The sequence below is a fragment of the Podarcis filfolensis genome, assembly GCF_964270895.1.
Source record: "Podarcis filfolensis genome assembly, chromosome: 3".
In the NCBI taxonomy this organism is placed as follows: Eukaryota; Metazoa; Chordata; class Lepidosauria; order Squamata; family Lacertidae; genus Podarcis; species Podarcis filfolensis.
In genome coordinates this window covers 99,388,471-99,449,418 of record NC_139606.1, presented here as the reverse complement: position 1 = coordinate 99,449,418, position 60,948 = coordinate 99,388,471, and the positions used below count along the sequence as shown (strand labels likewise).

Genomic DNA, 60,948 nt, shown 5'->3' with positions numbered 1-60,948 from the left:
TCCCTCCCTTGGAAGGTGGTGGACTCTCCTTCAATGGAGGATTTTAAACAGAGGTTGGATGGCCATCTGCCAGGGATTCTTTAGCCATGTGCACAGCCAGGATTTATGTTAGGGGGTTATGCATAATATCATGAAAACTCCTACCATGCCTTCCAGTGGCAGAGCTACCACCACTGCCTGGTTTGATGCACCTAGGGCAGAAAGTGCATGTGTGTGCTTTCACTTTTTACAGACCCTCCAAATGTCCCCATTTTCCAGGGACAGTCCTGGATTTTCAGAAGTCATCCCGGTTTCTGATTTGATCCCGGAATGTCCCACTTTTCCTCAATAGAACCTCCCTATTTTCATTGAAGAAATGTTAGAGGGTATGTTTGACCCAAGAGGAGGGAATTTACTCTCTCATCAGGACCATGGGTCTTTTATTTCAGTGGCACTGGGGAGTGTTTGAAAAGAGTAATCCCAAGCAACTTTTAAAGCTGTACAGTGGTACCTCGGGTTACAAACGCTTCAGGTTACAAACTCCGCTAACCCGGAAGTAGTGCCTCGGGTTACAAACTTTGCCCAAGGATGAGAATGGAAATTGCCTGGCGTCGGCGTGGCAGCAGCGGGAGGTCCCATTAGCAAAAGCGCACCTCAGGTTAAGAATGGTTTCGGGTTAAGAACAGACCTCCGGAACGAATTAAGTTCGTAACCAGAGGTACCACTGTATTCAGAAGCTAGCAGCCAAAGAGTTGGCTCCCTCTGCCCACAAACTCCCCTAGATCAGCTCCTTCCCCACCCCTACCAAGAGACAGGGAGAGAGAAAGGGTGTGTTGATATTTTCACCCCCACCCATTGCAAGAATCTCCTGATCTGATGTTTTGAGAAATGAGGGGGCGGAAACTGCTCTTCTACTCTTCCGCTCCTGACTGACCGCCTGACTCTGTGTGTGAAGAGAGTCTTATCTATGTTGTGACTAGATGGCAGAGTGGGAGCTGTAACACTCATGCAAGCCAGCAGTTCTTTAGTTTGTAGTAGCTATTAGAAATAAAAGGAGTTATGCTTCACATCTAGCTTCCGTGTTATTTATACTCCGCATGAGTCTGGTGCTCACAATGCACAGTTGTGGGTCCAGTTTTTCTGTTTTCCAGGATTGGAAGGTGTCTGAAAATGCTCCAGTCGTCTAGCCCAGTCGGGGCAGAACCAGTTATTCAGCCCAGTCGCTGCACATCGGCTGAAAGGCATACTGACAGGGTGTACATCCACATTTCACTTTTCCAGACAATTTGGGTGGAAGTCAGATCCAGCTGCTTTGAGAAGCACATTAAGAGGAAGTGGGAGAGACTGTCACTCTTCCAACTTCCTCCTCCAACTCTATGTACTTTTCAAGAGAAAGGGGTGACCATCCTTGCCTCCTCATACAGAAAGGGCAGGGTCAGGGAAAGTTCTGAAGGGCACCACTGTACCCGCAGGTTCGTATTGTATGAAACTTTCATCCACAGGTACAGGCCGACTATGTAAATAGACTGGTCTCTTGAGTTATTTGCCTTTGATATTGATGCAGATGAGACATTTGAAGGAGGTGGATATCACACATATTGCCTGCAGCAGTTTTCACCTGCTGCATAACTTGAAGTGCCGAATAGTATGAAGGTTGGTGTCCAGGAGGAAGAAGAAGCTCGGATGCTTTCTACAAGGAGGGTTTTGCCGAAAGCAGGTTTTTAATTAATTAATTAATAAGCATTATCCTGTTATTGTTGTTAATCGGAAGTTTGTTTCTTCTGGAACGAGAGTAGAGCTGACGGAAAAAAATGTTACATCAAAGGAAGATCAAAGGAAGCCAGAAATGCAATATAGTGAATTGATTTTGGCAGGAACACATTGCACTAAAGATGTAACGATGTTGCTTGGCTCTGTTGAAACCTACCCAGCCGCCCAGATGTTTTACAAGCTCAATGTGCATTAAAGAAGAAAGGGTGGAGGGAAGCTGACAGGCTATATTCATTCAAACAGCTATGTCACATTAATTGATTTTTATCTTATTTTTAAAATTAGCATATTTTAAGCTTCTCTCAAGGGAGCCAGAGTGGTGTAATGGTTAGAGTGATGGACTATGACCTGGGAGAGCAGGGTTCAGATCCCCACTCCATCACAGAACTCACTCAGGGACCTTGGCATTCTTGAGTGCTTCCCACATGTATCTGTTTGGCCACTGTGAGAACAAGATGCTGGACTAGCTGGACCTTTGGCGTGACCCAGTAGGCTCTTACCTTCTTAAATTAAACTTCTTAATGCACTTAAAACTCTACAGAATCAATAATGAGACAGAGGGTCAAGTAAGAACAAAAAAAACTTCAGCATAGCGCCATTTCTTCATGTGAATGTTAAGGCAGTGGATCATATCTGCCCTTCCAGAAATCTGGATTCGGATGCTCATGCTCACATTTCCACCACTGCACAAAAAGAAGAAAGAAAAGGGGTATTGGGTTTAATACCCTCAAGTCCTTAAGGTGTGGATTCCTGATCAGGCTTGTAAATATGTTGTTACATTGTGGGATCTGTATCCTTAATGAGATATTGACTTGAGACAATTCTGAGCATGTATTTTTTTGTTTCTTTGTACCATGTTTGTGCCTCCTAAAGGTATCACATGGTTCTGACAACTATATATGAGTGAGCAGTGTGTTCTTTTCAAGGAATTTATGGCACTAAGATTTCAAACTATGCTGTATTTGGAGGTGTGTTACTGTTAAAATCCCAGCAGAACAGCAGCTCTTCTACCCTCATAGTAGAAGACTTGAGTCTTTATTGATTGCATTGTCCTTTATATTCTGAAACAAGAAACACATTGATTTTACTCAAGGTAAAGAATATGTCTGATGCCAACGATCAGGCCAGAATCATGTTTCAAATGTCTCATTTGCAACAGCCTAACCAGGTTTGCAATGAGTGCCCAAACACTAAAGGAAAAATTTGCAGAGGTAAACCTGGTGAAGATTAATGGTGTTATTTTTAGTTTACAGCTCTTTTTCTTTATAGCTATGTTTTTAAAATTGGGGGGAAAGCAAGTTGATCTTAATTACTGTATATATATTTTAGAGATTCTTCCTATCATGCTACTTATCTCTTGACAATGTGTTTGTTTTGTTTATGATGGTAGCAATGGCCACAATCCAGGACAGAGATAGCCTGAATGCTCTGGTAACTTCAAGACTGGGCTACTGTAGTATGCTCTATGTGGGGCTGCCCTTGAAGACGGTTTGGAGGCTGCAATTGGTGCAGAATGCGGCAGCCACAGTGCTGGCAGGCACTAGTGTCCAGACATATATTACACCAAAGACCTGCAGTGGTGTTCAGTGTGCCTCCTAGCCCATTTCAAGGCGTTTACATTAATATGCAAAGCCCTAAATGACTTGTGCTCCAAATATCTGAAGGAGCATCTCCTTCCATACAGTCCTGCTTGGGTGTCCATCGAGTCCTCTGGGGAAGGGAACTGCTGGCAGTTCCGCTGCCCTGTGAATTTTGTGGGGTGGCAGTATATGAGAGGACCTTTTCTGCGTTGGTCCCCAGATTGTGGAATGCATCCCCTCTGAGATGCACCTGGTTTCATCATTGCATACATTTCTACATCAGGTCAACACACCTTTCTGAACATGTCTTTGGGGAGGGGTGGAAGGATCAGAATACCCTTCCAGTTCAATGTTTATGTATTGCATGGTTGAATAGTATGGAGCTGTCTATAACCTGCCCTGGGATCCCATGGACTGCATATGCCAATAAACATGCAAATAGTGGGAGGCAGAGGTGGCGTTTTCTATACCCCTCTGCATTTTCTTTTTCTATACCCCTCTGCATTTTCTTTTTACTGTGGCCTGAGCGGAAGTTGAGCCTGATGGCCTGGAAACGGGGAGGTAGGATGAAGCTGAAGAAGCCTCAAGTCACACGTAGACAGAGAATAATAATAATAATAATAATAATAATAATAATAATAATAATTATTATTATTATTATTATTATTATTATTATTATTATTTATTTATACTCCGCCCCCATCTGGCTGGGCTTCCCCAGCCACTCTGGGCAGCTTCCAAAAAAATATTAAAATACTGTAATACATCAAACATTAAAAACTTCCCTAAACAGGGCTGCCTTCAGATGTCTTCTAAAAGTCTGGTAGTTGTTGTTCTGTTTGACATCTGGTGGGAGGGCGTTCCACAGGGAGGGCGCTACTACCGAGAAGGCCCTCTGCCTTGTTCCCTGTAACTTGGCTTCTTGCAGTGAGGGAACAGCCAGAAGGCACTCGGTGCTGGACCTCAGTGTCCGGGTAGAATGATGGGGGTGGAAACGCTCCTTCAAATATACTGGACCGAGGCCGTTTAGGGGGTTAAAGGTCAGCACCAACACTTTGAATTGTGCTCGAAAACGTGCTGGGAGCCAATGTAGGTCTTTCAAGACCAGTGTTATGTGGTCTCGGTGGCCACTCCCAATCACCAGTCTAGCTCCTGCGTTCTGGATTAGTTGTAGTTTCTGGGTCACCTTCAAAGGTAGCCCCACGCAGAGTGCATTGCAGTAGTCTAAGCGGGAGATAACCAGAGACCAGAGCATGCACCACACTGGCAGCTGCGTGCACAACTCAGCTGGGTCAGGACTAGTGGGAGGCTGGTGAAAATAAACAAAGGAAAGGAAGGCAAGAATGCGCGAGTGGGGAAGCAAGTGGAAGAAAATGGAAGGGAGGGGAAGAAGCAAGGAGAGACAGCATGAAACTGAACCTTAATTAACATTTAAAAAAAAAAAAAGCAAAGCACAGATTATCCAGAATTTATCATCCATTCCTGAAATATGGTTGCAAATCTGAACATGTTAGAGATTATATGATAAAAAAATGGGTGCAGGATGTCAGTAATAATATTTCTACGGAAATCTCAGAGACTCTGTGGAAGGCAGCTCATAAATTCTTGTTTTGGGTGACATGTTGGGAACTGCAGGGCAAGGGCCTGAGGAGATCCAGGTTCAAATTCTCACTCAGTTTGATAGATAACTTTAGCTGAACCTTCCAGCTGAAACTACCTCAAAGGCTTGTTGTGATGATAAAGTTATTATTATTTGTATTTGATTCCCTCTCCTCTTCCCCTATCACCATAAGATATAAAATTCAGTTTACAATATTACAATCAAAATAATGGGGGGGACAGACTACAAACACATATTTCAGGGGTCCTGAGTTTCTTGGAATAAGTACAGGGTAAAAGTAAAATAAGTCTCCTCAGGGTAGAAAGCAATCTAGATTTTTTTATTGTATTGCTTTATTCTCCCTTCCCCTCTGTTGGTGTGGATTGTGAGCCAGCAGAAAGATTCAACAACCCATTTTATTGCGAGAGCTTCCTTTTCTATGACAGCATAACGTTATCTGCAGGGTCTCAGTTTGCTGTAATAAAAGCAGTAGGTTCCCACCTACCCTCAGCTGCTGACTTCACCTAGTACCAGCCTTGAGGTGTTTGCTGGAATTAGAAAGTCTTGGACATGCCATTTAGAATTTGGCTAAGGCTGATCTCAGAACCAGATACTGTATAATGAATACCTTTCCTTCAGGTGGATTTATTCCACTCAGTGATGCTGTGATTTCCACATCCATTAAGGGAGTGGCGTGAGAAACAGCCAAATGTGGAACAAAATGTTATTGATGCCATGCTGGCCCTAAAACTTCATTTTTCTTATACTTATACATTTTTCTTATACATATATCATTATTTCTTATACTCCAAAAGAGCACAAAGATACCTGTTAAAATATCATTACTGGGCCACCTCAATCTCTGCAGAGCTCTGTGAGAGATTCCAGGGGTCTTGGCACTTACAAGGGTTTGTGTTCCCTTTGGAAAATTAAGACACAGTGGAGGCTATAGTGTCTTTATGAAAAAATGGTTTATTGACACCTTTACAACCCGAATCCTTCAATTTAGGGGGTGCAGAACACTATGCCCCAAGAGTGCCTCTTGGGTTTTTTGGGGGGTGGGTGGGGTGGATTTGGGTTATTTATTTGTTTGTTTACAAAAGAGGCATAAATAACTACATAAACCAGCCATTCATATCAATGCCAGTTTGTCTAATCATAGTGAATCCAAATTCTGATTCCAACAGTTGAAACAGAGTTGCCAAGTTCATGAAAAATTGGAGATTAACCTTTTAAAGCAGATTTTGGGAACCTTTGGCCTACCAGAAGTTGCCGAACTACAACTCCCATCAGCCCCAGTAAATGGCTAGGGATGATGGGAGTTGAGCAACATCAATGGGCCCAAAGGTTTCTAAGAACTGCGCTATAGCCATTTGTCCTTTGAACTGGGCCAGTTAATTTATGCACAAAAATTTACGCCATTATAAATTTGTTAAAGACTTATGAATTAATTAATCCACTAGATTTATGAATTAATTAGTGGATTAATTAATAAACCACTAGACTTATTTATTAATTAATCAGTTCAATCAGTTCATATACCACTTAACAGCATTGTTTGTAAGCAGTGTACAATGAGGATACAAAAGAGATTCAGTAATATCAGTTAAGAATAATAACAAGAAGAAGAAGAGAAAGGCAGAGGCCAGCCGTTCTCCTCACCAGCCCTCATGGAATCCCAACTACTTCCTCCTCCTCCTTCCCCCAAACCTTTGCCAAATGCAACTCCCCATTCTGGTTACACAGTCACCCACTGTAATCCTGGCAATTTCCCCCTCTGTGTGTTCTGCCTGGCTGATGGCTCCCACTGTTGGGTTAATGACTGGCCATTTCAGCCTTTGTCTGTTAACTGGCTTATCCCCAACTACCTATGTCAAACCTGAATGACTTGTTATCCTAAACCATAGGTAGGCAAACTAAGGCCCGGGGGCCGGATCTGGCCCAATCGCCTTTTAAATCCGGCCCAAGGATGGTCTGGGAATCAGCATGTTTTTACATGAGTAGAATGTGTGCTTTTATTTAAAATGCATCTCTGGGTTATTTGTGGGGCATAGGAATTCATTCATCCCCCCCCCGCCAAAATATAGTCTGGCCCCCCCACAAGGTCTGAGGGACAGTAGACCGGCCCCCTGCTCAAAAAGTTTCCTGACCCCTGTCCTAAACTTAATCCAGAAGTATTTGGCACAGTTTTAGTCAAACCTTTATTAGTTCTAACTTTTACTGATTTGGGGGATTATGAGTGCCCAAACATATAACATGATTGCATGTATCCCTGTCTGAACAAACTGAACCAAACTTTTATTTTCTAAAGAGGCAAAGATTTTTCTGAAATTCTCAAACATTCTAGCACTTGTTAGGTAGCAAGCCTCTCACTCTTAGGCAGGAATCTTCGTTTTATTGGTTTTGATGCCTGCTAAAAACTTATTTTTCCAGGCAAGCCTTCCAAGATAAGTAATTTGATTGTGTGCATTTTTAAAACTCTAGATTTTAACAATATTTTTTTATAATTTTTAATGCCTTATTTTTAAAGTCTGCTGATTTTATCAGTATTTTCATGTGAATACTTTATATTGTTTCACATAAGCAGCTTGGAGTTCTCTCTGCTTTTTAAATTAAATAAATCTTGTTAAATGAGAACTATATTAAAATATTGGAAGTAGATGGACAACAACATGTAATGTATCCTTGCTTCTTATCAGAAGCATCCAGTTCAGGGTTCCAGCCAGTCAGCCAACCATTCCATTTTCCAGGAGACTCCATTCCATCCTCCAACCTCTGGTTTTCTTCCTTAACTTATATCCTGTGGCTCAAGCATGCTCATTCATCATTAGGCTGTTCTTTGTTCCCTTTTTATGTATTTTTTTTGTCCTTCTGCAAACTTTGGGGTTCCCCCAGCATACTGACACCTCTTTTGTTTCTCAGTGGAACTGTTTTTTGCCTACAAAGCTGTTGGCACTCACCACAATACATTGGGTATTGTGGCATTTACATTGGCTGCAGTTTCTTACAGTTTAAAGAGAATGCAACCCACTAGGCAATGAAAAACCTTTACAGACATACCTCGGGTTACAGCCGCTTCAGGTTGAGTTTTTTTGAGTTGTGGACCGCTGAAACCCGGAAGTACCGCAATGGGTTACTTCCGTGTTTCGGCGGTCGCGCATGCACAAAAGCACCAAATCGCAGATGCGCAGACACAGGTTGCGAATGCTGCGGGTGGCAAACGTGCATCCCACATGGATCATGCTCACAACCCAAGCATCCACTATATGTGTAGGCTAAACAGCATAATAATGAGCAATCTAAAAGGGCTGCAGTTCCATCTTAAGATCCCCCTTTTAGGGGACCCGAGCACATCCCTTGATTTACCTGGCAAGCAATGTGTTTCTCATTCACACATTCTAATACTTTCCTTCCTAGAAGTGTGGGAGGAGAGTCATTAACTGCTGTTTGGTTTATTCACTGAAAATCAAAGCGTATCCTAAATGCCATCCATCATTAGCACTATATCCATTAGGCCTGGAGCAGGGAAACCTTTTCCACCCCAAGGGCCACATTCTCTTCTGGCCAGGGGCCACATGCTAGAGTTGCGTGGGGGCCAGAGGCAAAAGTGGGCAGAATAATAAAATCATAGAATTGGAAGAGACCCTGAAGATCATCTAGTGCAATCCCCTGCAATGCAGGAATATGCAGCTGCCCCATCTGGGGATCGAACCTGCAACCTTAGCATTATCAGCACCATGCTCCAACCAACTGAGCTATTGTAATTAATGTAAATTTTACCTTCATGCAGTAGGCTGGCTTCTACACACATCTGCACACCCCTCTGTGTCCTCCATGCAGAAAAGTAATAGGCATTATCAGAGTTCAAATATGCATTCCCGACAAGCAAAAACACAAAGCAGGGCTTGTGGTGGGTGTGGCCTACAGGGAGGGGGTGTGGCCTAGAGAGGGTTCTGAGGGCCATATGGAGAAGGCTGGAGAACTGCATATGGCCCCTGGGTCTGAGACTCCTCAGCTCTGTGTTAAGCATTTCCTTTCATTATTGTTCTGTTCCCAGAAGTGGAAGGATCGTTGTCAGGCAGCATTCTCCCTTCCTGCTCCCCATTACAGTGTTTACCTTCTAAGCTCATGGAGAGTTCTGGAGACCTCAGAAGCTATTTGGTAATATTTTGGCTGGCCTGATGAAGGTATTGTCAGAATCGCATTTTTAAGACCTGCAGCTCCGGACAGCATGTACCTGAAATATACAATATACAGGGTCGGTGAGTGCAATGACTGTGCAAAAAGTCCTGCCAAGGCTCTCCTCCAGGGCCCCCTGCACAGGCAGTCGAGTGAGAAGATTGCCATGCTATCTATGAGATTTATGAATCAGTAGAGATGGACTAAATGGAAAAATCAAGATAAATAGCCAAACATCAAGTTAGAGATAGCTGGATGATCAGCTGTCATGAGTGACAGCAGGTGCAATTTATAGCTTTTTGAAAATGAGCTTTAACCCACATGGTATTTGTTGCTGAATGTGCGAAGTACAGGTGCCTATTTACCTTGAACAGGGCCGGCCCTACCCTTTGGCAGAATTGGATGGCAGAAGCTAAGGCATGTAAGAGGATCAGCAGCCCTGCTCTGGGTGTTCCTCCCGAGTGCCCCCCCCCCGATTCCCCTTTGTTGGATGACGAGGAGTGGATGGGAGAACCCCTGAGGGACATCCCAGGGGAGGAAGGCTCAGAGCCAGGGGATTGGTGGCGGGATAACAAAGAGAGGTCAGAGGGAGAAGAGTAGTGGGAGCTGTTGGATGCTGAAGAGGTAACGGGATTCAGTGAGCAAGGAGAGCCTGTGACAGAGAGTAGTTCAGACTCAGAGGCTGAAGCAGAGGAGGGGGGTGGCAAGAGACTACAGCAGAATCCCAAGAGTCTATCTCTCCTACTGCAACAAGCTCCCCTTCCCCCTTGTCTCCAAGGCCACGCAGGGTGATGTATAGAGCAGAAAACAGATTCCAGGTGCCCTGGGACCTTCTGTATGGAAAGCATGTGTTCTACCTCTAAGCTATGGCCTTGCCTCAATATTCTGGGCTCAGGATGAGGGGTATATTGGCAATCACTCTGGAGCCTAACAAACAATATATCATTTCTTTATCCTGAGATTTAAAAAGCAGTTAGCACAACTAATTAATGGGCACTTACAATAATTGATGAACAATTTTAAAACAACCCACGGCATCCCAGTTCAAATCATTGCTGGTCAGTAGGCCATGCTGGATCTGATTTGAATTTGGTCATTGTGTATCTGACTCCCAGTAAGTTAGCAAAAATGTATAAGACAGGTACAAATACCTGCTGGAAATGCAAAGAAAAAGAAGGCACCTTTTATCACATGTGGTGGTCTTGTAAGGTAATAAAAGCATTCTGGGAAATGATATATAATGAATGGGAAAAATGTTTAAATTAACCTTTATTTTTTTAAAAAAACACAGAGGCTTTTTTTACTAGGAATTGTAGGTGCAGATATTCCAAGGGAGCAGAAAGGACTTTTTATGTATGCAACGACAACCACAAGGATGATATTAGCCCAGAGATGGAAAGAAGACAAAGCCTCTACCAGAGAGGAATGGCAAGTTAAACTGTTGGATTATGCTGAAATGGCAAAACTGACTGGAAAGCTCAGGAACCAAGGAGACCAAAAATTCAACAAAGAATTTGGAAAATTTATAATTTATCTTGGAGACCATTGTAAACAGATGAAAACACTAGCAGGATTGCAGTAACACTTGTAACATAGCAAGAACTATGGAGACAACTGAGTTATATAAAACATGGATTATTGAAAAAGATGCAGCCGGAAAAGTTTGATAATGGGACCCATGCAGGGGGGGGGGGAGGTGGGAAGTCCAGAGATTCAGAGGAATCTCTTAGCTATTGATTTGTATGGTTGTATTGTTATAACTTTGTATACGTAAAATCAAATAAAAAATATTTCAAAAAAACCTGAATTGGGTCATTAGGGGGTGTTTTAATTGTTTGTCAATTTTTGAAATTGTTCATTAACTGGCTGTTTTAACAGTTTTGAGTCTTACAAGATGGGGGGGAATACTGTTACGCTCGTTTGACTCCACAGTGACTGTCCATCTGTCATTCTTCAGCCTGATTACAGAACCCTGAGGCATTAATGCAGCAAAATGTCTTGTGCCGGGCGTAACCTTGAACGAAAGAAAGCATCAACACCCCATAATGCACAGAGCTAAACTACCAACAACATTAAAATGTGCTTTTCAATCTCCTGAATGCAGCGGGCAAGACTTGCTATCTGCTCAGAATCTGGATCAGGAAATAAAATTAAATTGGAAACCTTGAGCACAGGGTTCCCCGTCCCATCGGCACACACACACACACACAAAAGTACACACGCAAACCACACACCACTCTTAAATTAACAGATGAAAATGGCTCTAACTGTGACCTCTAGTGGACATAACGTAATGAGGCATGAAAGAGAGTACTCAAGTTTTGCCAGATGGATTCACATCATCTGGCACACTGCACCGTGTTTGCTGTGGTCTGGATTAGATGGGCTACTCTTGGAGCAGGGAGGGGCATATTGTGCATTGTGAATAAACAGATCATGTGTGAGCGCCAACTGGAGTCCTTAGGCTCAAAGAATGGCTTTTGATCCAGCAGTGGCAACCACAAGTGTAAGGGACGGGAACCTTTTACAGTCTGAGGGCCACCTTCCCTTCTGGACCACATTCTGGAGCCACATGTCAGTGGTGGTCAACTAGCAGTAGGCTACTTTCTGCACGCCCACACACCCACATCATTTCTATCCTCCATCCAGACAAGGATGAAGCAATATCATCATTCAAGGGCACAATCCAGCCCAGGAAAAAACACTCAAGGAGAATGCAAAGCAGGGCTGGTGAAGGACATGACTTGGAGAGGGTCCCAAGGACCAGACAGAAAACTATGGAGGGCCACATTTTCCCCTCAAACCTGAGTTGCCCCTCCTTGCAGCAGAGTTGGGTGATGTTCCCAAGCAGGGTGTGGAAGATATCACTGTGGACTGTTGTGGGGAGGGTAGATTGGCAAAAAAACCCCAAACCCTCCTTTCCTCTTCCATAAGTGGATGCCCTTCTACATCCTTCTACGCCTTCTACAAAGGCATCATTTGGACTCCACCTAGTGCCTTACTTCATCAAAGCAGGAGACAGACCTGTTTTTAAGGGATCAGGTCTGTGGTGTGAAGACACAAGCTGCAGCAACCCGGATGAAGCTAACAGGACTGGCTCTGTCATTAGTCAGGGTGAAGTGGCTACCTCTGACAAGATGCTGAGGGTTGGCCATAGCAGCCATCCCCCTCTGCTGGAAGACAGAAACGTGTGCGCCATGCAGCCTGCTCTGTGCCCCCTAAATTAGCCTGCAATTTGGTGGTGATAGGTGGTGTCTCATCACAGTGTCAACATGAGCTTCTGCATGTGGACTGGAAAGGGGGCATCACCTTGCCATTTTCCTCAGTCAAGAAAACCCTGTGGTCCAGCCCTGGAAGCTGGGTCAGGGCCTTCTTACTTCCAGGATGGAGTGTTTTCCAGGAACACTATGCATACTGCCCTGAGTTCTATTGAGAAAGGTGGGATATGAATGAATAAAGTTGTTTCAGAGAGTTGTCTATGATAGAAACTTTTTGTTTGTCATTGTTCTTCCACTATCTCCTTTGGCAAAGCAAGTCTGGATTCTCCTTTGGGGATGAGCTCCGGTCCCAGGATCAATCCGCAGTATCTCCAGGTAAGGCTGAGACAGACAGACTCCTGCCTGAAATCTTGGAAACTCAAAGTGGTTCTCAACCTGTAGGTCCCTAGATGTTGTTGGACTACAACTCCCATCATCCCTGAGCTCTGGCCTTGCTAGCTAGGGGTGATGGGAGTTGTAGTTCAACAACATCTGGGGACCCACAGGTTGAGAAAGGCTGCTGGAAAGCAACCAGTCATTGTAGCCAGTGGTGAACTACATGGACCAAAGATCTGACCCAGAATAAGTCCATGACAGGTTTCTGAAACAATACAAAAACTTGAGAAAACTGTTTGACTAGAGGCATTAACAGGCTAAGTGTACCCACCTGGAGCAGGAATCATGCCTTCATTGCTTTGATAAATATGAATGCCTTTCTCCAGACCAAGCTAGATTTTTGTTCCTTTTGAACTTGTAATTCCATGTACTCTCTTTAATTGTTCAGTAGAGGGATGGAGTTGTGGTCTTCTAGGTGTTGTTAGACTCCCATCTCCCACTGGCTCTAGCTAGGGATGATGGGAGTTGGAGTGCAGCAACAAGTGCAGGGCTGCAGGTTACTCATCCCTGATTAGAACTTTGAATCTCACTCTGAGTCAGTCTCAGTAGGATGCTTTCTTCTTCAACTGCTTTGATTCTGAATGCCTTGGTGCCTTCTCTCAGGTACTCTTGCCAAGGGAGGCCTGGCCAGCCCCATCTCTGGTAACCTTTTGCCAACAGACAAATACAGCTTTTATTTGGACAGGTCTTTAGCCTGTAAGCTTGACTTCCAAATATCTTCCATTGCTCTTTTAACTGGTTTTGATTGTTTTGATTGGTGTTTTACCTTTGGTTCTCTCTCCCTGCATTACTTTGCATTGCAATGCTGCTTTACTGTATTTCAATACATTTTAAATTGTATTTGTATTATTGCTATTAGTTACTGCAAGTGTCATGGAGTGGAAAGGTGGGATACAAATTTATTATCTATTTACGGCATGTATACAACTCTCACAAAAGGGTCTCACATTGAGAAAAAATCATTGCTAAGACAGTCCCTGCATTCAGGATCAAATTCTAAAGAAAACCAAAGACACACAAGGAAAATAGAATGGAAGGAGGAAGGAAAAGCAAGCTGAAGCACAATTTGGTCAAGTTCACTGTTCTTAGAATGCAGTCATCTAGATTCTTGCTGTCTCACCCTTGATATAGAGCAGCCCCTGCCCCGGAAGCTCCCTGCCCCCATCACGCCCCCCCCCCCGATGAGATCCAGAAACAGAGCAGGAGACAATGTCCAGGCCAGGAGGGACAGGGCAGGTACTAGCACCCTATTCTTTCCTCAGACAGCTGACTTTCTTCAGTTATGTTTCTTAATAAACAAATAATAAATACATAAATGAATAAATAAAAACATTGCACCCCTCATTTGTTCCTCCTACACATGCACGATGTGCTTCTCAAAAGAGAACAGAGGCACAACGATCACATCACGTATATAAAAACAGCTACTTAGAAATCATATAAATCAGTTCATAGATTTCTCCCCCTCGTTTTCTGTTGGTGCAAAGCTTACAAGGAAATCATCCACAAAAGCCTGGCATCGGTTTGTAGGAGGCATCCTTCTTGTTAAAGAGGCAGTTATCACACCAGGGAAGAGTTTATTCCGTCTTTATCCAATCCTTCCTCCAAGCTGCCCAGGGTCCCTTCTTTTGCTCCTGCAACAACTCTGTCAGGCATGTCAGGCTGAAAGTTAAGTGACTGTCAAATCTAAGCGCAGGTCTCCTATCCAATATGCTATCGCTGTCCTATTACCATACTGGTCCTCAAACAGCAGCTCATATTCAGTAGAAGATGATTTTCTTTCTACCCAACAGGGAAACCTGATTTCATCAAAAGAAGTACTGTTATAATTTACAACAAGCAATGCTATAAAAGGGCTGTGAAGACAAGACAGGCAAGAAATAACACTGTAGGTGCCGAGAAAAAGCAAGGACAGAAAAGCAGAGAGATATGATGCTGCAAGGGCTATAAATATAAATCAGAGATAGAAAGAAGCCTTTTGAACTCCATTCTTTCTCCACTGCATGCACTTTTAAAAGATACTGGAGATACTGTCATCTAAGGCTGCAAACCTAACCCCCCTGGGAGTAAGCCCCATTGAATTCAATAGGGCTTACTTCTGAGTAGATATGGGTTGCCCTAAAACGGGAGGGGGGAACTCTTAGAAAATAATAAAACACCAAAGGGATTACATGCAGCAGAGAGAAAGGGCAGAGAGTCTCTGTTTTCACTTAGTTGTATGCACTGTAGATCTAATACAAATATGGAAAAACTGTGTGTGTATCCAAACCCATTTGATTTCCAGGTGCTTTAAACAAGCAGCAGGAAAGGTAGTGATCAAATGTTTCTGCTTCAGGACTTTTCAAGCATGCCCTTGATAGATGAATGTGTGCTTTTCACCCTTCCCCATTGACATCCTCTCACTCTAGGAGAAAATAATGGTTTTGTTTAAGATGCTTCCCCCCTCCCTTTCCAGCCAGGAGCAGTGGGAAGGACCTGACTGCTTCATTTTTTTGCAAGAATCATTTGCTGCCTTCTCTTGACTATTCCACTTCTCCACTCGGTCCCATGATCATGGACAGGAAAAGGAGGAAATTGTATTCAGCCCTGTAATCACCACTTATAGTGGGCATATTATGCTAAAAAAACAGCAACAACCCTGCTGCTATGCCAGCTTAAGTGTTCCCTCGATTCTTACAGGCATTCAGCCCTGCTTTGCCCTTTGTAACACGCTCGGCCTGGAAAAAAGAGAAACTTTTTAGTCAATTATAGTAAAGCCACTTTAGGGAGACAATTGGGGAGGTGGCTGCCGAAAAATAACTTGGAATAAATGTTTATGGAAAGCTCTGTCGCCCCAAAGGACGCCCAAAAACAGCAGCCGACAACAGGTCAATAAAGAGTGACTGCCTTCAGACGTGACTCAAAAGGGGAAAGGAAGGGGGACAGGTAAGGAAAACTGCGAACTCGAGGACCACTTGTTTTGGTTTTTTAAGTTGCAGTTCCTATAAAAGCCATCTGGGAATAGCAGACAGGGGGAATGCGAATGTAAATATTTTATGGAATAAATATCTAGAACACGGTTAAGGCGGGCAGTGAAACCTGCCCACCCCCCCTCGCGCTCCAGGTCCTTGATTCCTCGAGGAAAGTAAAAGAGCAGCCTCTGCTCAGGTGCCTCCGTCTTCCCTCCGCGCGGCGCCGAGCGGGAAAGAGAGGCAGCTCGGCTCGCTCTCCGCCCGGGAGGGGAGGCGGGAGGGAGGAGGCGTGTCCCTTCCCCGCCGCCTCTGCCCTCACTCCGAGGAGACGCGCCGCCGTGTCTCTCAGCCTCGCGAGCCGCGCGCCACAGAAGCAGGGAGCGGCGCGGCGCCTCGAAGGCTGCGCGGCGCAGCCCGGAGCTGTCCAAACTTCGCGGGACTTTGCCTCGCCTGCCTTGCCAAGCCATGCCCTTCGCGAAGCCCGTCTGGGCTCTCTCGCGGCGCGGCGGCGGCGGTGCCTCGCCACAGCCAGCGCCGGGCGACGCGCGACAGGGGCGCACGGAGTGGCCCGCCGACCCTCGGTGAAGCCCCCCTCTCACTTGCCGCCGCGCTCTTTCTTCAGGCGCCCCGCTCGCTTTCCCTTCCGAGGGACTCCGCGCGCTCGCTTTCCCCTCCGAAGGGGGCCGGGCGGCGCGCGCTCCGCTTGGGAACGGGACGCCGCCCCTCCGAGAGGACGACGCCGAGGCGCGAAAAGAAAGACCCGGAGGGCAGCAGGCACTGAAGCGCGCGCTCTAGACGGCGCCGCTTCGAGGCTGAGCGAGGAGGAGGAGGAGGACCCCGCCCTTCCCCGGCGCGCACCTCGGGGCTGCTGAGGTGCCGCGCGAGCCGCCCGTCCTCCCCCGCTCGCCGTCTCCGCCCTCCCCCGCGCCCGCCCCCCGAGCCATGAACTTTGGCCGGGGGGGCCCGTCGGTGGTGGTGTTGAACGTGGGGGGCACCCGCTACTCGTTCTCCCGGGAGGTGCTGAAGGACTTCCCCCTGCGCCGCCTGAGCCGCCTGCACGGCTGCCTGTCGGAGCAGGACGTGCTGGAGGTCTGCGACGACTACGACCGCGAGCGCAACGAGTACTTCTTCGACCGCCACTCGGAAGCCTTCGGCTTCATCATGCTCTACGTGCGCTACGGCCACCTGCGCTTCGTGCCCCACATGTGCGAGCTCTCCTTCTACAACGAGATGATCTACTGGGGCCTCGAGGCGTCGCACCTCGACTACTGCTGCCAGCGCCGCCTCGACGACCGCATGTCCGACACTTACACCTCCTACTCGGCCGACGACCTGCAGGCCGCCGAGCCCGCCGCCGGGGCGGCCTGGGGCAGCAGCAGCACCACCGCCAGCAGCAGCCGAGGCGGCGCCGAAGCCGGGGAGGGCAGCGGCCGCGCAGCGCCCCCGCCCGGCGCCGAGAAGAAGTGGCTGGAGAGGATGAGGAGGACTTTCGAGGAGCCCACCTCTTCCTTGGCCGCGCAGATCCTGGCCACCGTCTCCATCCTCTTCGTCATCGTCTCCATGGTGGTACTGTGCGCCAGCACCATGCCCGAGTGGCGGGCGGCCGAGAACCGAAGCATGGAGGAGCAAAGCAGGTACACAGCAGACTCACTCAGGGAGCCTTCAGGGTAGGAGGAAATCTTATTCTTAACCCCCCCCATTCTTCGACGGTGTCCCGTCCGAGTGTGTCCCGTCTCTGTCCTCCTCTCTGCAATGCTCCCTGTCTTCTTCCTCCTCGCCATCTTCATCACCGCGATGGTTGCCTTGCCACCAGTTTCTCCCAAGTGCTGGTGTCACGCTGGAAACAACCATCGGTCAAAGTCCACCTCACCTTCCCCCTTTGCAAAAAGAAAGAAAGAAAGAAAGAAAAAGGTGGGGATAGGGCAGGGGTAGCTATTTCTCAGAAACTCCTACAGAGCGGAAATGATTGCTCAGCTCATTTACTTTCTTGCAGTACTGTGTTGCCTTTTCGTCTGCCAGGAAGTCCCAAGGCAAGGTGTGTGGGGCAGTGGCGTAGTGTGGGGGGTGCAGGGGGGCCCGGCCGCACCGGGCGCAACATCTGGGGGGGCACACTCGCACTCGCAGCTCTCTGCCCCCTGCTAAAATCCACGGGTTAGGGGGCACAAATTACTTGCCTTGCCCCGGGTGCTGACAACCCACGCTACGCCACTGGTGTGGGGTACATAGCTGTCAACTTACATATGTGAAAATAAGGGATCAGCAGCCTTACCTGTCCCGGGGACAGTCTACGGGATATCTAACAATCCGGGATAGCAGCGGGAAACGGTGCTGGAATAAGGGAATTTCCCGCAAAAAAAGGGAAGGTTGACAGCTATGGTGGGGTTCCCAAGGTGGGACAGCAAAGATGCTTCTTGGGAGGATTACCCCATCCAAGCACTAACCAGACCCAGGGAGCAGTCCCCTGCATGAGAAATTGCCATAATGCCAGCTGGTGCAAGTTCAGAGAATGTAAAGTTATGCCAGAACCAAACCCTGGTCAGCAGCAGGGCTGCTGCTCTGCCTAAGCCTGGCAGAGGGGAAACAAGCCTTTAAAATATGTTTCCTGGTCATGTGACCGAACTGAACAGGCTTAGGATTCAGTCTAATTCACCTCCATTCTGGTCCAGCCTTCACACACACTTTGGGGGCGGGGGGAGCTTACTGTGGATTCAGCCCAGCCAGCTGATCCAGGATGAGCACATTACACTCGTATATTTTTGGCTGAGCCATGGCATATCTTGCCATAGGATTGCCCCCTCAGACCTGCTTAGCTTCAGCAAGAGGGTGCTCTCATGCGCCTTTAGATTTAGGACCTCACCGTAACACTTTGGATAAGGGGGAGTCATCATTCCAAGACGACAGCAGCAAACTTTCTGGGTGCCAATGAGTGATCTGGGATTTATATTTATTATTAATAATCATAACAATAACATTAAAATATTTATAAATTGCACTTTCATAGGAAATATAGCAGGGCAGCATAGTTCCTACCCCAAAGCCTTCATTAAGAGTCTTGCACAGCCCTTCCTCGAGACATCGGAAAAATGGTATATCAGTAGTTTTGGAAAACTAAACTGGCTGGGTTTTATGGACCTGAGAGGCAGCTTCTGAAGTAAGAAGCGGCGCTTCAGTTTCACAGAGGGAGAAATATGCTCTGTCTTTCCACGGAAGGTGTTTTTCCTCTTCCCCATAAAATGGCTAGATAAGCATCTCTTGCAGGGTGTTTCAGTTCACTTGCTTTCAAACTGTGTCTTGAGGAACCTGTGATTCCTTCAGAGCTTATCAGGGATTATTCAGGGTGAAAATCAGGAATGGCAGGCAAGGTTTCCTGAAAGATAAACTTGCCCATCACTGCTAATATTTCTCTGCCATGTGCAGCTATAGGGGTGTGTTCCTGGTTCAGTTTATGTGAGGCAATGCCGATACCCAATGCCTGGCCATTGCAATGGACGAACTGCGTGTGTGCTCTAGCCCAGAACATACTCTGCAATCCTCTGTAGATGCAGCTGAAGTTCCATGGCAGAGGAAGTGCAAGGGTCCTTAGCAGCAAATAAATAGCTTTTTTGGGGGTGGGGGACTTTCACTGAGGGCGAAAGTTTGAAAAACGGTGCTTGATGTGCATAAGGAACTCTCCCTCCAGGCACTTGGTGTCTTAAGACAGGCAGCTGAAAAGGGGGTTAAGGTAAAACATGCAACAGAAATTTATTGCAAATAAGTAAATGAATCAGAAAAAATTTAAACATAGGCACACTACAAAAAGGTCAGACCTGTCTTTCAGACTCATCTTCCTCAGTGGACTTGAAAACTTATTGCAAATAATAAAGGCAAACAATTAAATATTGGCACTAATGAAGGAAACAGAAACAAATAGGGCAGGGAAGCATAAAAGTCCAGCTCATCCACAGGCTTTGACTTTTAATTTACCACTGCCCACATGAGGATAAACCTCTTCATTGAAATATATGCACTGAGCAAATTAAAAAACTAACACATACACACACAAATGCTTGAATTCTGTTAAGGGTTATTTTAACCTTGGTTGTTTGCACATTCTCAGGCCCCTGTCCCCTTGCAAAGCCCACCAGCACTGACTCCCATCTTGCCTCCGCACCTCCCGTTAGCTAACCGAACCTGTGAGCTACCATCTTAATTTCCCGCGATGCCCTGGAGTGACAGCTTGTGGGAAATTAAAATGGCGGCTCCACCCACCAGAGGGCACTTTGGCTAGTGTCTCCTCAAGCCTAGAGCCTAACCCTTTCTCCCATCACAGTGGGGGTCTTCATTTGGAATATATGTAGGAAACTGCTTTGCCCTGAGTCAGACCATTGGTCAATCAAGCTCAGTATTCTCTACACTGATTGGCAACAGCTCTCCAGGGTTTAGAATGAGTTCATCAACTCTTACAAGCTTTCCCTGGTGGCGACCCAGAGATCTGTATGGTACTTTCCTGGTGCCTCACGTAGCCACAGCTTTTCTAGCCCATTCTTCCACCTGTCTTTTCATCCATCCTGTCTACCTGGAGTCCTGCTTGTGGCAGCTCTCAGAAGAAGAGCAGGGAAGGAATGGGCAGGAAATGCCATGGATACCTGATTTCTCATTGCACCACGGGAATTTAAAGTTGCAGCCTGAAAACCATACTTCAAAGGTTAAACTATGTGATTCTGATGTAGCTAGAAGATGTCTCCCTCCTTAATCCATGCCCCTGGGCAAATGCTTTGGACATGAAACAGGATGACCTATATGTAAAGGTTCTCCAAGAATGACAAAAAATAAATAATTCTGCAGGAATGGGGAATGATTCTCCCAACGCCTCTGACCCACACAATGCATTATATTCCTTTCATTTATTTATTTCATAAAATTTATATACTGCTTGAGTGTAAGGAAAAAAAAACCTCAAAGCAGTTTTCAACGAGGAGAAAACCCAGTAAAATTATCAACAAAAGTAGTTAGAAACAGCTATTAAAACATTGAAAGAATAATTAAAATCAAAGATAAACTAAAGAACCAGATCAAAATACATGCCAACATTCTACGTATCTGAGTAGGTTTGCCTAAACAAAGAAAGTTTTTAGCAGGCACTGAAAAGAGTACAGGGAAGGCACCTGTTTGACATCAATACATAGAGGGTTCCAAAGTAGGGGTGCCGCCAAACTAAAATACAAATTCCTTACAAATGCAGAACAAGTATATGTGGCACCTGTAACAGTGCCAGCTCTTATTAGACAACAACCTCTTCCTCTCATTGAGCATACAGAAACTTTTCTTCTGGGCTTGTACCAAGTAATGTTACACCAAGCAAGTAAAGTAGTAACTTTATTAAACCAGTTTCTGTCAGTAGAAGAATATGCATTCTTTAGAGTGTTGCAGAATTCTTCGTATGGCTGATAAAATGGAGAATTCTGTGAAATTTCATTCCTCCTACGTTAATCCAATAACAGTCTTATTGAAATTATTATTATTATTGGTTCCAGATAAGAGAGGAAAGCATGCGAGGTTTGCTTGTTTCAAATTATCATCTACTGCTGCAGGAAGTTGCTGTTGTATAGAAAATAATGACCTAGCCCTGAAGCATCTCTTGACTTTTGAGCTTTTGATCTCACAGCGCTCCAACCATGGCTGCACTCATGTTGAGGTCCTGTTTTAAAAGCTGGGCACTAGCAAGACTGAATAGGGATTGTGGCACCTTTGGTCTCATTGCCATATGGATGATATCTGCTCCCTTTGAAGTTTATGGGGACTTTATTGCTAATTTCACTTGTCTCCTGCTGCTTCCCTCCTTCACAGTCGGGGAGCCATTGAAGTACCTTTATAAAAGAACTGTCTTTCATTTTAAATAATCCTCCCACATCTAAAGATACACTCTAATTAGTAAGCTGGGAAGTTAGGCATTTTAGATAAAACTTCACAGAGGCATGACTTTCTCACAACAAAACTTTGGCAAGCCAGTTTGGGTGGGTGGGGAGAACACTTGTTTTCGATGTGGGTTTGGAAGAAAACTGTCCATGATGTCATATTTCTGAGAAAACTGCCACTATCTGACTTTGCTCCAGTGCTTTATGTACACGTTACTCTTTCTTTAGAACTTGTTGCTTCCCCTCCTAGAAATAGTCCTGGTTTGATAATTAGTTATTTTTAAAGGCGTAATGAATTACTGGAATGAATCTAAAGTCAAATGAAACTGCTGCAAAAAACCCCAAGCACAGTACTTCAAATTGAGCACAACTTCATATCCTTAGACCTGGGCAGCCTCTTTAGTATTTAATATCGATCAGATCCTAGGGGATTTTGGGGGGGGGTTTTTGTGTGTGTGTTTTTAAGAGCTTCTGGTGGTACTCATTTATTGATAAAAGTGCCGTGGGTGCCAGCACAAAATGGCTGCTGACAGCAGCAAAATGAGAAGTGCCAGTACTCTGTGCTAGTGAGTACTGTCACAAAAAGTCCTGGTTACTACACATTTTTAGTTTATTTCTAGATTTGAACCAGATATTTTGTAGGAGGAAAAATAATACGGCCTGGGTGGGGACGGGAAGAATCTTAATAGAAATTGAAATAGATATATAAACCAGTGCTATTGACAGATTTAGGGGAGAATGATTTTCAGGTGTCTTTTATAACAAAGATGCAACAAACAACGTATCAGAATGAATTATGATTATAATATGCAGTAGTAAGATAAACTAGGGGTGAAATAATTGGGCTGAGAGAGATATCCTTTACCCTTGGCCTTTACTCAAAGGCAGGATTTTCCACTTCAGATCCTGAGCTGGCATCTTCTTAATATCAGTTTTCATTATCGGACTCTGTGTCCTCAGCTATATCTCTTAATTTCGGCTGAACTTGTGAGGCAGCCCATTTTTGCTGTACCTTCAAAAATCCCATGGGTTTACTCTGGCCATGAATTAATGAAAGCAGCTTTAAAACCGAACACCGGGAACTTTTGACTTCAGCTGAAAATTATTAACTAGGGCCAAGTCCCATAGGAGTGGGGTACACATGAAATTGTTGATAGCTTCTTCTACGAGCATGAAATATGGGGCAACTAACTGTCTCTTTATTAATGGAGTGTTAACACCACAGAAACATTCTGTAGAGAGGCACATATGGTACATGTCCACTATATTCATGCAATTGAAAACAACCCACATGGTGGGTGCCACAGAGATGACAGGGTAGAAATAGATGGCGACACAGCCAATTTTGGACATATACCTGGTGTGAAGTGACTTTTAGCTGAGTGAGACTACAGGTGTATGGTATCTTTAAGAGTGAGCTTCAAAACAAAAGGTAGCATTCAACTAAATATTACTCAGAGTAGACCCATTGAAATTAATGTGCATAGAACTGTGGAATTGAGTGGGACCCCCAGAGTCCTCTAGTTTAACCTCCTGCAATACAGGAGACTAAGGTGCATTAATTTCAGTGGGTCTATTCTGGGTAACACCTACGTGACTACCATCCAGAAAGAAAAGGGTTTTTAAAAACAACAACAACAACAAACACTAATATTCTTCTGTCCTTTGCCTTCACCTTGAGCAAATCTTTGCTGATTGAAGGTTGTCACGCTTAAAAGGAACTGGGGGGGGGGGAGACTTGGCCACCTTTTAATTATCCTTTTTTCCTGATCAGACCTAATTTTCTCTCACTAATAATTTGTTTTTAATTTGCTTAGTGCCAAGGTCAGTCTTCCAAAATCGCACATATCTCTGCTCATCTGTTCATACAGTTCTGCAAATTTCATTTATAAGGTGTTAACAGCCTTTCCACAAGTCAGTTAACAATGATTACTAATGTGACTCGATTCTAACACAGGGCATTTCTGAATTATCAGTTTATTTCAACCAATTCCTAGGAGTCAAATGAACGCAGAAAGATAATTAACAAGAGGCCGTTTCTGCACTGTCATCCCTGCTCCCCATAAAACTTGGTGCTGTTTCAACTTCAGCCCTGCTGGATTTGTGGGTGACTAGTGGCCCCAGGTGAGGACTTGCATCCCCATTGGGGTCAGACATTTGCACCAAGCTCAGAAGACACAGGGTGGGCATCTTGGGGCACCTCTACAACAGCTGCCTATCCAGATACTCGCAGGCCCTTATTGGCTAGTCTCCATGACATCACTACTGGTTTTGACCTCTGCACCATTTTCTGGCCTTTAAAGAGTCAATGTCAGAGTAATTAAATCAGTGTTTTACTCCATCAGAGGCTAGGTGACCCTCCCCAAGTACTACTTATTCCGTCATTTTTTTAAAAAAATTGAAACAGCAAGCATTGGTCTTCCTTCTTTTGTTGCTTGAGGTTTAGTTTTATCAAGTTCTTTGCACAACCCCATCCTCATACCCCCTAGCACTGGAGTACAAATATCCATTCTGAGTTTTTATGTTCAATCCCCGGCATCTCCATGTAGGGCGAGGGGACAACCTTTTCTGAAATTCTGGAGACACTGCTTGTCAGTGTAGATAATACTGAACTACATGGACCAGTGGGGTCTGACTCTGTATGTGGCAGGTTTCCATGCTCATAGCTTCTCTGTCCGTAATGCATACAAATATATGTTTTTGATGCATACAAATAAATCTTCCAGGCAGGATTTGGGAGATTTTGAAACGTTTCCATTTGCAGGGTGAAGATAGAAAATTGTGGGAGTGGGAGAGTCTGTGTGCATGTGTATGAAGTTTTGTTTTTAAAGCAGAGATTCTGAATGAAATTATTACCAAATTTCGCTTATTACTCTTGGTACTGGCAGGTTAACAGAATGGTTAAGCCATATATTTGGCAAGAAATGGAGCGGAACATAAAACCGCATAGTACCAAATACAAGAGTAGATAACTTTACAAAATAAATAAATTATTGAGTTTCAGAACAAACACAAAAAAATATACAGTATAAAACTATACTGTATGTATTCAGAACTCAAAAGACATGAGCCCCTTTCCATGAACTGTCCCTCTCCTCCTTCTCCAGAGAGCTCAATGTCATCAGCACAGCCAAAGCATATCCATAAGTACTTGGTTACAGCAGGAACAGATAAGAATAGCTGATCATTTCGCACTTTTCAGAGGTCGCTGGTAAAGCAGACCTGGCAGTATCCAGTCCAAAGCCACCTGATGTTCTTTCCAGCTGGAAAGCTGACAGGCTTCTCAAAAGAAGTAGCTGCAGTTTCTCCCTGTAAGAGAGAGCAAGCGAGCATGGAAACAGCTATAATGGGTAACCATATTGAGCTCATTGCTAGAAGCAGTACAACGCCCGCTCCCCCCAAGACAGTAATCATACTCTGCTCTCTTGTGTGCCCATGTAAGAGAATGGAAGGGTTAAGTGGAGAGTTCAAGATGCCCAGAAAACTTTAGGTGGAGAAGGTGTGGTGCCAGGTTAAGAGGGAAGCACAGTGTAAGATAAATGGGGAGGGAGTGGGGGACTGTGGACAATTGCCAATAATAGTCCTACTCAGAGTAGACTCAGTGAAATGAATGGACATAACTAACAATTCCATTAAATTCACTGGGTTTACTGTGATACATAACCTGAGTGTGAAATGATCTATCATCTATCTACCCACTTACCTACCTTTATTGCTCCATTAATCCCTGTGTGATTTCCTGGAGCCTCTGCTGTAAAATAATTTAATAGGGCAAACTGCCCTCTAAAACAAGCAGATGAACACCAAACATTTGCCAAACCTTGCAATAAAAGAAATTGCAACCAAACACAAGGAAGAACTTTTCTGAAGAGTAGTACTCCACTGGTTTCGCTTGAGCCCTCTCCCTTCTTTTAGCTTTTGCAAATTTAACATTCGCTGTTCATATTCCTCTTGCTCCCACATAGCAGATGGCTGACGAGGGTGCCTTAGCCTTTCTGATCTATGCTCTCTCCCATAAATCAACCCAGGGCATGACTTACTGAAATGCATGTTGTGGAAAATCTATCTTAGGGTAGCTTTTTTCAGTGCTTTTCCATAACAGGTCATTTGGAGCAATTCGACACGATGAAGCCATCTTTAAACACACACACCGTTCCTGTGATGCCAATAAAACTGTCTTGTACATTTTTTTTTGGAAACTTTCCCCAAGGATGTACATGCGCAGCAAGAACAGACTGTCTCACCCAACACCTCACTCTGTATGCTGGGATTGTGATTTTTTAAGGGTATGTGTTTTACCGAAGGCACAGTTTACTAACCATAAAACCCCTGGGTTCTTAATCTCAACTAAAGCCCAAAGAGCTGCTTCTGGAAACACAACACATTATCATTTGTGGACAATATTTATCCCCCATTATAAAATTGATCTCCGTAAAGGTATTGAATTCCTTTGAGCTCCAGTAAAATATGTAAGAAGGCGGTAGGACTGCAGAACATTTAAACGTGAATTTAAAAAGAGATAAAACTGTTCTAGGCGTATATCCAGTTTGGCAAGTCCTATTCTATAGCTCCCTTTTATTTCTGGCTTCCATTCTAAACTTCTTTAAATAGAGGATTGTGGGTGGCTAATGAAAACTATAGACATAACTTTAAACATATGGATATACTGTAGCTTATCTTCTGCAACACTGTGTATTTCAGAAGGTGTGTTTTAAGTGGTAAGTTATGTGATTAAGTCCCAGACAATCCGGCAAAAGTGAAGAACTATCAAGGCCTGTTCGAACGAGAGAGCTAACCAGATTGGGGCTTCAGTTTTGGTCGAATTGTGTCCATAATTTAATCCATATTGCTCATTGTTTTATCTGACTCCAATAGAACATCCTTGCACTTATATTAGAGATCAGCAGCTAGGGAGTCATGGGGCTTTGGGTCTTCTGTCCCTCAAACGCAGCGTTGGCCAACATAGTGCCTTCTAGATGTTTTGGACTGTAAGTCCAATCACAGTATTGTGCTGGGAAGAGAGGAACCTCTCCTCCCAGCCCAGTGTGATCACTTTTCATTTACTTTTTTAAAATAATATTTATCTGTTTCCTATTTAAGACACCTTTGGGTGTAAGATGACACACAAATAAAGCTAGAATAATAATAATAAAGTTCTCTGAAGAGCCAAGACAGAGATTTTTGTGGTGTTTGCTGTGTGTGTCTGCATGAGTGCTGTGTATGTGGCAAGTGTGGGTGTGCTGTGTCTGAGAGTAAGTATGGGGCGCCATTGCTCCCATTGGCAACACCCTCTTTCACTTTGGTCATGCGCACTGCTGGCAAGTGGCCTTCAGAGGCCTGGCCAATAGCAAGTGCAGCCCTCAGGTCAAGAAAGATTAGTCACCCCAGTACAAACTTGTCAGCTTTGGAGATAGACCTAGTGAATGAGCAATGTAGCATTGTGAGTACCATTTGGTTGATTCCAGTTTTGATTCTACAGCTGGATTCAGGCACTGTGCAAAACCATGGTTTGTGCTAATCATAGTTAGGAACTCGTACAATGGTTTGAGCCTTGGGAACTTCTTTTTGTATGCTTTTGTTTCCCATCTGCTTCATTTGTAAGATTGCTCCCATTTCCACTTGTGGTTTGTTAATGGCCTGTGAATTCAACCATAACTGCAAACCATAGTTAGCACAAACTGCTGTTTGCAAACCAGCTTCAAGCTTTATATTCTGGTTTGTGAGCCCCAAACAATCCACTGCTTGTGGGTAGGATGGGAGTCAGATATTAAAGCAATTCATGGATTTGCAGTTAGCCACTCGCCTGGTTAACTGTGATCAGAGTACAGATGGCCTTCAGGCTAGGGTCCCATGCAGGAGCGGGGAATAGCCATGTGGTTCTGTTATTCTCCCTCCTCTCTGTAGTGTTACCATGCGACCTAAATACTATGTTTTTGTAGGGTTGAGGGGCCATAGCTCAGCACGAAAGCACATGCAGGTTCCAGGTTGCATCTCCAGCTAAATAATTTGAGATAGTAGGGGTACGGGAAAAATAAACATCTCCTGATGATGCCTTGGGAGGCAGAGTGGACAATACTAAGGCAGATGAACCAGTGGCATAATATTGCATAACAATCCTTACCCAAGCTGAATTTCAGGAGGAACAGTCATGGATTGTGGGAGATAGTGACCCCTCTTTACAAAATGGATGCATCGCTGTGCTAGATAGTATGAGCATCTTAGGCATACTTCTTTGGAAGTTAAGTGCTAATTGGATCTTCCTTCCAAACAAATGGACTGAAGCTCAAATTCACATTAACTTGTAAGCAGCTGGAAAAATGCCATTTACTGACTTCCATGAGATTTTGCCTAGGTAACAGCTGGAGGCTGGAGGGGAATTTACTGGTGTTTTCTAGGGTTTCCTTGATTTGGGAATACAATCATATTCTTGCACAAACTGATGTAGACTAGTTTAATCATGTGCTGTCTTGTCTTCTGTTTTTCCCCCTTCGTGTTTCTTGTCCTGCATATACTGTGTTTTATTCAGACATTTAGTGGACGATGAGGCCAAACCTCTGTTTTCCCCTGTTTTAATGCTCAACAAATTTACTGGAGAATTTTAGACAACCTCCAAAGGGAAAAATGTGCAATTTGCAACTGAAAGATGCTTTGACAGCTTGGAATGTAATTACTTTTGAGTACAACAAACTAGCCTTATTAGTGATTTTTAAAAGAATTCTCAGGCTGTCTGAACCAGTCTATATGTAAAATAGGCTATTCTGTTTGGGTCTTATCAGTCAGAGCAGAAAATTAAACAAAATGATTGGTTTATAGTAAAGAAGAAGAAGAACCCTAGATTTCGAATCAACAGACAAAGAATTGCATTAAAATAACTTTCATTAAAAGGCTGATAAATACTCCAAATTAGAGAGTTTTAGACAAGGACTAAATTAACATTCAACTCAAGTGCAATCAACACAAAAGAAAATTGAATGGCCATATGCGTTGGAATATGTAGATGTTGGGAATATGTAGTTTCTCAGGTTTTCTTAATTTAACTATGACAGCATTCACAAATGGTGAATTCCAGTTTTTTGTTTAAAGACAGCCTCACTGGAATTAAGGATACTAACAGTACAATCCTACACACATCTACTCAGAAATAAGTACCATAGCATCCAATGGAGCATAGTTCTAGGTAAGTGTGCAGGATTGTAACCTTATAGCACAATCATGTCTATTCAGAAGGAATCCTCACCGGACTCAGTGGGTTTACTCCCAGGTAACTGGGTATGGGATTTACAGAATTCAGTGTGGCCTTGCTCCTGTACCCACTTATGTGGGAGTAAGCCCTACTGAACTCAGTAGGATTTGTTTCTGACTATAGGAGAGCACCACACCATACTGATATTTCCAATATCAGAACAAAATCACACACACACACAGTTTTCATCATTACACATAGCAGAGCCTGTATCAAAACAACAGGGATGCCTTTTTAAAAAATGCATTTTTCTCTGGCACCATTCATCTATTTCAGGAGTTCCCAGAACTGAGGTCCATTAGCTTCACCTAGGATGTTCTGCAGCATGTCCATAAAAACACAATTGAAAATCACACAGCATCTAGCGCTGTTACAACAACCGGCACAAAAAGCATTAAGTGATCTGCTGAGGCCCTTTGCAATTTGTGAGTGGTCCACGAGGAAGAAAGTTTAGGAACTACTGATTAATTTTATGATGTAGCTGCATTTTGAAACTACCATCCTGCCGCTTGCTTAGGAGAATTCAGGATTTGCTTTTATTGTAAGGAGCGTATATTTGGGCAGGGCAAGCTGTCATAAAAAATGGATGATATTCAGTTTAAATTAGGTGCTGTTAATGCCAGTTGTCACAACAGTGCACTGAGAACTGGGTGGGGCTTGCTTCTCCTATTTCCCTGCTTCATTAGCCAGGCAACATAGTGCATCGACTGATAGTTTTGGACCAGAACGTGGACGGTGCTTGACCATAGCAGCTTATTTATTTATTATCCATTAATTGTTCTCATGCCCAGCCCTTCTTCCTAATCAGAGCCCGGGGCAGCTGCAAGCAAAACCGCACCAATATACAGAAGCACAAAACAGCAATTAAGGCTACAACAAATTCGCAACAACTTTTAAAGCAGGAGCAGCAAACAGTACATTCTCTCGCCAGCAGTGTGCAATTAACCACCGAATGCCTGGGGAAATAAAAAATGCTTTAAGTGCAGCGGAATTGTGTGCGGCAGAGAAAGGTAGAACGGGCGAGAGCTCCTTTTCACATGGCTTCCTTCTGATTTTTTTTTGCAAGCCGCTTGCAGATTAGCATAATCCTGCATTGGCCTTGGGGAAACTGCAGAGTTGGAAAGGAGGTTTCTTGAGGGGGCGGAGGAAGGATAAGGTGCATGTAGTGCTTGCGGCACTGTAAAATGTTCATGCTGCCATCTTCAACCAACTTGGACCTTCCTGAAGTTTGGACTGCACTTCCCATCACCTTTGGTTGTGCTAACTTGGCCTGATGGATTTGTAGCCTAAAACAGGTGGAGGGCACCAGGTTCCCACAGTCCAAGTTACACTGATGCACCAGCCATGGAGGAGTAGGAATCAGCTGCCATCTCAAGGCATTTATTATCATAGCAGTATCAATCACACTGTTTAGCACAGTTGCATCTCTGCCTGTGGATTCAGAGCTATGGATTCTCTTTGCAGTCCCGCAGAGAGTGCTGATGGAGCCACAGTTGCCAATTGCCTCTCTTCCCCACAACACCACCAGTTCGGTGCTCTCTGCTTCATATATTCATGAGCACTTGCTATATTCTCCCAGTGATTCATACAAGTCAACAATGGGAAACACGAGCTTTTGAAGAGCATTGGAATCCTTAAGGCAAAAGAGAAATGAGAGTGGGTGGAGTGAGGCTGCAAAATAGCACACAAGGCACTCTTGTCTGTGGAGGCTACAAAGCCAACATATTTTACTGAACCCAGAAAAAGTTGTTTAAAAAAATGTTTTTTTTAAAAAAAAATACAAAATATGTGGTTCCTTTTTGCAAGCATTCCAGTTGTGCAAAACACTTGGGAAATTCTTTACATGATATAAACATTTCCCTTTGAGCCCCCTGAGGTGAGAGTAGATGTCACATGGATGACAAAAAGTGAACAAGTGGCATTGGGAAGAGATTTGACCTCTCATCCCACTTGTGCTATGTCTCCAAATGGCTTGCAGGCCAGTCTGGTTGCTGAACACTGCTATGATCAAAGTGAAACTACGGCGCTACATTTGCCTCTAAATTGTGCGGAAATAGGAGCACGCTGTGTTTCCTAATGTTGCTTTTGCTAGCCTGGAACACGGCAGAAACAAAGGCTGCAGGCTTATCCCCAGGCAACTATATGTTATATCCATGATGGGGGAGTAACCACCTTAGCCACAGGCCAGAGCTCCTCAGGATTTCAGCACACCCCACCCATGGTCCTTCTCTTCAGGAGCTGCATCTTTCAATGCCCTGTATCTACATCCTGCCTATGAACATTTTGCAAACTTGCAGTGGAGATCTCTCTTACCGTGCATCAGCACTTCCACTGGTGCAACCAAGCTGCTCTATAGGCAGTGGCTTCTGCTTTTATTTCTGAATCTTGTTACCTGGTGAAAACGGGGCGATGATAGCCTAGTGGATGTGGTGGTGATGCAGAGGAGTTGCTGTTAAGGTAAGTAGTCATCCTTTGAACAAAGCCTGGTCACAGTTTATTTACTGAACAAGATTTAAACACCGCTTGATCATAATAAAATCTCTCTGCAAGGAATTTTATAGCTATAGCTATAGATATACAGATATATAGATATACCTCGATGAAAAAAGTTTTTAAAAACCAGGTAATTAAAAACATTTCAAAGATAATTAAAAAGAACAGCAAAAGATTAAATCACATCAACATCTCTGTGTCTGGATAAGCTTGCCTGAACAGAAACATTTCACGTTGAAAAGAGTACAGTGAAAGTGCCCGCCTGATGTCAATAGTCAGGGAGCGCTGAAATGCAGGTGCTGCCACACTCAAAGGTTGATTTCTTAAAACTCTGGGACAGATATTATGCAGCATGTGCCCTTGCTGAACATCAAAGCACTTGATTGGGCACATAGGTTGAGTAAGGAGATATCTCATGGATAAACTGGTCTCAAGACGTTGAAGGCTCTAATAGCAACACCTTGAACTTAGTCCAGTAACAAATTGGCAACCGGTACAGATCTCTGAGCTGAGGAGTTACATGCTGGCAGGGTCTCACTCTTGCTAGCAACTGTGCTGCAGCATTCTGCACTAACTGTAGTTTCTGGATCAAGTGCAAGGGAAGCCTCACATAGAGTGCATTGCAGTAATCCAGTCAGTCACCAGTGCCTGAACTGCTGTTGTCAAGCTATCTAATTCACGCTGTGTTCTGCCAGGCTGTGTAGCTGCTCCTTCATGAGGAGTGCAGCTCCATCCAGGACAGACAGTTGACTATTTTTTGGACCACACTCACACACACTGCCTCTGTCTTGCCAGGATTCAAGCTCAGCTTATTGCCCTCCTGCATCCCACCACCACGTCCCGGTCCCAATCCAATTCCCACACAGCCATTCCCAATTCAGATGTTGTGGAGAAACAGAGCTGAGTATCATCAGCATACTGATGACAACTTGCTCTCAAACTCCTAGCAGCTTCACATAGATGGGGATAAAGTAGTGCCCTGGGGCACAGCACAATTGCCATGGGGGTGAAAAGCACTCTTCCAGTGCTGCTGTCAGGACTTGGTCCTGTAGGTAGGATCAGATCCACTGCAGCAGAATGCACCAAATTTCCATTCCTTGAAGCCTGTCCTGGAATGCCATGAGCAATGGTATTGACACCCATAGAGAGATCAGGAAGAAGGAGCAAGGTTGCAACCCCCCTGACCCACTCTCTGAAAAGGTCATCCATCTGGGTAGCCAAAGACAGGCCTGAACCCAGAGTAGAATGGATCTAAATAACCTTTGACATCCAAAAATGCTTGCAGATGCCCCAGCACAATGCCGTCTGCCACCGATTCCCCTAGCAATTATTTCAATCCAAGGAGTCCCGGGCTGGTTTCTTTAGGAGTGGTACCATTGTCTCTTTCAAGGCAGCAGGGACCGCATCCTCACACAACGAAGTGTTACCCACGCTCTGGACCCCTTGTGCCAGGCGAACCCTCTCTGCTAGATTTCATAAGCTGAGAGGGAGTCAAGAGCGTGCATTGTCAGGAGCATAGCCACCAGCAACTTTGTCCACACCAGCTGACTGCAGAAGCCGAAACGTGTCCCGCAGCACGTCAGCGACTATTGCATTGGGTACTTCTTCTGTAACTGCGGCAACTGCAGAGTCAAGGTCAGTCTGAAGCAAAGCGACTTTATCCTCGGAGTGGACAGCCAGTTGGTCACAACCGCTCCTTGGATGTTCCAGGGGCCCCTCCTTCAGAGTAGGAGTGAGTGATCTCTGGAACATCCACCGGTTCAGCTAACAGAGGTTGCAATGCAAGCTGCAGAATGAGCAACCTTCACAGCCCGCATTGCCACAAGTTAGGCAGGATGGTGTGCACGAGCCAGTGTTCGACAGGCTTTGAAGCTCTCGTGGCGTGATATGTTTATTTCGTAAGTTATCTGTTCTGTATTGCTTTTGTAATTTATATTACGAAAAGCAATATAAAGCACATGAAGCAAAACATTAAAATGATTTTCAGAAGCTACACAAAAAAACCCCCATATCATTAGCAGCATCGTTAAAAACGACTTAAGCCATCAGCCTCCGAATTGGCTTTACTGCCTGTGCAATGCTGACTGTGTACTATTAGAAAGTTTCCACCGTGTTTGAACAGGGCATTCAGTTTGAATCAGAACAGTCAATGCTGTTTTAAAGGCCCCATTCCAGCTTTCCCGTCACCTGGTAATAACTGTATCTGGTGCTCTAATTTAAGGATGTTGGTAACACAGTGTTCAGTTCAGTTCAGTGACTTCAACCACCTTGGAGAAATGCTTAGGCTGTTTTACAGTTGACTGGTAATTATTCATCTGGGAAATCATTTTAAAAGGGCCTAGAATAGAGTCCTGGAGGGGAATAAAAGTGCTGACTAATTTGATCTAAATGCAGGAGTGCTGATCCCGTGCTCGCACATGCGCACATTTCATCACACATTTTTCTCCACTGCACCATGGCACACTACTGGTACCTAATAGTTTTTGGTAGTATTATTGGTTTGCTTTCCATCCTTCCCTTCCTCCCAAAGGTGCCCAGGGCAGCAAACAACAAAGCTGCTAAATTATACAATTAGAAAGAAAATGGAAAAAATGGAAAACAAACATTAAGGGCATCTAAAATCATTTAGAAACAGCCACGTATCTAACAGCCCCATGGCTAATAATTTCAAGGTTGCCGGAAACTGTATCTTTCAGCTATCAAATGCCTATGTGAACAGGAATGTGTTCCAATGCCTCCTGGATGTTAATGAATGAGAGAGAGAGACACACCTCACCAGAAAGGGCATTCCACAAATGGGGAGCCACCACCTCAAAGGCCCTGTGGTGGGTCAGTGCCAACCAGGCAGCACCACTCTTGTTGAAAGTAGGGCCTAAGTTTGCTGATACTGGAAGAGGTCTCCTTAAGGTACTTGGGTCCCAAGCTGTTTGGCAGTACTTGATCTAACGTTGTCAGTTCCTCAATTTCTTAGATATTAGAGGTACATTTTTGACATGTCTTAAGATTTTAAATAAATGCATAGAATCAGAAAATATAAAATCAGGCATAGTGCATTTACTAAGAAAAATATGTTTCTATTCTCTCCCCAAAAAGCCATCAGTATGTAAAAAACCATGCTTTAAGAGAAAATCAAGTGAGAGGTCTTTCTGGCAGCCTCTAATCCATTAGTATCTTACTAATAGCCGCTAGAAACCTGTTATTTGTGAGCTGAATCAAAATCCAGTAAAAAACTTATTTGGCATGCTTGTCTGCTAAAAGTCTGAGTCCGTGTCAGTGTAATAGTGTCCAAGTTCAACTGACCGACCAACCAAAATTACTCACAGGAATTGAATTGTTTTGCTTGTGTTTCTTTCAACAGGATAATTGAAGCAATCTGCATAGGCTGGTTCACTGCAGAGTGCATTGTGAGGTTCATCGTCTCCAAAAACAAGTGTGAGTTTGTGAAGAGACCCCTGAACATCATCGACTTGCTGGCAATAACTCCCTACTACATCTCTGTGCTGATGACCGTTTTTACAGGGGAGAATTCTCAGCTCCAGAGGGCTGGAGTCACCTTGAGGGTCCTGAGAATGATGAGGATTTTTTGGGTGATTAAGCTTGCCCGCCACTTCATTGGCCTTCAGACACTTGGCCTGACCCTGAAGCGATGCTATAGGGAGATGGTGATGCTGCTCGTCTTCGTCTGCGTTGCTATGGCGATTTTCAGCGCGCTCGCCCAGCTCCTTGAACACGGGCTGAAATTAGGGAAGCCCAACGAAGGCTATGCCAGCATCCCGGCTGCTTGTTGGTGGGTGATCATCTCTATGACCACGGTTGGTTATGGTGACGTATGCCCTGTCACCGTACCCGGAAGGATTCTTGGAGGGATTTGTGTGGTCAGCGGGATTGTGCTGCTGGCCCTGCCTATCACTTTCATCTACCACAGCTTTGTGCAGTGTTACCATGAGCTCAAGTTCCGGTCTGCTAGGTACAGCAGGAGCCTCTCTGCCGAATTCCTAAATTAACGGATAGCACAACTGCATTTCGTAGCAGCACTTATTATGTTGAAGGAATCGACCGGACCCTCCTTGTTTCTTCCCTGTTCCTGGTGACTGACAGGAGGGACAATGCCCTATGCCCTTAAAGGAATGCTTTCCCTCTCTCCACCTGCAGGGTGACCACTTTCTCAATGCAGGGGTGAAAGCAAAGCACTCATTTCCTTAGTCTCATCGCACGCGAATGTCTCCAGCTTGTTGGACATTGCAGGCGGTATGCACTATTTAGAGTGAAGCACATGCATTTAAAATATGTCTTTGATTTTGATGTTCTCATTCATTTCAAGGTCTGTTTTCAGGAGCACACACAGTCCAGAGACTCAAGTGATCAAGCTCGGCGCACCCAGAGTGGGTGGGTGGTATTTCTTTTTTAAAAAACAGCAGCTTTTTGCATCATATGGCTAGCCGCTGTTGAACTTGGCTGTGGGTGTTGCAAAAGCCATTTGTGATTCGATTTGGGGTGAGAAGGTTCTTCTTTGCAGGGGGAGAAGGTTAGCAGTCTTGTTTCTCCTGAACAACGCACTGGGCATCTCAGTGAAGCTTTCCATGCTGTGCTGTAGGTTGTGATGACTGGGATCCTGAAATCATCTCTCTTTATTGGGGGTTTTTCCAGCAGCCTCTTTGACCAGAGACAATAGTGGATAAAGAAATGGAGAATGTCAACCTGGTGCCTTCCGAATGCTGTCAGTCTCTTTAATTCCCAGCAATTCTTGCTAGCTTGGGCAATAATCAAGGATGGTGGGAATTGTAATGCAACAACATCTGGAAGGCAATTGGTTGAGGAAGGCTGATATGAGAAATTATTTCTCTGCCCTACTGCTTCCTGCTCTGGGAGCCAGTGTGGTGTAGTGGTTAAGAGCGGTACTCTTGTAATCTGGTGAACTGGGTTCGTGTCTCCGCTCCTCCACATGCAGGTGCTGGGTGGCCTTGGGCTAGTCACACTTCTCTGAAGTCTCTCAGCCCCACTCACCTCACAGAGTGATTGTTGTGGGGGAAGAAGGGAAAGGAGAATGTTAGCCGCTTTGAGACTCCTTCGGGTAGTGATAAAGTGGGATATCAAATCCAAACTCTTCTTCTCCCCTGGAAAGGTGTTTGTTTTTACTTGGTTAACCAATTGTAAAACTTAACTGATAATCTCCTCTTAACATTGGCTCTGCTTAGAACAGTGGTTGCCTGGCAGTGTTAAGAAGAACCTTTGGGTTCCCTTAAGAGCTTATCAAGGGTTTCCCCAGTGATGAGCTCCATAATGGTAAGACAAGCCAGGACATTACTAATAGTCTCCCCCTGCAATGCATACAGATGTTATTTTGGTGCGTTTTGAGGTTTCAGCTGAGTTGATGGCAAAGCTCAGCAGGCCTACAGTCCCAGATGTGAGAAAGCACCTTAGAAGGGTCAGTGAACACACGTTTGTCTCTCACACAGGGCTTCCTCTGCAGATGAGTCAGGGTTTGCATAATATGAAAAGTTTGGAAACCATTGTGTTCCAAATGCTTGAATCATCACCTAATTTAATCATCAATTTGCATGGTAAAAAAAGGGAATCCTATACAGAAAGATCGTTTATTTGGAGCCCTATTATTTCTTGAACATTTAAGGTCTCTTGTCTGTTGTACACCACCTCCCTGCCTCACACGCACCCCATACAGTTGAGGAAATAATCTGATATCCACTAAAGCCGAGCAAATCTGCATTAGCGAAAGTGGAGTTGGCAAAATTACCAGATTCCGGATTTACAAACTGAAATGAGAATCTGGCCTTTTTTCTCCCTGTTGTGCCACATGTTTTCTGGTGAAGCAAGATTTTCTGGCATTCCATTCCTAAATATCTCTGCTCAGAAACAAAGCACTTCATTGCAAGTCAGTGTCTTTAGGTTCAGCGACAAATGTGATTAACGGGAGAGTGCTGCTATTGGACTTTATAAAAATTCAGTTGCTGACAATGTGATAGATGTATTTAGAGGGGATTCGTGTGTGAGCTATTGCTGAGCCTGAGTTATGTTGCCAACTCTGTTCCATCAGTATGAAAGCATTTGTTTGAAAGCCTTCAGTTTATTGTTCTTCCCCTTCCTCCTCTTTTTATTAATAATTGCAGTACGATAGCCAGAGTGGTGGAGGAGATAAAGAGAGAGGGTAAAGTAGTAAAACTCCCTGCCTAGCCCTGAAAGTGGCTCTGGGCCCGTTTCTGTCTCTCAGCCTAGACTTGCTTACAAGGTAAGTCATTCATAGGTTGACGGGAGAATAAAATAATGCCATATGTAGAGATAGCAAGGCCTGGAAAAAAAAACTGGGAAAATGGGGGAGGGGGAGGGACCAGGTTCCCCCCTGTTTTTTCCCAATGCCAGAAAAAATGGAAAAAAGTGTGTGGTATATCAAACTCTCTTTTTTCAATTTTCCGGGGGGGGGGGAACGGCTTTTTAAAAACCCCGGGGAAAACCTGGTTTCCCCCCAATTTTTCTGTTTTTTTCCTGGCCTTCCCATCTCTAGCCATTTGTGAGTTCCTTGGAAGAAGTATAGAAAACAAATGTGGCAATAAAGTAAGACACACAGATCTCCCAGGAAAATAATTGGAAGTTTCATACCCGAGATAAAGACTAGTTCCCCACACTATAATGGCAGGGAAATAGGGCAAAGGGAAATCAGATATGCAACATACTGAGTTCTGGCCCAGGAACCTCTGACCTATGAGCTTCCAGATGTGGTTGGACTTCAGTTCCCATCATCCCCAACCATTGTCCATGCTGGCGGGGGCTGAGGGGAGCTGGAGTCCAAGAACACCTGGGAGGCTTATAGGTTCCCCTTTCCTGGTCCATGGTCTAGTCCAGTCTCTGGAAAAACCTCCTCAGACCACCCCCACCAGTTTTTAATCCTTTGTCCAAAACTGTCCATGCCTCCTTTGTTTTCTTTGCTAACCATGGCTAATAAAACGATTTTCTTTTAAAGGAGAGATTCTTTGGATCATGTTGAACCATGGCATCAGCTGTGCCTCATTGGCAGATTTGCAGACTTCATTTATATATAAATATATTGCAATCAAATGGGGATTTGTTATCCCCGTCTTTGATAGCGATCCTTACAGAAGGAAGCCATTCAGACCTGATATACTTCAATATGGTTTATTGATTGAAAGGTCAAAAATAAAACGCAGCTCCGCTGATATGGAAAATAAGCTTTCGAGCTAAATATAAGTTGTGCTATGTAAAAAGCAGTATGTACTCTCTTGTAAATGTAGAACCAAAATAAAGGAATTCTTGTTCTTTTGTAGTGCTGCTTAATGGCGCTATTAATACGACTTAGGAAAGCTGCCATAATAGACCTACGCTGTTTGAACATTAAATATAGGCACAGTCAAGCCAGGACTGTTTGCTGAGAAACGTCAACATGGAACTTCTTTGTTTCGTTCAGAGTCTCAGAATCTGTCTTTTATCTGAATTGGTGTGTTCACCTAAAAACAACGCCATTGTGAAATGCTTATTGTGAGTGTGTTTTTGGAACATCTCTTGCTGTTGCCATGTGTTCCCATTTAACAGCGTTAGGAATTTGACAGAAACCAGTTTAAAATTATTGTTTATTTTAGATCTTGAACCGGCTTCCCATGCACAGTTTTTATGTGGTCAGCCAATAGTGCCAGCCTCAGCATAGCAGCATACTCCATGCTATTAACTCCAGGAGAAGGTGTGTGTGTGTGTGTTTGTGTGTCTGTAAGCAAGCTGGTAGTTGCTTTCCTCCCCATGGAGAATCAAGGTGGCATGTGATCTGAGGTTCCAACCATTCAGAGAGAACCTAGGAAGGTTTTAAATGTATGCCAGGTACTGGTTGAGCCCAGAAAGGCAGATAAGATCATACTAATTTTTGAGCGTGAGCAGTTTGCAAGCACCAAAGAAACTGATCTAAGGGAAGGACCATAACTCAGTGAGAGGGCATTGGTTTTGCATGCAGACGGTACCAGGTTTAATTCATGGCATCTGCAGGTAGTGGGAAACCCTGGAAAGCCTTTGCCAGTCACTGTAGAGCAGAGTTTCCCAAACTTGGATCTCCAGCTGTTTTTGGACTACAACTCCCATCATCCCTAGCTGGCAGGACCAGTGGTCATGGATAATGGGAGTTGTAGTCCAAAAACAGCTGGAGACCCAAGTTTGGGAAACCTTGCTGTAGAGAATGCTGAGATGGATGGATGAATGACTCAGTATAAAGCAGCTTCCCCTGTTCCTATGATCTCAGGGCAGGGGTCCTTTTGCCTGCCTAGTGGCTGCTAGAGTAGTCATATGCTTGTATCCCCCTGCCAACAATTTCGTCTAAACTGCCGCCATTTTTAAAAAGGAAGAGCACATGCCAGCTCATGACACTGACAGGAATATCTCCAGCCGTTCGGAAAGACAAGCTATCATCACTATTTTGGGGCCCTGTGAACCTCAAGAGTCACAAGGTCAGTGCCCAGTGGATGGAAAGAGTCCTAATGACCACAGATGGTGCTTTGCCTAGCAAGTCCAACCCAAAATTGTTGGTCACCTGATAATGAGAGCCTTCTTGACCTGGCCTAGCCCTGTGGACGTAGGCACAATGGGACATTTATAATACAGAAACATGCCATGTTAATGGATAAATTGGCCAAAAATGTGACCAGTGGTTTGATTCTAACTACTGCCCTCCTGCACTATCTCACATTTTTTACACTACGTACATGTTTGGAGTCTTAGTTCCATGTGAAGTTTAGGGAATATTGTGCCTTGGGTCTACTAATTCATGCCATGTGTTTATAATGCAAGTGGAATGCATAAAATAATAGAATAAATAAAAAGTGCATTGTCAACAATTATCAGTGCATACATAAAAATTGGATTGCATCTGATATAAGTTGTAATTGGAGCAGACCCACAAAAATTAATAGACATGGCTAACTTAAGGCCAGTAATGTCAGTGTATCTACTCCCACATTTTTTTTAATACAACTCATTCAGTATAGTATTGATTCTTGGCTTTTGGGAGGGGATATCTGATGATAATTGTAGCATTACTGATGTATTTCACATCTAGTGCATCAAAGGAAAAAATGGGTGTTGCCTGATACACAATATGGCCTATATGTACTGATTTGCACTGGGACATCATTTGATGAGGGAAACTCCATAATGAATGAGCTTGATGCTTCAAAAGATGGGTCCTAAATGTATCTTATGGAACACATTGCTCATAATCCATTGGAAATTTTTCTTGTATGAACCCCCCCCCCCCAAAGTAAATTGTGCAAGAACACACAACTGGCTGATCCAGTTCAGAAATAATAACGTAATTCTAACCACGCATGCTCGGAAGTAAGTCCTGGTAATAAATATTAATAATTATTTTATTATTTATACCCCACCCACCTGGCTGGGTTTCCCCAGCCACTCTGGGTGGCTCCCAGCAGAATAGTAAAAACAGGATAAAACATCAAACATTCAGTGAATTCAGTGGGACCTACATCCAGGTAACTGATGTTAGAATTCCAGCCTAGGTCAATCTGGGAAGAATTCAGCATTTGACAATCATTCCGTCAGCTTGCCAGATGGAGCAATCCCTCTCTTCTCCACCCATGTCCTGTTCTGGGGGTTCTCCCGCCCTACGCCCCAGCCAATTTTGGTTGGTGAGACAGGAGAAGGGGAAGCTGTATTGCACTAGCAGAAGTCCTTGTGCAGGCTTACAGATAGATCATGCAGAATCCTTCATTGCATGGGAATGGACTGGATGACCAACTCTACAATTCTATGATTCTGTTACTCTGAAATAGGAATACTATACCTTAAGAGCAGGTTGACAAAATCTGGTAATAATGACATGATTTTCTTGTCCTCTGAAAAGGGTCGAAGGAGCAGATTTCCCTCCCCATCATTGCAAGGGGCCTTGAGCCAGAGAAAGCCTGTCTTTCTCCAGAAGGACACTTGAAACAGAGAACACAATGGAATCTCCACTGAGATTAATGGCATCCACACAAGAGTACCTTTGGCACAAGCCCCGCCATTTCTATTAGAGCAGCACAGCAGTCATTACGCATCACCATTTCTACAAATCTAAAAGAGCATCGTTACCTATTTACTCAAGGGAATGTTTATGAAACACCGGTATATATTAAGTTACATTAAAAAAAAATGTTTTACAGCTTTAGTTGCATTGCAGAATGTAAAATTGTTTATTTATGTATATTTAATTTTTGTATTACAATAAATTATTATTTTGAATAGGATACAGAAGATGCTTTTCAATGGCTATTCAGAGGTTTTCAGCCAAAGTATGCTCATCCACACACAAGCCAACTACAGATGCTAGTGTAACATGGTTATATCTCTGTACGGGAACCGTGGTTCTTTTACCTGGAAACAAAAACTAACTGAGCTGTATATTAGAGGTAGCACGATGCCTTATAACAGAGACCGGGAATCTAACCATGCAGATGACATGACCCCAATTATTACCCATGTGGGTGAGGCTGATGGGAGTTGGGAGACTATATGAACTCGCTCCCACTGAAGACAGTGATGGCCACCAACTTGGATGGCTTTCGAAGAGGATTAGACAAATTCAAAGAGGAGAATAATAACAATAACCATGCTATACTCTTAGCCGCAGTATTTCTCTGAATACCGGTTACTTGCAATTAGGTGGGCAGAGTGCTATTGCACTCATGTCCTGCTTTCAGGTTTCCCACAGGTATCTAGTTGGCCAGAGTGCTGAACTAGGAAGGTCATCCACCCAGGGGCGTTCTTGGGGATTGGCCACGTTGGCCCCTGCAAAGGGTGCAGGCCTGGGAGGGTGCAAAAACCATGCCTAGCCACACCAATACATCTTGCCAAGGGAGCCTAGGTATGCCTCTGCATTCACCTGATCCAGCAGGACACTGCTTATGAAGATGGCGTTACAAGTTCAGCTGTCTTGCTGATGAGATTGATGGTTCAAGATAATTATATGCCACCTTTCTTTTATAAAGCCCAAGCAGACTGACAACAAAAGCATAATTTAACTTAAAATATTAATTACTAAAGCATTAAAACTGTTATACCAACAGCAGCTGTTCAACAGTTAAAAGCCAATGCAACAAAACATTGGTCCATTTTGCAAGTAACGCTAAGCAAAGCAGCTGGTCTTCTCGCTTGAAGCCAGCATGTTTGATCATTTGCACTAAACCATAGTTTGATTTAATGTTGCTTATGAAGCCGGTCGATAAAACAGCTGTATACAACCCAAAAACCTTCAGGGGGATTTCACCAGAGACAACCTGTGAGCAAGTAAAGAGTTCCCTTCACTGCTTTAGATATATATCCCCCTGGGGTATATGGAGTGTTAGTACCTATAATGAGAGACATGTACTCCTTCTGGGGTAGTTTGTCCACTTTTGGTGCTCAGCTTGCACTCGGCTCTCCTAGAACCTGTCAACATGCGACAGTGGCCACACCCCAGGAAAGGGTTGCCTGGCCGGCGCTAAACCAGGTGAGGATAGCTGATGGGTCTCAAACCCTCCATGAATTAGGGACTTGCCCTGCATGCGAAGATGGGCTGATTGAGCGGATAAGACCAATAGTGGGTCCAAGGGTCAGTAAGGCAGTTTCTGCATGTGCTGTAGAGGGAAGTGAGTGGCAGATGGGGCTCATCAACATGGGAAGGTAGCCCATTGAGAAGGAAAAAAACTGATCCTCAGCTCCCTTATGGGATATCTTCAGGAGAAGAAAAGGCTTAGGAGTAAACCCTACACAAATCTGGAGTGGAGTCCCTAAGACGGCTGGATGGCGTCTTGTACGCCTCCTCCTGGCAACTCCTGCAGCCAAACTGGTGCCCAACATATTGCTCTGCTCTCCTCTGGACCACATCAATGAGGCTGAGGGGGTGGTCTTGTCATCTGGGCAGCCATACACACTGCCCAGGCTTACGCTCCAGGAAGGTCACCTTGGCACTGCTAATGCAGCAGTTTGATTTCACCTGTGGAGACGCACTGTATTGTCTCTCAAGACAGATGCAAAATATAACCGCACTACTCATCCAGCCCACACAGAGTTAGATTTAAGGAGCAGAGCTTTAAAGAGAAATAGGATTCCCAGGCACTCAGGTAAAATTTGATGATGTGGTGTCTCTACCAGACCAAGCACTGCCATTGTTTGTGAAGGGGCAATAGTTTAGAGTAGAGCTCAGGTTCAGTCCCCAGCATCTCAAAGGGCCTCATGTACATGGAAGTAAGTCTACTCAAGAGTCCAGAGAGGCTGTGTCAGTCAAAACAGATAGCACTTTCCTAAATGTGTCTTCATACTACATTTCAAAGGCCACTCCTGTTCTGAATGTAAACTCTTGCACTGATCCTAATCCTCTTTATGTAACAGATGTATTCTCTGCTGATATTTGTTAGGCATCCCCTTTACTGGGAAACAAATATTTAATTCTTTTAACCTCCAAAAGCCCCAACCAGGCTAGGAATGAGCTGGATTTTATTTTGGCCTAGCAGCATGGCTGCAAAGGTCAAAGGCTGTGTCCTCAAATGATCCTTGTTAATCTGTAAGGCAGCCAGGCTTTAAACAGCAGGCCTGCTTCTTGCTGAGGGAATGGTTCTCTCAGCACTGGATTTAGGGCGGTGCAGCCGGTTCTCCTGCACAGGGTGCTGAGCTGAGGGGGCACAAAGCTGAGAAGGGCCATAATTGAGAAGATCTATTTTGGGGCACCAAATTTTGTCCTCTCACCCAATTCCACCCCTGAGTTGTCTGTCGGGATTTCTGGTGGGGGCTTGCAGGATAGACAGAGTGCTCCAAGGATGGCCAGTTGCACAACACCAAAAAACAGTATTTGCCTGCGAGCAGCATATGAGTGTTGGTGCTGACCTTTAACGCCCTAAACGGCCTCAGCCCAGTATACGTGAAGGAGAGTCTCCACCCCCATTGTCTAGCCTGTAGACTGATGTCCAGCGCCAAGGGCCTTTTGGCTGTTCCCACACTGAAAGAAGTGAAGCTACAGGGAACCAGGCAGAGGGCCTTCTCGGTAGTGGCGCCTGCCCTGTGGAACGCCCTCCCATCAGATGTCAAGGAAACAGTGGTGGAGCTTCATGTTCTGGCACCGGGGGGCGGAGAGCAGGCGGGGGTGGGGCTGACATGTGTCCCGGGGGCGTGGCATGCCACCTACAGGGGCGTGGCGCATGTCCCAGGGGCATGGTGTGGCGCCTGAGGGGGCGTGGCACCCAGCATGAGCAGGGGAGCAGCTGCTATGGCACCCCACCAGGATTGCTCCCCCCGCACTCCTCTTCCTCCACCAGTGCAAGGAAATAAACAACTATCTGACTTTCAGAAGACATCTGAAGGCAGCTCTGTTTAGGGATGTTTTTAATGTTTGATTGTGTTTTTAATATTCTGTTGGAAGCTGCCCAGAGTGGCTGGGGAGGCCCAGCCAAATGGGCGGTGTATAAGTAATAAATTATTATTATTATTATTATTATTATTATTATTATTATTATTTGCACAAGAGCACTCTCCCTTTCTGTGGTTTCTAGCAACTGGTATTCAGAATCATTGCAGTCTCCAACTGTGGAGGCAGAACATAGTCATCATGGCTAGAGGCCACCAATTGCCCTCTCCTCCATGAATTTGCCTAGTCTTCATTTAATTCATTGGATGTCCACGAGTTCTAGGGCCTTGACAGAGACTGAAAACTCTCTATCCCTTTCCTCCATGCCATGCCTAGTTTTATAAACTTCCGCCAAGTCACTTCTTACCTTTAAACTAAGAAGTCCCAAATGCTGCATCCTTTCCTTTAGCATTCTAGTGCTGTGAGCAAAAAAACCCTTTTCTCTACCCACTTTTCCCATGACATGCTTTGTTTTGTACACGTCTATCGTGTTTCCTCTTACCCACTTTTTCTCCAAATTAAAATGCAGGAGAAAAACAGAGCCCCCAAATCCTGCAAGTGGAAAAGTAGCATAATAGATAGACATTTAAGTTAGAATCCTACTCCCTGACCTCTGGCTCTATACAGAGGGGGCTTTGCATACAGAGAAATTGTCTTATTATATGAGACTATGGGTGGATCTAAACACAGGAAAGAACGCTATAAATCTCAGAAATTAGATTGTTTTAACAAAAGAAAAAAATCTTTATGGAAAACCGTGTTTTAAAATTTCCTGCTCTCTGGCACCATCTGGTGCTGCATGTTCACATCACATTCAAATCGCTGTTTCTTTACTAATGTAACTGAGTCCTACACCTTGTCTGAAACAGTCCAGTGTGGACAGAGGTCTACAACCTCAGTGAAAATAAAGCCAAAGGGAGGAAGAGGAAAAAAGTCATTATCTTTAGATGCTGCTTGCGGCTTTGTGTCCCATGGTGAGCTTGCAGACCCGAATTGCCAAAATGAAATGTTACAAGGGAATTTGTTCTGGAAGCCACTGAAGTAATAACTCATGAACTCTGCACAGCTATTTTTACACAGACGTTTTCACAGCTAGAACCAGACATATTTTACAACTGGGGAAGAATGGAGTTGTCGGAGAGCAATACATACAAACCTGAAATGAAAATATGAATGTGACTGTGTGCATGGTGCTTGGTTGTGTGGTTTCTGTTTGTATCTGGGTCTCTTGCTTATCTGGGTTGCCCTGAAACAGCCTTGCGCAGCCTATTACCCTCCAGCTATTGTTGAAGTCCAGCTGCCATCATCCCTGAGCACTGGAAAAACTGGCTGCGGCTGAAAGGAATTTGAGTCCTAAACCTCCAGAAGGTACCAGGTTGACAAAGGCTGTTCCAGACCACAGAAACACATCTCGACCCTGCCAATTATTGCTAGTGATGGAGAGTTCGCATTCCCTATGATCACGCATCTGCACTTCAGGAACAATTTCCAAAACAGGCATAATGGATGCATCGCGATGTTATCTCTTTAAACTTTCATGCTATGTTTGAAAGGCTATCAAATAATAATAATAAAAAGGATTGCAAGTGAATGATGTCAGCTGGATAATGGCGCACAGACCAACTCTGGAGCTCGGAAAAGAAGTGGGTTGAAATCCCAAACCCCTCAATATTTTATTCAGCAGTTAAATAATAATAAAAAATCCTTTGAATGATTAACTAGAAATACTAAATGAGACATGATTAGGACGGTGTAATCTGCCTGCGTTAGGCTTGTATAGCTAGTGAGCAATCAAGCAGCCATTCACAGCCCACCAGCCATGTATAGTTGCCTGCCAGGGGCTTGAGGACCCTCCTGGTTTTGCCGTTCCAGACAGGTAGAACCAGCTGGAGGTTTTTGGGTGCATTTTGTTAGCCTTTGATGGGCCAGCATGACTGTACTTGGCTCGACGGACCACCAAATGCTGGGAACTCTACCAGTTGTGGAGGCCACAGGAGAGGAGAGAGTTCTTGTGCTTGGGGTCCTGCTTGCGGGGTTCCCACAGGCATCTGGTTGGCCAATGTGAGAATAGGATGCTGGACCAGCTGGACTGTTGACCTGATCCAGCAGGTTCTTCTTAAGTTCTTCTGTCAGTTTTTAGGGGGCCTTCAATTTTAAGGGCACAGTCATCACAGAAGATTTCTCCACTATGAGCCTCCCTGTAACTCCTGCATACATTTATAGCCCCTCTAGATGTTTGCCTTCAGTAAGAAAGCAGCAGTCAACGCTTAAGTGAAAGAAACAAAGCAGAGGACAGATTGAATACTTCAAGTACAGTACTCCTTCTATCTGGGATGCTCTTCCTCTTCCACCGAATGCGCAACTTCGGAAGGGACGCACATGGAGCAGTGAGCAAGGAAGCCAAATCAACCCTGGGGATCAATGGAGTGGCAGATGTTGCGGCCAAATCGCCCTCACATCCATCAGATACAGGTAGGTAGTTGTGATACCAACTAAGTTTGTTCTGGGTATAAGCTTTCATATGCATGAACACTTCTTCATATAACTTATACTTCAGAAAGCTTATACCCAGAACAAACTTAGTTGGTCTCTAAGGTGCTACTGGACAATTTTTTCCAAAAAAAATAATTATATTTTGAATACATCAGATTATGTTCTTAAATGTGGGATATAACGCATTTGATAAAGAGCATGTACAGAAGTGTGCCCCCTGCTTCCCCCTCCAAATGTTGATAGGGGATTTGTATATTGTTTTGAGCAATTTTGTACATCGTACATTGCATTCAGGAGTTTTGGAGAAAATAACCTATATTTTCTTCTTCAAAAAAAAATGGCTAGGATCATCTGGACATTATCAGTACATCACTTTGAACCAGGGAAATGGCACATGACATTTATAAGCAAACCTACAGGGAGACATTATATTATAATGCAAGACAAACATACCTCAGGTAACTGAATAATAATAATAATAATAATAATAATAATAATAATAATAATTTTTTATTTATACCCCGCCCTCCCCAGCCAAGGCCGGGCTCAGAGCGGCTTACAAGCAATAATAAAAACAAGATGAATGATTACAACTTAAAAACAAAAATAAAATACAACATTAAAATAATGGAACATTAAAATATTAAAATGTAGCCTCATCGCAGGAGGAGAAGGAAAAGAAAAAAGAAAGAGAGGGGGGGAGGGAATCAAATTGGCTCCAAGCCAAAGGCCAGGCGGAACAACTCTGTCTTACAGGCCCTGTGGAAAGAAATCAGATCCTGCAGGGCCCTGGTCTCATGAGGCAGAGCGTTCCACCAGGCCGGAGCCAGTGATGAAAAGGCCCTGGCTCTGGTTGAGGCCAATCTAACTTCCTTAGGGCCTGGGACCACTAGAGTGTTGTTATTTATGGACCTTGAGGCTCTCCGTGGGGCATACCAGGAGAGGCGGTCCCGTAGGTACGAGGGTCCTAGGCTGTGAAGGGCTTTAAAGGTCAAAAGCAGCACCTTAAATCTGACCCTGTACTCCACCGGGAGCCAGTGCAGCTTGAAAAGCACTGGGTGAATATGCTCCCATGGCAGAGACCCCGTGAGGAGCCTCGCTGCAGCATTCTGCACCCGCTGGAGTTTCTGGGACAGCTTCAAGGGCAGCCCCATGTAGAGCGAATTATAGTAGTCAAGCCTGGAGATGACCGTCGCATGGATCACTGTGGCCAGGTCGGGGCGGGAAAGGTAAGGGACCAACTGCTTGATGCGGCGAAGGTGGAAAAATGTCGCCTTGGCTGTTGCTGTAATTTGCGCCTCCATGGAAAGGGAGGCGTCAAGGATTACACCCAAACTCTTAACGGAAGGCAATGGCACTAATTGGGCCCCCGCAAGAGAAGGGAGTTGGTCCCTCATCCCCATGCCATCCCGACCTAGCCATAGGACCTCTGTCTTCGAAGGATTTAGTTTCAATCGGCTCCCACGAAACCATCCAGCCACAGCTTCCAAGCATCTGGTCAGTGTGTTCGGGGCCGAGTCGGTGTGGCCATCCATCAGCAGATAGAGCTGAGTGTCATCAGCATATTGGTGACAGCCCAGCCCAAAGCTCCGGATAATCTGGGCAAGGGGGCGCATAAAGATGTTAAAAAGCATCGGGGAGAGAATTGCGCCCTGCGGCACTCCACACACCAAGGAGTGGCGCGACGACATTTCCCTCCCTAGTGCCACCCTCTGTCCCCGACCAGAGATAAAAGAGCACAGCCAGTTACGGGCTATGCCCTGTATCCCCACGTCTGCGAGGCGGTGGTCCAGAAGATCATGATCAACAATGTCAAAGGCTGCTGACAAATCTAAAAGGATCAGCAGTCCTGACCCGCCTCGATCCAGTTGTCTACGGAGATCATCTGTTAGGGCAACCAGAGCCGTCTCCGTCCCAAAACCAGGACGGAAACCGGACTGAAATGGATCTAATGCCGATGTTTCCTCCAGAAACCTACCAAGCTGTTCAGCAACCGCTCTCTCAATTACCTTACCCAGGTATGGAAGATTTGAAACTGGGCGGTAATTGGATAGGTCTAAGGGATCTAATGAAGTTCTCTTTAAGAGTGGACACACCACTGCTTCCTTCAGTTCCCCTGGGAATGTCCCCGTGTCAAGGGACAAATTCATAATTTCAACCAGGGCGGTTCGCGCAACATCTGGACACTCCCTAATCAGCCAAGACGGGCACGGATCAACTGAAGACTGACATTACATGGACTTTGGATTTACTCCCAGAGTGCCCAGCCATCTACTTGAATCCCATCTGAACTCATTCATGGATTTGATCCTGCGGCAGTTCTTATGTTGAAAAAGGCCCGCTTTCAACCAAATAATTATGGTGGCGTAAGGATTAGCACTAGCACAGTGTGACCCCCTACCCCATCCTCCTGCATGTGCCCCACACCATCTCCGAGTCTGTTCCTGAGGGTTGACAGAACCCATGTAACTGATTTAGGGGACTCATGGGAGAGGAGAGGGAGTGATCTGCTGAAGACTACGTTGAGTCCTGCTCATGAACAATTACTCATGGGTGCCAGTATGCTAAGCAACACTTCAATAATTATCCCTTAAAAAATCCACAATAGGTGAGAGACTACTTGTTCTTTCTGCTCAGTTCCTGCTTGGCCTCCCCTGCATTGAATAACATCAATAATAATAATAATAATAATAATAATAATAATAATAATAATAATTATTATTATTATTATTATTATTATTATTTATTATTTATACCCCGTCCATCTGGCTCGGTTTCCCCAGCCACTCTGGGCGGCTTCCAACAAAACACTAAAATACAAAAACCTATTAAACATTAAAAGCTTCCCTAAACAGGGCTGCCTTCAGAAGTCTTCTAAAAGTTTGGTAGTTATTTTTCTCTTTGACATCTGATGGGAGGGCGTTCCACAGGGTGGGTGCCACTACCGAGAAGGCCCTCTGCCTGGTTCCCTGTAACTTGGCTTCTCGTAGTGAGGGAACCACCAGAAGGCCCTCGGTGCTGGACCTCAGTGTCCGGGCAGAACGATGGAGGTGGAGGCGCTCTTTCAGGTATACTGGCCCAAGGCCGTTTAGGGCTTTAAGTATGCCCACATTTCATAGGATGCCAGGATTGGACATAATAAAATAAGAGGAGTGCTGCCTTTACATAATCAACTGTACCCCCCTCTCTCTTTGTGTGTGTGTGTGTGTGTGTGTGTCTGTCTGTCTGTCTGTCTGTCTGTCTATTTCTGTCTCTTGCTCTTGCTCTCTCTCACACAAACACAGCCTCACAAGATGGAGGCTTTTTGTCATATTTATACCTGCCCCCTCAATCCTTTCTAGTTCATCTCTGCTTTAGTGGACGTATGAATGCTACAGAACAGGACGGAACAGTCTTGCCGAGCCTTGGACGGAGCAAAACAATTTTATCTTGCGCCTTCATACTTCTGTCGATACATCCTACTGTGGCATTTGCCCGGCGGCACAAAAGTTACACTACGCAATGGAAGTTCAAGTCTTTTAATGTATTTCTTTCCTCTGTGCCTTTCTGAGAGATGCTAAATTATAGAATAAAGCTGCTAGAGCTTCAGGCAGAAGTAAATTAGGAAAAAGGCCAGCAAGCTTCGCTCACAGGAAAGCCCTGGTCTCATTGGCAGGGAGGGTCTGTATGTGTGGGGAGCTGTTCCTAACATTGCCGAGACGTTCTTTCAAGTTTCCTAATAGTCTTGCATCACCCATAAACAATGGAGAACATTCTGGTGTTATTACTTCTTGAGTTCTGCTCTAATTAGAGACCTTCAGGCTATGATATTATGGCTGGTTGCTTTGGATCAATATGACACATTCAGCCTTCCTTGGTAAACTCCATCCAGCTAACAGCATATAGCCAGTTTTATTGCTGCTCTAAGTCCTGTGTAAGGGTTTTCCTCATCCCACTTCTGTCTCCTTGGGTCCTGGTCCATGCTGCCTGCCAACCTAGCTCTTTCCTCCTGTACAACAGACAGGCATGTCTGTTTCTAAGCATGGGATTTCTACATGCAAAGCTACAACCCTTCCCCTGATGCACAGTGCTGCTCCTCAGAACATTCCTGCCACGTCCATAAGTCTTCATACATCTCAATAATTTCTCAACCTCATTTTTCCTCGTCTCAGGCCTGAGCAGGTATGACTTTCCTAGGAAGTCCTGCTTTCGCATCATCTGCATTCCATCAAGGCATCAGAATCAATCGGGTCTCGAAAGTTCCCTGACACAAGTAATGGCTCACTCAACCCACCCGAATGGACTCGATCAATCAATGGTTCAAAAGGCTTAGCTAGACGAATTGGGGATTTGTCAGGCCGAAAGTGTGTGCAACTGTGCGCATGTATCAACGCAAGAAGGGCACTGCAGCCTTCGAGCTCTAATGAGTGCCCAGAGTTGATGTGGAAATCTATATTCAAGAAATGTAATTTCCATCTGGAGAAGGAGGAAATACAAGCTCGAGGTTGTGGGTAATTTATGAGTTCTGAGGTATAAATGCATGTGGCAGCAATGGATTAATTTTGTTCTTCCTTCTGAACTATTGAGGCGCTCAGGCAGAACGCTTCCATCTCTTGTAGCATTTGAGACTTTCTTCTCCTTCTCTTGACAATCCCTGCTTGAACAGGTTGGATTTATCCAGCTTTCTGACGAGTAGCATTTTCAAATCTTCCTTATGCAGTTTCAAGTGTTGCCTTCTCTAAACACTCTTTTATTTCTATATTCTATTTTAAGGTACTTTGAACATGGCTGTGAAAGGATGTTATACTGAAAGCACACTTGTGCATGACTTCTAAACACAAAGGTCATCTGCAATGTTTTGGAGCCTTAATTTGCTTGGAGCCAATTTCCTCTGGCTTGCTTCCCTTGCCTGCAAAACATTTTCTAGTTCCTGAAAAATATAAACCTTTCCTTTTCATGCAGTTATATTATTCTATGTGGCATGAGGATACTTACAGTGGACTTCTGGACCTTAAAGCAGGGGGCACCAACATGGTGACCACCAGTCCGTCCTACGATGCCGGCAAAATCCCCTCAAGAAACCAGAATGCATGAGAAAGACTGTTTGCTTTCCTGCTCTGTTCCTCATTGCACTGGTTCAGTTGCTTCTTCATTGAATGTCTCCCCTTCAACATGGCCACATTTCATTGGATGCCAGGACTGCACCCCCACCCCCAGTTCCTTTCTGCAAATGGAAATGTACAAAGATCTCTCTGAGTTCACCTGGCAGGGTCTTTCCCAGCATTGATTGAGGGTGAGTGAGTGAATGCTTCGGCTGTTTTGTGGTCTTGTCTCTTTTCCCCTTCCTTCAGATGTGGCAACTGAAATATACTCAGAGTCAAGAGTGGATTTCATGCTCTTTATTCAGCTCATAGTGGTGAGGAGGAATGGAAGTTCCCCCAGAACGTCTGCTTTATATACATTATTTACACAATTGGCCCCACACGATTGGCTAATTCCAGGATTTACCTGTAGGCCAACCAGGTTGCGAATTCACTTCCACCTGGAGCTGGATTGGGTGGCTCCTGTGGCCCAATCAAACTGCTGCATTCTGTACCCTATTGTTCTAGGACCAATCAGACTGCTGCATTCTGAATCCTATTGTTCTAGGACCAATCAGACTGCTGCATTCTGAATCCTATTCAACTCAGTACATAACAGCAACCATTTTATGTTAATATAATGCCCTCTACAGCAGCTGTTTTGTGATACTTCCTCAAAATTCCAAATGTGCCCTGCCTAAAAGTGTTTCAAACCCTAAACTGAACCACTGGGGTTCTGCTGGTGGGCACGAGTAATTTGTAATCATGCATAGGAGTTTTCTGAGGGTATGTGGATTCCATGCCATTTCTGTTTAATTTTATTCATTTTAAGCCTGCTCTTCATCACAGTATGATGTAGATATTATTATGTACAATAATGTCTACAATATTGTTTGTCAAATTGCTCTTTGAAGTGTCTCCTGCCACCCACACTACTTGCTTGCCTGCCTGCCATTCTCTAGTCACACTGGAGGTGTTGTCACCATGTACTGATGGCCATATGAACTGCTGCATGATGACACCTTACATTTTTATGTATATAGGAAGAAATATAGATTACTTGTGTGCCCATGTTTCCCAGTTTTCAGTTGGATCAATGTCTCCCTCCTCAAGGATGTTTTGGTGTTGGGATGGATGGTCAGTGTGTGCATTCATGGACATGTTATCTTTCCCTTCCATTTTTGCACGAGGTCACGAAGCATCAGAAATGACTAAACGACTAAACAACAACCAAATTTTAATTGAACCAGTAGACACTTCCTTGAACACACATGGGCACCACTGTATAGAAAGACAAGTGGAACTTCACAAGTACTTTCTGCTGCAAACTTGCTATAATTTATAACTCATCCAGTGCAATTACAGACTATTTATTCCTTGCCAACGTAATTACGGAAAAATGAAATTTCTGAAAGCGTATTTTTTATTATTCAACAGACTTTTATTGGATTGTTAGAACACAGACTAATGAAATGAAAGGATCACCTTCTTTCATTAATTTTCCTCCCCAGATTCATCTTAGCTAATTTGAAAAAGTTCTGGATTCGCCCAAAGCAAAACGCTGGCACAATATTTCCTCCCTTAAAACATGTTGGATCCCTGGCTCTCTCTTGCTTCTCAGCACTTTGGCGTTCTTGAGAAGAATGATAATGCTTCTGCATTATGTCTAACGGGGGTGTTGCTATGGGCATAAGCGAATGGGATGGAATGAGCACCTACAATTTGAAAAAAAGTACCTTGAATAAAAGACAAACAGAAGAAAAGGTTCTGAATGTACAAATGGATATGAAGGGGATTTATAGTCCCATTCCTCCCACCTACCCACCCCCAGCCGCGCTTTTCAGGCTTTCATACCAGACACAAATGTTTGGTGAGTGCCTAGAAAAGAAATCATAGCTCTTCAGGCAGCTTGGAGCAAAAAAATAAAAATAAATCACAAGACTGCAGCAGAAAAAGACTTGGGCTTCCCCCCAAACTGTCACTTAGCAGCAGTCATATCTTCAGGTTGCAGAACAGGGAAGAGAAGCAGGCTTATTCTATTAGGTCTACTGAGACACCAGCTGCCTGGACCATTTCCATCCCAGATGGTCACCAAAGTTGAGAACTGCTACTTTAAGACAGGAGTGGGAAGCTTTCTGGCTCTAGTGACCAGATCTTTATCTGGCCCCACCTCATAGGTCCACTTAGACAGGCGAGCAGGGCTACCCATGTCTCAGCCAAATATTATGATGATGTTGGAGGTGACTGTGACTGCCTCCTGAATGTACCAACAATATTTGCTTATCTACTGGGATGCCAGTGTGGTTTAGTGGTTAAGAGCGGTGGACTCATAGTCTGGTGAACCGGGTTCGCTTCCCCGCTCCTCCACATGCAGCTGCTGGGTGACCTTGGGCTAGTCACACTTCTCTGAAGTCTCTCAGCCTCACTCACACTTGAAAACCTCTTTCCCCACCTTGAGCAAGGTGGGCTCCTGTGGCCCTTGAGCTGATTGGTGGTTGGGAGCATGCCTCACATCAGTGAAGGAACAATATGGATCTTGCTTGAAGCCCTTCCCTGTCCCACACCTGATGCCCTGTATGATGCCAGTTGTAGAGCAGGTGAGCATGCCTTCCTCCAAAATGTTTGGCCCACAGGCCAGAAATTCCTCCCAGTGCCATTTTAAGAACTGGTGAGTGAGCTTTCCTTTTCCTGCTTCTTCCCTAGCCCTGTTTCCTTGTGTGTCCTACCTTGTGGATTGCAAAGCCTAAGGGTAGGGCTTGTCGGACCACAGACTTCTTAAAGCAGCCCCAAGAGCTATTTCAGCTATAGAGCAGGGTAAAAATGCTTTAAGTAGATAAACAAATATTGTTGGTACATTCAGGAGGCAGTCTGAATGTACTGTTGTTGGTACCAGTATTGTTGGTGTTGACCTTTAAAGCCCTAAATGGTCTCGGTCCAGTATACCTGAAAGAGCGTCTCCACCCCCATCGTTCTGCCCGGACACTGAGATCCAGCGCTGAGGGCCTTCTGGCAGTTCCCTGACTACGAGAAGCAAAGCTACAGGGAACCAGGCAGAGGGCCTTCTCGGTAGTGGCACCCACCCTGTGGAACGCCCTCCCACCAGATGTCAAAGAGAACAACAACTACCAGACTTTTAGAAGACATCTGAAGGCAGCCCTGTTTAGGGAAGCTTTTAATGTTTAATAGATTATTGTATTTTAATATTCTGTTGGAAGCCGCCCAGGGTGGCTGGGGAAACTGAGCCAGATGGGCGGGGTATAAATAATAAATTATTATTATTATTATTATTATTATTATTATTATTATTATTATTATTATAGTGGTACCTCAGGTTAAGTACTTAATTCGTTCCGGAGGTCCGTACTTAACCTGAAACTGTTCTTAACCTGAAGCACCACTTTAGCTAATGGGGCCTTTTGCTGCTGCCGCGCCGCCGGACCACGATTTCTGTTCTCATCCTGAAGCAAAGTTCTTAACCTGAGGTAATATTTCTGGGTTAGCAGAGTCTGTAACCTGAAGCGTATGGAACCTGAAGGGTATGGAACCCGAGATACCACTGTATTAGTCACAGTCATGCTTCCTTGGAGACTATTTTCATAGGCAAGCACTAGATAGGTGGACGACTTGCAGGTGACGACTAACTTGATGGGGTTGTGACAAGACAATCTACAACAAGAACATAGCTGTCAACTTACAGATTTGAAAATAAGGGACCAGCAGCCAAAATAAGGGACCTGCAGCCTCACCTGTTCCAGGCACTCCAGTCTTCCTGTCCTCCTGCAGTCTGGTCAAACTCATGCTGGTAGCTTCGAGAACACTGTCCAACCAACTTTGTAACCAGAGGTTTAACTGAATAGAATCTGAATCACATGCACCACAAGGCCTATGCAGCCTCAACTTAAGATGGCTCCCCGGCCTGGCTTTGCACTGCAAAGTTTGCAGCAGCACGTGCAACAAAATGGTGTCCAGCATTCAAAAAACCCCTCAGCTTGCATTAACACAAGGCATGCAAGCTCCACCCCCCCAGGTCGTTCTTAGACTTCTTATGGGGTGAGCAACACAGCCAAGCAGCACAGTTGGAGCCTCCCTCCTCCCTGGCCAGCAGGGAGGGAGGGAGAGGAGCTGCTTCCTTTGAAATTTAAGGGACATCATTTAAGGGACATCCATCAATAAGGGACAGCAGCGGGACATGGCGCTGGAATAAGGGACTGTCCCTTCCAATAAGGGACACTTGACAGCTATGCAAGAATAGGCCACCACCATACATTCAGGGCCACTCTGCTCTCCTGACCCTGCCTGAGAGCTAGAATGATCTAACTCCCACACAGGTGGCCAGGCAAGCTAGCAGCATTCAGCAGCATGGGGCACATGCCAGTTTTCGAAACTCCCATTGTTCTAGGGGCATTTTGCTACAGGGAATTTCATTAGCGTGAGCAGTTTCTGAGCTCTGGCCGCATTACTGCACCTAAAATTTCATATTAAAACTGCAGAGTGGAATACAGAAGCTTTCCTATTAGGAATAACAGACACAGGTATAGCAAAAGAGGATCGGAAAATATTCCTTTATGCCACAGGCGCGGCGAGGACCTTAATTGCCAGAAATTGGAAAAAAGAATTACCGTAGTGCCAACAAAAAAGGAATGGCAGGATAAATTATTAGATTAGACTGAATTGGCCAGATCAACAGACAATTAGGGGACAACCTAGACAAGAATTTCAAAAAGAATGGGAGAAATGCAGACAATACTTTACCAAACAGTGCACCAAAATATATACCTGGACTTGTTTCGACTAATTTCTACAGGGGATTTTGTGGTTTTATAAGTCACAATTAGGAAAAATTGTAATAATCACATATAAAAGAAACAATATACAAGAAGTAAATAAGTAGGCCATTTACAGGATAAAGGAAGTCTTTTATTTTTATGTTATGTTTTCTTTGTGTAAGTGGATAGGAGTTTAATTTTGATATGTTTTAATTGTCAATGGTGGTGGGTTTGTTTGTTTGTATGTATGAGTTGTTGTGGATTTATGTTGTAAATAAATTAATATTTTTTTTAAAAAAAAAACACCTGAAGAGTGGAAGGAAAGGAGGACCTTTTTATGCCTCCTCATTTCCTTTTTTTTTGGGGGGGGGCTTTTTAAAAAGATTTTTATCAAAAATTTCAACATAACAAAATATCAAAACATATAATATTCATTATTTTCCCCCTTTCCCCCCCACCTCCCCATCAAACTGCCCTCCCCCCCAATACTTCCCTCAGCTCCTCTCTTTGATTTCTCAACACATATTATTCTCTGCATACTGTAAAATTGTATAAATCCTTATATTATCTGTCTATTGTGTTAACAATCAATAAATTTGTGTATGTTTATTCAAAACCTGCCAAGGAGTCCAAATCATTTTGTTGTCTTTTAAAGTAGTTTGTAAAAAGTTCCCATTCTTCTTTGAAGTCACAGTTGTCCTTATCTCGCAGTATATATGTCAGTTTAGCCAATTCTGCATAGTTCATCAATTTCTCTTGCCACTGTTCTTTTGTCGGGGTTTCCTCATTCTTCCATCTGCCTCCCCATTTCCAGCTACTCTCTGAAGACTGGAGAAGAGACCCTCTTAAGAATATTAGGGGGTGGTCAGGGGAAGGACTAGATCATGTGAAAAATGAACATAATATTTTAGCTGCAGTTCGTTTTCAGCTTTGTATTCTTATTATAAAAAGCACGCCTAGCGATTCTGTTATTGAGCATATGAGCTAGGTGTTTGATAGTGTGTTTTATCATTGAATTGTAGAGTTGGAAGGGACCCTGAGGATCATCTAGTCCAGCCCCCTGCAATGCAGGAATATGCAGCTGCCACCATACAGGATCAAACCTGCAACCTTGGCATTATCAGCACCACGCTCTAACCAACTGAGCTATTCACTGTAACTTTAAAAAGTTACAATGTCCATATAATCAAACTGGATTGTCGTGTTATATTTTGAAGTGATTTAGTATCTGATTGCTGCTGGAATTATGTATCGGTTTGCATTTTGGTTGTCCTGTTGTGAGCTGCTTTGAGCACATCTACCGTATATGGGATGGTGACATACAAATTTAAATAATAAATAAACAATAGATCATGAAGCTGAGGCTCCAATACTTTGGCCACCTCATGAGAAGCTACCAGCATGAGTTTGACCAAACTGCAGGAGGCAGTGGAAGACAGGAGTGCCTGGCGTGCTCTGGTCCATGGGGTCACGAACAGTCGGACACGACTAAATGACTAAACAACAACAACAACATGTCTTTTGCATGTGCACTACTGCTGAGCTATGGCTCTCCTGTCCCTTTTATTTCCCCATAACCAACAAAAAGGGTCTCACCCATATTCTAGGGTTTCTTTTCATGTGTCTGTGTTGGAGTGCAAAGCCTGCCAAAACACATTCCCTACTAGTTTCTCTCTAAAGTAAACATCAGGTGGGCAGTTGATTACAGAGATGTGTGCATTTAACCTTGTGTAACTTTATTGTGAATATAAATTTATATTTCCTCTTTGCATAATTCTTTACTATTTAAATCTGTAGAAGGAAATGATTAACAACAATCCCTGGGTAAGAAAATATTTGTGGGAGCACAGTGTGTTATTTCCTCTGAATGTGTGCATTTCATTTCCTAAGCTGAGGATGAATTTCCCAGGCTGGCCTTGAGCTGGTCACTAGTTCCCAGCTTAACCTACCTCTTGGGATTTTTACGATGATAAACGTGAGAGGGCTCCCTGTATGCTGGTTTGCACTGCTTAGAGGAGCGCAAATCTGATTAAAAATAAACACAAATGGATTTATTTCAACCAGTGATTTATTTGAAAATGAAAGGTGCTAGTTCAAGCCTGTCCAGAAACAATTAACACAAAAGCTGAGCATGTAGTACTCTGTTGTTGTGAAGGAAAACAATGGAACACTGCACGTGCTTCTGCCAGTCAGTTAAGGTGATTCCTACACAAAATCCTATTGGTGAAGCCTGAGATGGAAAGAACTGAATATTGGAAAATGGAAGACGGTGAATCGTAGAATCATAAAGGGCCACAAGGGCCGTCTTTTCCACCTCCAGCAGTGCAGGAATCTTTTGCCCAGCGTGGGACTCGAATCCACGACCCCAAGGAAGATCACCTCTTCTCAGTTTGCTTTTCCATCACAGCAGGTGCCAAGCAACCTACAAACCAAATTTGCCCTAAAATGCCAGAAAAACACTCATTTGGGAAGAGGAGGTATGAGTTGTTAAGGATGGAACAATACCTCTGGTGGGAGACATGTCATGCTCCTTCTGGGCTATTTTGTCCATGTTTGGTCCCTGTCCTGTGCTCAGCTCTCATTTGTGGTTCCTAGAAGCTGTCAGCGTGTGACAGCGGCCACGCACCAGAAAACAGCTAAGATTGGCAAGCTAATCCAGATGAGGGTAGCTGATGGGTCTCGAACCTTTGGTGAATTAGGGACTTCCTCTGCATGTGAAGACAGGTTCTGGGTGAGACCAATAGTGGGTCCAATAGTCAAGGAGGTGGTTTCTGCTCGTGCTGTAGAGGGAAGCGAGGGGCGTATGGGGGTTATGAACCTGGGAAGGTAGTCCATCTAGGACAGGCACCCCCAAACTCGGCCCTCCAGATGTTTTGGGACTACAACTCCCATTATCCCTAGCTCACAGGACCAGTGTGAGAATTGTAGTCCCAAAACATCTGGAGGGCCAAGTTTGGGGTTTGGGGATGCCTGATCTAGGAGAAGGAAAAATCTGGTACAGTCATACCTCTTCTTACGTCCGCTTCATGTTACGTTCTTTCAGGATACGTCCCACGGTGACCCGGAAGTACCGGAAAGGGTTACTTCCAGGTTTTGTCGCTCACGCACAAAATGACGTCATGCACATGTGCAGAAGCAGGGAATCACCACCCGCGCAGACGCTGGTTTGCATTCTTCTCATGTCGCGAACAGGGCTCTGGAACGGATCCCATTCGCAACCAGAGGTACCACTGTACTAAACCTTGGCTGCCTTGCGGGATATATTTGGGGGAAGAAAAGGCTAAGGAGTAAACCCTACACAAATCCAGACTGCAGTCCCTAAGACAGTTGTATGCTTCCTTCTGGCAATTCCTGCAGCCAAGCTGATGCCAAACACATTGCTCTGCTTTCCTTTGGACCACATCAGTGAAGCAGTGTGTGTGTGTGTGTGTGTGTGTGTGTGTGTGTGTGTGTGTCTTGCCGTCTGAGTAGCCTAGGACCTCCATACACACTGCCCAGGCTTGCGCCCTGGGGAGATCACTTCAGTGCTGCTAATGCGGCAGTTCGACTACACTCCCGGAGGCGCAATCCATTGTCACTTGAGACAGATGGATGCCAGCAACACAACTCACTTTTTAAGGAATTTTCACAAGGTTTCAAACTACAGTGGTACCTCAGGTTACATACGCTTCAGGTTACATACGCTTCAGGTTACAGACTCCGCTAACCCAGAAATAGTGCTTCAGGTTAAGAACTTCGCTTCAGGATGAGAACAGAAATCATGCTCCGGCGGCGTGGCAGCAGCAGGAGGCCCCATTAGCTAAAGTGGTGCTTCAGGTTAAGAACAGTTTCAGAACAGACCTCCAGAACGAATTAAGTACTTAACCTGAGGTACCACTGTACTCATTGTGTCACCTTGCTGCTAAA

At 44.6% G+C, this 60,948-nt stretch overlaps 1 protein-coding gene across 2 annotated transcripts; it reads left to right on the top strand.

The window, feature by feature from the left end:
- The first annotated feature begins 16,228 nt into the window (after window positions 1–16,228).
- Window positions 16,229–41,592, top strand: KCNG3 (potassium voltage-gated channel modifier subfamily G member 3). Of its 2 annotated transcripts, none has more exons than XM_083606330.1 (2): window positions 16,229–17,379; window positions 34,701–41,592. In XM_083606330.1, the coding sequence occupies exons 1-2, from the start codon at window positions 16,655–16,657 to the stop codon at window positions 35,344–35,346; spliced, it is 1,371 nt and encodes a 456-aa protein (XP_083462456.1). In that variant the 5' UTR covers window positions 16,229–16,654; the 3' UTR covers window positions 35,347–41,592. The 2 variants fall into 2 exon arrangements, with proteins under 2 accessions (XP_083462456.1, XP_083462457.1); XM_083606331.1 differs by having other exon boundaries at window positions 16,231–17,346.
- Window positions 41,593–60,948: the final 19,356 nt, after the last annotated feature.

Excerpts from the sequence above, each read along its gene's own strand:
- KCNG3 (XM_083606330.1), top strand. The coding sequence starts at position 16,655 with ATGAACTTTGGCCGGGGGGGCCCGTCGGTGGTGGTGTTGAACGTGGGG. Across the intron at positions 17,380-34,700 it reads TCACTCAGGGAGCCTTCAGG|GATAATTGAAGCAATCTGCA; the intron begins GTAGGAGGAAAT and ends TTCTTTCAACAG.